Source organism: Aquarana catesbeiana, linkage group LG02 (assembly GCF_042186555.1).
Source record: "Aquarana catesbeiana isolate 2022-GZ linkage group LG02, ASM4218655v1, whole genome shotgun sequence".
Lineage (NCBI taxonomy): Eukaryota > Metazoa > Chordata > Amphibia > Anura > Ranidae > Aquarana > Aquarana catesbeiana.
In genome coordinates this window covers 239,148,005-239,209,090 of record NC_133325.1, presented here as the reverse complement: position 1 = coordinate 239,209,090, position 61,086 = coordinate 239,148,005, and the positions used below count along the sequence as shown (strand labels likewise).

The 61,086-nt window shown below is 42.6% G+C and overlaps 1 protein-coding gene across 1 annotated transcript; it reads left to right on the top strand.

Moving 5' to 3' along the window:
* Positions 1 to 20,500: 20,500 nt before the first annotated feature.
* COMMD6 (COMM domain containing 6) lies at positions 20,501 to 60,881 on the top strand. Its single transcript, XM_073614265.1, has 7 exons — positions 20,501 to 20,652; positions 39,871 to 39,929; positions 43,061 to 43,126; positions 44,521 to 44,597; positions 54,883 to 55,048; positions 56,084 to 56,236; positions 60,413 to 60,881. Exons 1-7 carry the CDS (start codon positions 20,625 to 20,627, stop codon positions 60,461 to 60,463), a joined length of 600 nt encoding a protein of 199 aa, XP_073470366.1. The 5' UTR covers positions 20,501 to 20,624; the 3' UTR covers positions 60,464 to 60,881.
* The last annotated feature ends 205 nt before the right edge of the window (positions 60,882 to 61,086 follow it).

Below are 61,086 nucleotides of genomic sequence, written 5' to 3'. Positions count from 1 at the left end.
TCCGTTAATATTACACATTTGCATCTGTTTTTTTTTAGCCGTTTTCAGCAGTTTCTATGCCTTTAAGGAAATTACCCAGAAAGCATTGCTCCTCCCATCCTACATTTCCATGCGTGAACAATTTGCCGATTATTTTCTATCTCCATCAGGACATACACACACATACATATATATATATATATACACACACACACACACACACACATACACACACACACACACACATCACTTCTGCCCACGCCTCTTAAAAGGCATATTTTTTTCAATGTCATTTTTTTTAAATGACTTTTTTTTTTTTAATTGCATTTTAGTGTAAATATGAGATCTGAGGACTTTTTGACCCCAGATCTCATATTTAAGAGGTCCTGTCATGCTTTTTTCTATTACAAGGGATGTTTACATTCCTTCTAATAGGAATAAAAGTGACTTTTTTTTTTAAACAGTGTAAAAATAAATAAAATAATGTAAAAATAATAAAAAAAAATTAACCCCCCCCCCGTCGAGCTCAAGCGCAGAAGCGAACGCATAAGCGAGTAGCACCCGCATATGAAAACAGTGGTCAAACCACACATGTGAGGTATCGCCGCGACCGGTAAAGCGGGAGCAATAAGTCTAGTCCTAGACCTCCTCTGTAACGCAAAACATGCAACCTGTAGAATTTTTTAAACGTCACCTATGGAAATTTGAGGGTAAAAGTTTGACGCCATTCCACAAGTGGGCGCAATTTTGAAGCGCGATATGTTGGGTATCAATTTACTTGGCGTAACATTATATTTCACAATATAAAAAAAAAAAAAATATTGGGCTAACTTTACTGCGGTCTTATTTTTTTATTCAAAAAAGTGAATTTTTTCCCCAAAAAAAAAAAAAGTGCGCTTTTAAGACCGCTGCACAAATATGGTGCAAAAAAAAAAAAAAAAGTATTGCAACGACCGCCATTTTATTCTCTAGGGTGTTAGAAAAAAAAAAAAAAAAAAAAAAACATATATAATATTTGGGGGTTCTAAGTAATTTTCTAGCAAAAAAAAACTGTTTTAAACATGTAAACACCTAAAATCCAGAACGAGGCTGGTCCTTAAGTGGTTAAAAGGGAAAATCTATCATGGATCCCTTCCTGCTCTTGGACTGATATCTTGGTTAACTGTAAGAAACCAATTAACCGCTTGCTGACTGCAGACTGTACAAAAACCATCCTGCCTAAAATGATACCAGTCTATAAAAAGCACCTCCTCCAACCCCTATGCACACGCATAAATGCAGACATAGACTACACGTGTTTGTAATCAACAATCAATGATTTCAGGGCCATTATTCACAAATAACTTTACACAGATAACCTGTAAAAGGTTTTTTTTTAAGCGTCACCTATAAAATAAATAAACGTAGGTACCGTAGTTTGTCCCCACTTCACGAGCCATTACAATTTTTAATCTTGACAAGTTTAGTAATTTACGCAACTAAACATCTTTAATATTTTACCAAAAGATTGGGTATTATATTGTGTTTGCGTGTACAAAAAAAAAAAAAAATTTGTTTTAGTGCATTTTTCCCGGAAAAGTTGCATTTGTTAAAACGGCTGCACACAGATTGTGTGGCATATAAAAATTTCAACAGTCATAATTTTATTCTCCAGAGCCTCCGCTTTTATAAAATATTTTATGTTTGAGGTTCTAAGTAATTTTCTAGAAAGCAAAAGCACTTGTGGAAAAATTAAAAATGCCCCAATGGTTAAAATAGCATCTTAGGGGGCGTGTCCTGAGCATGGAGCTGTGAGGACGTGCTTGATCCGCGCTCCGCTCCCGCCGCTACTTCACCAGAAGCATACCCGCGATCCTGGGCCCTGACATGGCCCAGGACATGTCACAGAGGCGGCGGAATACGGCCAACAACTCCAGGATGGATAAAACACAGCAGGGGCAGCTGGATTCATACTTTTCCGGGACCCGGGGCAAGGCCCAGGAAAAATCCAAGTTGGCGCCGGTCAGCAAAACGGCCAAACAGCACGCGCCGGCACAGAAGCAGCCCACGCCACCAGCTGTGTCCCCACAGCCATCACCCGGATCGATGAGTGATTCTGCACCCCCGGCTTCCCCGGGGTCCTCCGTGTCCAGGGCAGGGGGATTGGACATTGCTGACCTTATGGAGGATGGGGACATTAAGAGGCATATCTGGTCCCTCCCCACTAGAGAGGATCTGGAAAAATTCACAGCAAGGGTGGAAAAGGCGTTTACAGAGGATATAGCACAGCTTAAGGAGGACACCACACATCTGGGCACCAGAGTGGAAACTTTAGAGCAAAGGCTGGATGAGGCTCTCCCTACCATGTCAGCACTACAGTTAAGATGTGCAGCCCAAGATCAAAAGCTGGACTTATTGCTGTCACAACTTGACAATTTTGAGAATCGTAGTAGATGGGCAAATATCCATATCCGAGGTATGCCAGAAGCAACAGCCCCCAGAGACATTATCCGTCTTGCAAGGCATATTCAGGGAGATCCTGGAACTACTGGATACAGTGCCCATTGAGATTGACCGCGCCCACCGGGCCCTGAGACCACCATCCCAAGATGTTGACAACCCAAGGGACATAATATGCAATTTGCATAAATATACCTTCAAAGAGCGAATAATGCAAAAGATGCGCAATAGGCCTTTTTTTTATTTCGATGGCGCCCTCTGTTTTTTCCAGGACATCTCCAGACGCACGCTCATGCAACGTCGGGCCCTAAAACCTGTTTTGCTGGCCCTCCAGGAAGCGGGCCTTACGTACCGCTGGGGATTTCCTTTCTAATTACAAGCTACTAAGGATGGCCGTTCAGCCACATTACGCACCAGAGATGACCTTCCTCACTTTCTCTCTACCTTGGGCCTAGGTAAAGTCGACTTTCCGGACTGACGCAGGGACCCTGCGATGGCAAACTTTCCAAACATTGAACTCCCCCAGCCCTGGACGCAGATGCCTCAACGCCGAGGCCGAAGACGCAGTCGCCACCAGCAAGAATCGGATGCTTCTCCTGGCCCCTCTGCATTAAGAGACTGATGGTAATGCCTGGATCCCGAATTTCGTCCTTATCCCCTACTATGGAAACATCCCTTATTACCAGACCACCAGCAGATCTGGAGCTCCCCTTCTAACCTGAACATTACTGTGCTTGCCGTGACTTGGTTTCGACAGTGAACTTTGACAGCACAAAGATGGACAAGGCTCTGCCCTGCATCCCAGATAGACACGGTTTGAGGCCGCTTCCAGATCTCTTTATTTGCTAGTTTTACCCTCCCCAGGACTTCCCCAGATTATGCAATCCCCCAAGCCCCAACCATGCCACCTACTCCCCCGATCCATGGGGTCACAGAGAAGCTCCTATGAGGTGGGGGCGGAGCGGACCCTTTCTTCCTTCCCTCCTTCATGTTGGCCCACGACCCCCCAGTAGGCCGCCCACATACGGGTACCAATCCCATTTGGTATGTCAGATCTGGACAAAATGGGTCCCCTGAGAAAGGGGGGCACATTAGGCCCAGTCTGCGCCTATTCAGAACCACTGTTCTTCTTGAGTTTAAACGTTGAGGTTCTTCTTGAGTTTAAACGTTGCCTATGTTTATGCTGATGTTAATGATTGTCTTTTTCTCGTCTCTTCACTTTCCTCCCCTATCCTCTTTTCCCTTCCTGGTCTCCGTTTCTCTCTCCCCTTCCCTAACAGGATTTTTCAGACTGATGATATCCGCTCTGGACTCCGCCGCCGGGACCGAAATCGTCCTACAACACCACTCTTTAATGACAACCGTTAAGGTAATTTCTTATAATGTTCGCGGTCTTTGCTCCCCCTGTAAGAGGAGTAAATTGTGGTGGGAACTGAAAAAATTCAAAGCACAGATAGTTTTCCTGCAGGAAAACGCACTTTACTCACCATTCTATACCCAAACTACCGACACACATTTATAGTCAGTGGTATCATAGTACCTCCCCGGTCAACAAGTCCAGAGGCACTGCAATAGCTATCCACAAAAACTGCCCCTTCCAATATACGGACGACATGGTTGACCCCATGGGAAGATACGTCTTCCTGAAGGGGACCATTGCGGGTACTAAATACACCTTCGCCAATATCTACTCCCCTAACTTGAATCAATTGACCTTCCTTGACTTAATCATAGAGCAAGTAGAGGGGTTCAGGGAGGGGTCCCTAGTCTTAGGGGGCGACTTTAATGTGAGCCCGGACCCATCCCTAGACACTTCACACAGCCGGCCTTCACATTCACATGCATTCCTTAGGCACTTCCGAAAGTCCCTCCAGACGGTGGGCTTAGTCGACTGCTGGAGGGTCCTGCACCCCACAGAAAGGGACTACAGTTAGTATTCAGTGGTACACAACGTCTACACACGTATAGATTTGATCTATATTGACCGCCCAACCTTAGAGCTCCTCCAAAGCTCTTCCATAGGAAACATAACCATTTCAGACCACGCTCCGATTGTGACTACCTTTATCATCCCAACAGGCTCTCGTAGAACGTGGAACTGGCGTCTTAATGAAAATTTATTAGATGACCCCGTAGTGGAAACTCAGATCTCAGACACGATAAAAAACTATTTTCGAGAGAATACATTAGAAAACTTTAGTGAGGGTACAATATGGGAATGTCACAAGGCCGTTGTAAGAGGCGAGCTTATTGCACAAGGTACTAGATTGAAGAGAGAACGGCTAGCAGACTACAATAGAGTTTTTAATGCACTTCAGCAAGCAGAACTTAAACACAAAGCGGGGGGTACCCCAGAGGCCCTACGAGAACTAATGGAACTCAGAGATATATTCTCACGGCTGTTAGAACGACAGGCACGTAAACAATTGCGGCATTTATCCCACCGATACTATGAACATAGTAATAAGTGCGGACGCATGCTGGCAAGAGCACTTCGCGCAAAACGAGCCCAAATGCAGGTGCACAAACTTCGCTCCTCCAAGGGCGAAGTGACATTCCACTCCTCCAAGATAGCAGCGGGGTTCCGCAACTATTACGCCGAACTCTACAATTTAGATGCGAACACAACCTCAGATGCTAAAGAAACCAGACTGATAAAAATCCGAGACTACCTATCTATTAATGGACTGCCTCCCCTGACTGAAGACCAACTAGCTGACTATCACTACCTCAGAACTTGAGTCCACCATCAAATCGTTACCCAATGGGAAAAGCCCAGGCCCTGATGGGTTTACCAAAGCATATTATGCTAAATTCTCCCTGTTCCTTGCGAACCATATGTGTAAGTACTTTAATTCTTTAGCAAAGGGATGCAGTATTCCCCCTGAGGCTCTTTTAGCACACATATCGGTTATATAAAGAGGGCAAAGACCTGACTGTCCCACATAGCTACTGCCCCATTTCTTTACTGAATACGGATGTAAAAATCCTGGAAAAAATCCTAGCAAACCGACTGAAACACCTTATCCCCCTTATAATACATCTAGACCAGACCGGTTTTATTGCGGGACGCGAAGCTCGAGACAACTCAATACGTGCGATTCAACTAATACATTGGGCCAAAAATAAAGAGGCACCCCCCCCATCTAATACTCTCCACCGATGCCGAGAAGGCATTCGATCGCATTGACTGGTCCTACCTCAGAGAGGTATTAACCTCAATGGGGCTAGGCCCAAATATGCTAACTTGGATACTAGCCCTTTATTCAGAACCTAGTGCACAGGTTAAGGTTAATGGAATCCTCTCATCCAGGTTCCCGATCGGGAACGGCACGAGACAGGGGTGCCCACTCTCTCCCCTCCTCTTCGCCCTGGCCTTGGAGCCACTGTTAAGAAGAGTGAGAGCAAATACCGATATCAAAGGCCTGACTGTAGGAGCTGTGGAGCACAAACTCTCAGCCTACGCAGATGACGTATTGTTTCACTTAACTAATCCCCTGATCTCGTTGCCGGTCCTGATGTGGGAACTCCAATATTTCGGAACACTTTCTAACTTTAAGATTAATTACAATATAATCAGAAATTCTACCCGTAAACCTATCTACCCCTATTGCAAATAGCTTAAAAAGGCTGCATTTCCCTTCACGTGGGCCAACTCTTCTCTACGCTACCTAGGCATACAACTGACAGACTGCTTTGACACTTTATATACTACAAACTACCCCAGACTCTTGACCAAAATTAGACAAGACTTAGCACGTTGGACGAAAACAGCCTTCACGTGGATAGGCAGGACGAACATAATAAAAATGAACGTTCTCCCCAGAATCCTGTTCTATATGCAGATGCTCCCCATACCCCTACCCAAAACTTTTTTCAAACAAGTGTCTAACTTGATCACCACCTTCATATGGAATTCAAAGAAACCGCGGATAGCTATGAAGGTGTTGAGGCGCTCGAAACACTATGGAGGGCTAGGAGTCCCGGACTTGCAGCGGTACTGCCAGGCCATTGCCCTGCAAAGGATTCTAAATTTGCATTTCCATGTACAATCCAAATTATGGGTGACCATGGAAAAATATATGTGGCTTTCGGGGGAACACAGGGGACTATCAGAATCTACGTCCCCATTAACGATTTCCACACTTAACACATGGGACAGAGTCAACCGGAGGCTGAACTTGGCCACCCCTGTGTCCCCGCTGACGCCTCTGGGCGGATTCCTCTGGTTCCCGCCAGGGGAACACGCGGGCTTTTTTGGAGCCTGGGTAGATGACAAGAACGCCAGCTGTGGTAAATTACTGAGAAATGGGAAAATTCTGCCCTTTGAGTCCCTGGGAAACAGGCCTGGCAGACCGCACCTTAATTTCTGGAAGTATAGACAACTGCACCACTTCTTTGCTGTACACGGTAGCTCTATAAGAGATATCTCAACACTCACGCCTTTTGAGGGAATGTTTATAGCGGAGGAACCGGTCCCCCACATGATTTCCGAAATGTATCGACTGCTGGGGTCCTCGGCCTCGGTCCCTAAACCTACTTATGTACGTGCCTGGGAGAGAGACCTTGGGAAAGAATTCTCTGAGTCTCAGCTAACACACTTGTACCAACTCACGCACTCCAGCTCAGTGGACTCCAAGATGCAGGAGACAAATTACAAATTATTAGCACGTTGGTACAGAGTCCCATCTGACATGGCACGGATATATCCGGATAATTCAGGCCTATGCTGGCGGGGATGCGGAGGCCGAGGTACCCTCTTGCACCTGTGGTGGGAATGCCCACGAATAAAGATATACTGGCAGACTATTAAGGACCAGATTAAAGATAGAACATTTCCTCCTGCATATCCCTCCCATACCTGTTAGTCGCTACAAAAAAGTGCACTACCTCACTTGCTGAATGCTGCTAAGCGTCTACTGCCCATCTTTTGGAAGAAGGAGCAGATACCGAGCAAAGAGGAGTGGATACGCAGGGTTAATGAGAAAAGGGAAGCAGAGGAATGGGGGGCAAAAGGCAAAGGCGCTACAGACAAACACACAGCCATATGGTCAACATGGCAAGAACACTTCCATGACACTTCCCACGTGCCCTCCAGTCTAGACGTATCCTTATTAAAATTAGCAGACCCCACATTGGGTCATCGTGACCAACCTAAATAGTTACCACCACAGTTTTTCCAAAGACCGAAACATGGACCGCATACAAACATATGTGTCCTTGCCAAGACAAGGGGACTGCCTGGCGACGGATAGTCCGGAGTGGATGTTCGGAGATATACATGGAACCAAGGTGTGATCCTGTTCACCCCTCTTTACCCCACTTACCTTCTACCCTCTCCCCCCTCTCTTCTTTCTCCCTCTTTCTCTCTGCTCTTCTCTATTCTAATAAGCACTGCCATTAATAGAGCCGTTTGTTGATCGAACAGAATGTTAGCAATTATTATATTATTGCCAGGTGGATGTGAAACGAAGATGCTCTCCTGGCCGGGAGGGCCGCGGGGGCGGGGGTGCGCCTGCGGCTCAGGGGGCGCACCGGAGGATAGATGGAGGCCTTGTGCCCCCCTCCGCCGGTGTGGGCCCCGGGCGGTGGCGGTCCCGTGATGCCGCGGCTTACTTTTCCTTGGCCTAGGAGACCAATATGGCTCAGGTTATGAGGTCCGCGGTTGGTGGAGACAACAGCTGGTTTCCACCCCAGTGGATTCGAAGGAACTTAAAACAACTTGTACATGTACCACTAAAAGCACACATTCTCAATGTCTCAACAGAAGTCTCAACACAGCGCTAATTTATTTACCCTCCATCTTTTCTTCCTTTCTTTTGTTATTCCTTCCCACTTATTATTTATGTTATCTACATATATGCAGTTTATTGCTACTGTTGAAATGAGAAAATGTCTGTCATCAATGAGCTTATATTGAAATGTGTATGTTAAGATGTGACGGACAATAATAAAGAAAGTTTAAACAAAAAAATAGCATCTTAGGGTGGCTATAGATGAGAACTTATCTACCAGTCCTAAAATGTGTTATCAAAGCGACATGATACCCTGCGACAGATATAGATTAGACCATTGATGGAGAAACTTGTGAGCCAGAGTGTCCAAACTGCAACACAAAAACAATTTTTCAAAGTGCCGAGCGGCGCTATGGGAAAAAAAAAAAAAAAAATACTTTTAGACAGCATCTGTCACCTCAAGCGTAGCTCCCATTCATTATTTTACCTCAAAGGGATCCTCAATCCCCTCACACCCAGCCTCCTGTCCCCTGACAGAACTTTTCCCCACCGTCTTTGAGCAGGGTTGCTGCTCTCCCATCAGACATACTACAGGAGATGGTCAGAGACCGCAGACATACTGTTTTGCTTGGCATGGCAAACAGACCTGCAGCTTCTGCAAATCTGCACTAGTGATGCAGCAGCCCATGTTTTCCTGAATGAGTTCATGCAATCATTAAGATTATCTATTCTCACATGCTAAGGTAGGTACCCAGTCCAGCAGCACCTTCTTTCCTCCTCGGCTCTGTGCTTTTTCTCCCACGCTGGGTGGCCACTGCACTGACCCCCATGCAGGCCAGGCCAGACCTCCCAGTCCCCGACTATTGCTGAGGTGCCAAGTCCACTCCAGTGACCAGTGAGTCCACACTACACATAACAAGTTAACTTAATCTGCTCCACAGTCTCAGTCAGTCTCACACTCAGCAGACACTGACAGATTCAGACAGCTCCTTTGGCTTGAGGCAAGCGGCCTTCCAGTTGGTTCCTCTGGAGTCTGTCCTCTTGTTCTCCTGCCTTGACCCGTACTACCTGGCCCAGAACCTCCCTCAGAGATGACTCCACACAGCACGAGTCGGGACCAGAGGGTGATGCCACGTCCTGGCCGGACCTACACAGTTAGCCTAGGTAGGAGGAGAGACTGAGCAGCGGTGACGAGCTGAGTCAACAGAATTTTCAATATTATGAAAAAAAAAAAGTCTGCGGCAGCTGCAGACATGGCGCCGAGTGCCAGCTGTGGCACGTGTGCCATAGGTTCGCCATCACTGGATTACACAGATATAGAAAGGATTGGGCTCCAATCACTTATCCCCTGCAACATGTATTGCTGTGTGTCCACACTGTAGATTCGCCCTCTCCATTTGCCCTGGTGACCACTGTCACAAGGACTAAAAGTAAGGGCAAATCCCAGAACAGGAAGAAAGAGAAAATGTACCTATAGGGACACTTAAAGGGTTTATTTATTTGTGTTTCTTTCCCCAAATAACACACAGCTTTCAGCAAGATTTACACATTTTGATAAATGGATTGGAGATACGTGTGAATCCAGGGCGAAAGTTACACACATCTTCTTTCAAAACACTCATGAATAAACACTTAATTGTGACATCAACTAAAGCTGGCCACAGATGGATCAAAATGTGTCTGGTTCAGCTGGGACTGGCCAAATTTGGATTCATGTATAGCTGTTACTGTGCAACAAAATGCTATATGGCAGGGCTGGATGGACAGAAATACAAATCCTTTGGCAGGGAAGACAGCTTCAATATATGTATTTCAACTGCTTACAGTGTTACCAAACCCAGGACCCTGCATTCACTATATTATTTGGTCTCCCACAGCACACAGATGATGGAAATGCAATTATTTTGGTAAATATAAACTTTTAAACACCTTTTCTCATCAGCAGTATATAGCAGTCTTGTGACTATTTTAAGCTTCCGGCCAAGCACTGGTTAAAACTTGTAGGAGTTTTCATTCTGCTCCTGTCCTATGAGGCTGCATGACCCCTGACTTTGTCTGGACTGTGCTGATCAAATGCTTCCTCCCAAGGCTCTGTTTTCACAGGAGATGGATTGGGGACAGTAAAAGAAGGGGAGAATCAGAGAGGATAGGATCAAACAGCCTTTTTACACAATGCCAAGGACTAACCCCTTAGGTTCCACAGTGAGTATAACAAGCATGATTTACTGCATATACAGACTGATTTGACTGTTGTGGGTTTAGTAACTAACTTTTTGTACAGTTTTCCTAAATTTCAGCTTTAGGTTACCTAAATAGCAGCTAAATGCTAAAGCCTCTTTAAAAAGGATAAAAAGTTTGCTTTTAAAAAATAAATGCACATATTTGGCAGGTAAAAAAATATTCAATTGTTTGGGACCTGTAAAGCGTTGCATCCATGATCAGCAGATCATGGGTACAATATGCCACGATCCTGCAGACCGTGTGTAACGGTCTGCCCATACCTCCAAATATGGACAGGTAGTTACACACCGACAGGAAGCTCAATGAACTACCTAGAGAAATCAACAGCACCCTCGTAGTTCATTGAGAACTACAAGCTGACAGCTACAAAGGATGTTGGGAGTTATAGTTTTCCCATTCACAGAGCACTTAATGAATGACCCAGCCAGTTACGCTGACCTGGACTCTCCAGTCCTAAGCCTTGGTATATCCGCGTCAGGAGCCGGGGCTTAGAAATCCCCTGAGTTGAATGTCCAAAAAGTCCCTCGTCAGGAGGGAAGTTTTGGAGCATTCTAATTGGTCAGCGCCGTCATGTGGGCGGAGCCGACCAATCAGCAGCCACATAGCGTGTCCTGGCCAGTAACACACCTCTCATATTAGGGTGCCTCCATTCTGGATGAAGAAACAACGAAGACTACTTGGACAGCAGCAACATCAGTCTGGTGGGAGGGGAGCATTAGATGTACTGGCAGATTTAGAATCGCCAGCTTACACTTTTTAAACAGTTACAGCAAGTTTTGTTCCTTTTGGGATAAAGACTTCCCATAAATAAAAGCTTATTATTGTAAGCTACATCCAAGATCAAGACAGCTTGTTCTGCTGAAAAACAACAGACTTCTTGGTAGATCACTCAGTGAAAACAAAGGGAAAAAAAAATGAAAAAAATGAATGCAGTCATAACATCTGCGAACTGGTAAGCCACAGTATAAAGTAATACATTTGCTTTAGGATTTAAAGTGGAAGTAAAGTTGTTATATAAACAGGCACGGGACCCGGAAGGAAGACCGGGCGAAGATGGAAGCACCAAGGGGCCTGCTGGCTCGGTCCCAGCACTGCACTGCAGGACACCATATGGCAGGCAAGTCAGTCATAATATACTAATATGCTGTGCATACTAGCACATTATGGCATTACACACCTGGGGGACCAAAAAAAAAAAAAAAAAATTTACTTCCGCATCAAAGGAAATGTTAAGATAGCCATTTCAGACCTCTGCTACTGTTGGCTGGCTGTCATGCAAATCCAACAGCCTTGCTGGTTGCACAGCAGTGTCTAGTACTGAAACTACAGAGCCAGCCAGCTAGCATTTTTAGAAGATGCTTACCAAATCGACAGCCTTCATATTTCTCTCAGCACTGTTTTTTTTATAATACAATACGGAGCACAGTTAGAGGTTTTGCATTGTCATTTCCAGAGAGTTTTCCACTCTGCAGGAATATGGGCCAAGGACACAATCTGTATTAAATAATGAATAATTATTGCTGACTTAAAACAGGACTATCAAGTGTTACACCAATTGCAACAGCATACGATGAGGTGAGGCGGTGTGAGTAAAATCCCATCATGAAATAGGAGCACTGCTAGAAAAACTAGTTTGCAAAAAGGCAATATGCCCTGATTAAACCAGAGCAAAATATTTAGAATGGAAATGGTTAGGGTCCACTTAGTAGGTGCCTGCTTGCTATAAGCCAGTAGAATCATTGGGAAAACTGGTTACACTAACCAGTAACATCTTTTTCAATAGCCTTTCAGAACAGCACCTCAGAGGGAAGATTCCCCCCTTCTCAGGAAATACTGCCACATCAAAACTTTAAAGTGATTGTAAACCCTTTGATATACACAGTGAAGTGACTAGCTTCAGGTGATACACAGATGAAACAAATCCTTCTACATAAGTTTATCTGCTGTCTTCTCTTCTTTAGATCCCTTTAAAAGTCTAGAATTTTTTAAAGCTTGTCTGAGCTGTAAGAAAAAAAGTACAGGGATTTGAAGGTAAACTCTGCAGAGTTCAGTGAGGAGAGCTCTGGGGAGTTGATTAGAGGGAAGGGACACACCCCCTTCACACAGCACACATAAAAGACCTAAGGCTGTCAATCACCTGAAGCTCCCTCCCCGTCACCTTGTCTCTTGGTGTCAGGAAAACGTATCAGCATAAGTCACTTCTGACAGAGTAATGAGGCAGCAAACAGAAATGAGACTTAGTGCTCTTAATTGAGACACATACACACTATAGAGGGATATGCTTTGTTTATATTTCATGTCTGAGGTTAACAACCACTTTAAAATGTTACAACCAGCCTTCAATTAATTCAGGACACAAGGTACAGGCACAAAAAATGAAAATAAAAATTAATTACACACACCATAAAAGACATGGATGAGCGAGTTTGGGGTGGAGGAACTTGACTGGCCAGCACAGTCCTTACCTCAATAGAACACTTTTGGGATGAATTAGAGTGGAGACTGCGAGCCAGGCCTTCTCGTCCACATCAGTGCGTGACCTCACAAATGCGCTTCTTGAATAGTCAAACATTCCCATAGACACACTCTTAAACCTTGTGGATTGCCTTCCCAGAAAAGTAGAAAAAAGTAGCTGCAAAGGGTGGGCCAATGCAATATTGACCCCCTATGGACTAAGACTGGGATGCCATTAAAGTTCATGTGCGTGTAAAGGCAGGCGTCCAAATACTTTTGGCAATATACTGTGTGTGCCAATCCCTTGTCTGCCCCAGTTCACAGGAAATCTAACACCACTGTAGAGCTCTGGGACTCAGGTTCTCTCACTGCACCACCTATTGAAGTTTCCAGACCTTCATGTATATAATCCCCATCACCTTCTTCCTACTTGACACTCTGAAAATGTATTACTCCTTAGCAGTTCCTTCTTGGTAACCATGCTGCTAGATTTAGGTTTCTTGTCTGAGGGCATCGGACTGGATCCTGCAACAGATCCTATCTGCAAGGTAACATCCAAGGAGGTTCTGCCAAAAGACTGGTCAGGACCCAAAACCAAGCCCTCCTGTGCCAATGAGGAGCTACGAGGATTATTGAGGTTTTCTCCCTCTAAAACTTCCTTAGAACTGCTGGCACTTAGACAAGGAGGCTGTCCCACCTGTTTATAGCCAAAAGGTCTGAGAGCACGGAACACCTCCTGATTCAGCACCCACTTGGACACCCGCAGCCACTTTCTGCTGAAGAAATCTGCCAGTTGATTTAGTTGTCCCTTTAGGTGGGCTGCCGATATGGAGGCTAGGTTCAGTTCTGGCCATCTGAACAGTTCCTCTGCCACCAACCACAAATTCCTGCTTCTGGTGCGCCCGCTTGTTGACATACGCTACAGCAGAGTCATTGTCCGCGAAAACTTGAACGTGCCGACCTACCAGATCTTCCTGGAAGGCTCTGAACTCCAGAGTTATAGCCTTTAGTTCCCTCTCCAGTTTGAAGATCTCTTCGCCTACCTATACTCCCATCTTTTTGATATATCCCTCGACCCTAGATGGGCTACACACCCCCAAGCATTCGCATCCATAGTCAGATGCCTGGTGATGGGAAGAACCCAAAGGAGCCCCTGAGATAGATTTGCTGACCAACTCAACCACCAGAGTGCCCTTTTCACCTGGCACCTATAACTGCTTCATCAGGACAAGGAGGGACTTAAACATGAAGTTAGATTAGCAATACTGCTGGCAGTATACATTCCTCACCAGTAGAGGTCGCCCTCACTTATACACAGATAAGGGTGCAATATCTGATTTACACTAGCTCATTCATACATAGTTATTGAGTCTGTAAACCTGGGATTCATTTCCGAGTGTCAGAGCACTAAAGCGAATACAAATGCAAGAAACGCCCAATTAAATACTTAAATAGCATCTTCCCTACCAGCAGAAACACTAGAAATAAAGGGCTGAAGACGAGACACCCCTTCTAAAAAGTTTGATGTGGCAGTGCTTGATAAAAAAAAAAAAAAAAAAAAAAAAAAAGGGAGAAGCCTTCTCTTTCAGAGATGCTGTCCTGAAAGATGCCCCAGGGGGAAAAAAAAATAAAAAAAATTATATACTACCTGTTTCTCCCACTACATTTAAAAAAAAAAATGTTTTTAGGGAGAAGGTCACTGAAAAAGCATACCCTACACTGTAGGCCGGAGGGGGGCGTCTTGCTGCAGAAGGTCCCCCCAAGTGCTTAAAGTGCCAAGGAGGCACAGGTGCAGCATCGAGCCCAGCTGTCAGCAGCTGGTGAAAGTCTAATGCCTGGTACACATGATGAGATTATCAGACGAATGATCGTCCATTTTTTTTTGCATGCTAAGCTCAGATCCAACCTGAAGAGTTTACTAGAGTCACGAAAATTCTCGTACGACAGAATAAAAAATAAATAAATCGGAAGTGATGTCATGTGTCATATTTGTATTGAACTTTGTGTATGTCCGATCAAATAATAAAATCGGATGAACTGTCCTGATCGGCTCTCAAAAGCTTTGTACCAATGAACAGATTATTGTACAATGGCTCCGAAATCTGTATTTTTCTGATTGAGTGGTATGGGGTTTTAGGCAGCCTGCAGATGGATTGCTATACCAAGTGATATGCTTATTAAGAATCCTATCCATTCAGGGGGAATGCCAGGAACTTAGAAGACCTGTGTGCCAAGCACTCATCCCTGAATGCAAATAACACTCCATACAGCGTTCAGCCCCATTCAGCTGCAGCCTGCCATAGACTTTGAAAGGCTGCAAGAAGCAGTTGAACACTTTACCTCCCGGGCCCCATAAAATCCTGGGATGGAAACACAGCAGCTAGATGCCCAATGTGCAAGGGGCCTTAAAAGTAGGGTCCACTTTGAACCTGTGGGCTAGATGATCAATGAGAAGCTGTTCATATCTGACATTTTTAAACTGAAAGGGCTTGGACAGTTAAAGAGGGAGTCCCGCGAAAAAAAAAAAAAAATTAAAAGTCAGCAGCTACAAATACTGCAGCTGCTGACTTTTAAAATAAGGACACTTACCTGTCCCAGGGTCCAGCGATGTCGGCACCCGAGACCGAATTGTCCCTCAGTCCTCGGGTGCTGCCGACCCCATTTTCTGTAAGGGAATCAGGAAGCGAAGCGCTGCGGCTTCACTTCCCGGTTCCCTACTGCGCATGCGCGAGTCGCGCTGCGCTTCCTAACTGGTCCACGCTGTCTCTGGGACCCGTGTGTGTCCCAGCAGACAGCGCGGTGGGGACGGGAAGAGGCATAGACTCCCACATCCCCCCTCCCCCCTGAAAGGTGCCAAATGTGACACCGGAGGGGGGGGGGAGGGTTCCGAAAGCGGAGGTTCAATTTTTGTGTGAACCTCCGCTTTAAAGCTGAACTCCAGACATGTCCAAGACACAAATAATGCAGCTCTGTAATCATTAACACATCATTACGGCCTCTTTACATCAGCAGCTGCATTAGAAAGTAGTGTGCACTGTGACGGCGGCGTTGCCAAAGAGGGAAAACATATTGCACCAATTTTTTTTCCCCGAACTTTATTCACACTTTACAAAGTGACATTTCATTCATGCTGAGGTGTAAATCATGATGCATGTCATACTTTTTTGCAGACCAGTGGTGTGAACTGACCTGACAACAGGGCATATTGTCTTGTCTATACACTAGGACTGTGCAGATCTCCTCTGTACTCATCTCCTCTAATTACTATTTTTTTCCTTTTTTACTCCGAAGGGCTGCTGGCAGGGTCATTCCTACCTTGCCTCTATGTTTAGGAGAACTGAGAGGTGGGAATGATATGACCCACAGCTAACTGGAGGAGTAAAAAGGGGAAGAAAAAGTGGGTATGAGTTCAGAGTTCACCTACAAAAGGAGTTTCGAGGATGCCAAAGCTCACTCTAGGGCTGAGAAAGGTAACCTCCTGGTGTGAATGGATCCTCAAATGTATTTTGTTAAAGAGTAAATTCAGCCACAGATGGATTGAAATTTGGTTGGTTCAGCAGGAACCAGACAAATTTTGATCCATCTATGCTAGGCAGACTGGTTGTACTGAAGTCGATCTATTGACTGATGTCAGTACAACCAGCCTGTTGGGGTGTTTTGTTTTTTTTCGATCACTGTCAGTGGCTATAGCTGCTGGCAGTGATCCTTGGATTCATTGTATTCCTTGTATAACAGCTAGGAAACCTGCTATCAGAATGCAATAACACTGCTGAAGGGATTCACCCATCAACACAGTCAATGGGAGAATCAAGCAATTTTCTTTCTTTCAACCTATGGCAGAAGGAAAGAAAATTGCAGAAGGTATTTTGTTAAAGAGTAACTCCACTTAAAAAAAAAAAAAAAAAAAAAAAAAAAAAAAAACCACACAATCCTCTCTGGGCAATCTATGCACATTGTAAGGCTTTTGCCAAACTTTGTTTCAGATTCCTACCTGTATATGCCCTAAAGGAGTAGCTCCGTTAGTCCTGTCCTGTGACTATTTGGTTATTAATCAGCTGATGCACTTGAGTGTTCCAATCACGAGTGTCAGGGTCTGCATCCCCATAGAAGTGATTAATCCTTCTGGAGCACCTGAACAAAAAAAATAAATGGCTTATTTTTTTTGCAAAGGATGCCTAAAATATGCCTTGTATCTTACTGCAGATTTCTGGGTAATTCAGTGAGCCAATCAAACAACAGGAAATGACATTTCTGGGGTCTGTCATACAGCAAAGGTGTACACAACAACACCTCCAGGTTCCCATTCTGCATCAAATCTTACAGGAAGAAAAAGAAAGAAAAAAAAAAAAAAAGGCTGATGCAGACTAAGGCTAGGTTCACATAAGAGCATGCAGCAACTCACAGCAGGCGTCCGGTGTGTCCTCGTTCACCGTTTCACGTCAGATTTTAGACCGAAAGACACACAGCACTCTCATGCAAATTGCACCGGAGCCACTACGGAGATATGTGAACTGGCTCCATAGAGAGCCGGTTACAATCTCCTGCTGTGCGAATTGGATGCGAGGAACATCACATCCAATTCGCACTAGTGTGAACCCAGCCTGAAGAGGAAAGGTTGTTTTTAAAGTGGAACTACACTCATCTCAACAACAAAAATGCTATCAATGCAATTTTTTTCATTTTTCATATTCAAAGCAGAGTCGCTCGCCCATCCCTGTCTCCATGCTTTATTTGGTCGAGAAATCAGTTAAAAAAAAAAAAAAACAAAAAAAAAAAAAAACACCTCCTAGCATTTCTGGCTGTGGCCACCTTGAGTAAGGGCAGATGATTCATGTAGCATTTATTTCCTGTTATCCATCTGCCTTTAGCTCAGACACGCAGGCAGGTAAGGGTATGCTTAGCTAAGAAAACCCCTCCTGAAGGCTCCTGGGATGTATGACATAATTTGCTAGGCAAGAAACCAGGAAGACCACTTTCACACTTGTACGACCTGAAAGTTACAGGACTTTAAGCAACGCCTGTGTAATCTTGGGGTCTATGGACCTCACGTCGCATCAAAGTCGAACCAAAGTAGTGCATGGACTACTTTTAAGTTGCACAGATATGAACAGTACACATAGGAAATCATGAGGTACGACTTGTAATGTGACTTTGCAGTCCCAAGTCGCACAAATGTGAAGTGCCGATTCACACTAGTGCGATGCCAGACATTGCATGCGAGTTGCACCGCATTGCTGTGCAGATCACATGCAACGTTTGTGCGATTTCAGCCAAACCGTATGGCTAAAACCGCATTGCATTTGCATCAAAAAGGTGCAGGACCCTTTTTTTGGTCCACACTGGAATCAGATCGCCGATTCCTGTACCATTTCACAGTTCGCACTGTGATTCAATCAGGGTGCATCATTAACTGAACATTGGCACCCCCAGCGGTTCTTAGATCTCAGTGTGAAACACTGTGCGATTCAGGTGCGATGCGGGAACCAGCACTGAATCGCAGGGTTGCCTGCATCGCACCTACGTGAACCAAGCCTAAAACAAGGAAATATGATATACCTTACTATTTTTTTACCAATTCTAGCAGCATGAGGAATATAAATATCATTGTTGATTGAGAGAGAGTGAGGTTCCACTTTAATAACAAATTACAATATGATTTGTGTTGCAATTGCATATTTAATATATTTTCAATTTTTTTTTCTTTTTGGGATCATTATTTTTCCCAGGAAAGTAGAGTTACCCTTTAAATGCTAGCAGTCTACTGTACTGTATTTGACCTGGTATGGACCTACTGTAGTCCCTGCACAACAGAGCTTAGAAAGGGCGACGAGACAGAAACACAAGGATCAAAAAGTTGCTCTACATTGTAAAAAAAAAAAAAAAAAAAAAAAATTCTGATAGGAAGAAAGAGAAGAGAGAGGAGCTCGTCAGCCTGCTTCCTCTTCTGTTACTGTCTAGCGACAGACTGTGGAGAGACAAGGCCTGTAAATGTAAAGCCTTGTACACACGATCAGATTATCAGACAAATATTCGTCCATCTTTTGGTGCATGCTAGTCTCATACCGAAAGTGAAGAGGTTACCCAACATACCAAAAATTTTCGCACGACAGAATACAACTTCAGAAGTGACGTCACGTGTCGAATGGTTTTGTATGTATTCTCTCGTTTCCAAACATGCGTAGTCTTGTGAATTTTTTTCAGACGAAAACTGTACTAATTTTACGAAAAATCAGACATTATGAAAAATTTGATAGCATGCACCTTCAGCTTTTTGTCATCTGAAAAGTTGGAATCGGCTTTCGAAAAGCACTATACTAACGATTAAGGATGGTCTCAGGCGTGTTCGCCGCTCCACGTGCCCGATCCCGCCAGGAAGCTTACACTGCGCAGCGCTGATCACAGGCAGTGAGACATTTCCCGATCTGTGCAGGAAATGTCTCACTGCGCAGTGTAAGTTTCGGGCATGTGGCGCTGCGAACACGCCTGAGACCATCCTTACTAACGATCAGAAAATCTGCAGATTCTAAGTTGTGCAAAATTTTACTTCCAATTTTCTTATCACATGTACAGGCCTTTACTGACACATGAGACACCATTGTGTGGTGGCAGACATGGCTGTACTGTGTGTCAGAGCTGTGTAAATCCCAGGTCTGGATGGATAGGATTATATATCCTTGGGTTCCTATGTATGGGATGTTTGTATTTAGCTGTGTGCCTGGAGTTCAGATCCAACCAGCAGATCCTGTGAGAGTGCAGGGAGAGAGCCCAGTCTTAGTGGTCACTTACCTTCCCTGTCCATCCTCCCACTGGGATCCCATATACTGTGACTGAGCACACTTACCACCAGCTGTGCCAGTCATGACACTAGAGGAGGGGAATGTGTGGGTGTCACTCACCTGGTTCATAACCTAGAAGAGAAGGAGAAGAGAAGTGAGCCCTGTCCCCTGAATAGATATAGAGATATATATACACACACACATGTCTCTGGAGGAATGGCACCTCTCACCTCAGGGTTGGCCTCCAGTGGTAACCAGCGCAGAGCCTGCATGGTATGTACCGCCTGTTCTTACTCCCTATGGAAGTTCCTATCACAGCACTCCACAGCCTGCTGCCTACTAAACTTCACCCACGGACTACTTCACTTCACAAATACGGGGGGAGCCTCCAATGCCACCTGAACAGCAAACTGTTATTCGTAGGGGGGTATTCACACAAGATTACAATTAAATAATTACACGTTAACCAGACAGGGCGTATTCATGCGTTTCCCGGCGCAGAGTGTTATATGTCCTTTATAGAATAACGGATCCTCCCCCTTATCAGCTACAAATGGACTCTTCCAGATCACGAAGCGTGTGTAGTGGGTCGCACAGCATTGGCTATCGGTGGTGGGTGACGTAACGTAGGGCTGAACCGTCCAGTCATTCTACGACTTCCTGAATCATGTGTCCGCCCCTTGTATCTGATAGGCCAGAAGTAGCTAGGCCTGCTCATTGTGGGCGGTTCCAAATGGTTGTTTCGCCCTATGTAAATGAGTCTTGTGGGGCTTAGCACCCTTGGTTACTAGTAAAATCGCAGTGTTATTCAAAGTGGCTTTATATATATATAGCCATATAGACGGCGTGTACACTTGTGTGAGTCACAGCAATGCCTCACTGGCATAAGTGCCAGGTACAAACATGGTGGCTGCTGTCTCAACTTGCGGTCATGTGATTTAGAGCTCATGTGACAGCCGCTGGGTATGATGGGAAATACTGCTGGAACTGTGGTGTAAGGATGTTGGAGAGAGAGCTGTCAGGAGCAGGTAGGTGGGTGGGGTGTGCTGAGATTACATGTGTTTGCATTGCCATGGATGAGATGCCAGAGGTCCATGGGGCAACTCTCATGTGTGTGCAAAAGTATGTCTCTGGTTCTGTATGTCACAGGAATCCTACACTTGGGTCTATAGTAGTTATCATCTGTCACAGATTACTCTTCAATTGTACAATCACTGACATAGCCCATACATACGCAAACAGTTTTATGTCCTAGAGTAAAACTAAAGACAAAACCTTTTATTCTATTTTGAGTTATAACCCCTGTCTTCTTTTTTTTTTTTTTTTTTTTTTGCATCTGTGCCCCATTGGGAAGGTTTCCCTTCACTTCCTGTCTCAGATCCCAAAAAAGGAAGTTAGAGGAAATCCCTCCAAAGTGAGGGTTTGACACCCTGGTTGAGAATCCCTGGTTGCCACTGGAACTAGTGTCCATGCTGGAAGATTTCCCCTCTATTCCTGTTCTAGTGACAACTTAAAGTGTGGCAGTTTTGGTGGCTGCATTTGTTTTCTTGTCTAACACTAGCTATTAACCCTGCTAGTAAAGTGGTTGTAAAGCCTTAGGGGCAGTTCAAACCATAGAAACGCAGTCTGAATGCGTTCCAGAAGCTTTTCTGCATGCATGTTTTTGATGGATTCCAGTGCATTCCACCCCCCCCCCCTCCTCTTTTTTTTTTTTTTTTTTTTTTTTTTAGGACCAGTTCACACCACATGCAGTTCAGTGCGTTTTTTCAAAAATGCATGCAAAGTAGGTTATATGGTTTTCAGTGGCATAGTTCACACCAGTGCTTGCAGTTCTAGTGCGTTCCAGTTCCAGAAAAAAAAGTAGAACATGCTGCATTTTCCCCGCATCAACAATGCACCGCAACGCACCTAAACACACCAAAAGCTCACTGGAACACACGTCCTTATTTAAAGTTCACAAAAAAAAGGGGGGGGGGGGAATGTATTGGAATGCATCAAAAACACACATTCAGAAAAGCATCTGGAACACATTCGGACTGCATTTCTATGGTGTGAATCGGCCCTTAACCTTAAATAAGGATGTGCTTTTTGATGCATTTTAGAGCATTCCAGTACAGTCCAGGAAAAATGCAGCATGTTCTACTTTTTTTTTTTTTTCTGGAACTGCCCGCTGTCAATGTACGCTGCAGCGGGGCTCAGGAGTGAGCATGCATGGGTGCCCCCATGGAAAGTGGCTTTCCGTGGGGGCACGTGCCAAAGAGGAGAGGCCTGGAGCGCCAGCAGGGGACCCCAGAAGAAGAGGATTGGGGCTCCTCTTTGCAAAAGCATTGCACAGAGCAGGTAAGTATAGACCTGTTTTTTGTTTTGATTAAAAAACAAAGGTTTAATATCCTTTTAACCGCTTCCTGCCCGGCCTATAGCAGAATGACGACCGGGCAGTGGTTCAGTTATCCTGACCCGGCGTCATATGACGTCCTGCAGGATAACAGCCCGTGGGGGCGTGCAGCTTGGAGATCGGGGGTGCCGTGTGTCAGTCTGACACACTGCTACATCGATCTTAGTAAAGAGTAAGGATGAGCTCCGGCATGTTCGCACGCTCCACGTGCCGAGCCTGCCAGGAAGTCGGCATGGCACTGCGCTAATCACAGGCAGTGAGACATTTTCCCGATGTGCGGCTGCAGAGATCGGGAAATGTCTCACTGCCTTTGATTAGCGCAGTGCCGTGCCGACTTCCTGGCAGGCTTGGCACGTGGAGTGTGCGAACACGCCGGAGCTCATCCTTAGTAAAGAGCCGTGTCCAATCACGGCTGATCACGATGTAGACAGGAAGAGCCGTTGATCGGCTTTTCCCCACTCGCGTCTGACAGACACAAGTAGAGGAGAGCCGATCGGCGGCTCTTCTGATGGGGGGGGGGGGGGGTGTCTGTGCTGATTGTTTATCAGCGCAGTCCCCCCCTTGGATCCCGCCCAGGACCGCCATCATGCTGCCCAGGACCACCAGGATGGCCATCCACACTAGACCACCTGGTATGCCCCCCCAGACCACCAGGGAAATGCAAATCTGTGTCAAGGCAGCTGCCAATCAGTGCCCACTCACAATGCCTACCTCTGCCAGTGCCACCAGGGATGCCTATCAGTGCCCAGTAGTGCTGCCTATCAGTGCCACCCATAAGTACCCATCTTTGCAGCCTTTCAGTGCCGCCTATCAATGCCCATCAGTGCTGCCTACCAGTGCCCATCGTCGGTACCACCTCATTAGTGCCCATCGGTGAAGGAGAAAACTTACTTATTTGCAAAATTTTTATTGTTTTCAAAATTTTCGGGCTTTTTTTATTTGTTTAGCAAAAAATAAAAACTGCAGAGGTGATCAAATACCACCAAAAGAAAGCTGTATTTGTGGGAACAAAATGATAAAAATTCTGTTTGGGTGCAGTGTAGCATGACCGCGCAATTGTCATTTAAACAGCAACAGCTCAGAAAGCTGAAAATTGGCCTGGGCATGAAGGTGTATAAGTGCCTGGTATTGAAGTGGTTGTAAACCCTTACAATTTACCCAGTGAAGTGACTGACCTCAGGTGATACCCAACCTTAGGAATGAAACAAATCCTCTTACATAAGTTGTATCTATTTATCTGTGGTCTTATTTTCTCTATATCCATTCAAAGTCCAGAATTTCTAAAGCTTGTCTGAGCTGTCAGAAAAAAAGGAGTGGAGAGCGTAGAGCTCTGAGAGCTGATTGGAGGGAAGGGACACACCCCCTTCACACAGCAACAGAGCTGAGGCTGTCAGTCAGCTGGAGATCCCTCCCCTATCACCTTTTCTTTCATGGTGTCCGAAAAACTTGTCAGAAGTGACTCATGGAGAGTAATGGAGCAGCAGACAGCAATGACACTTGGTGCTCTGGATTGAGACAAGTACACACTACACAGAGATGTGCTTTCTTCATATTTCATGTCTGAGGTTTACAAACACTTTTTAACTCTCTTCCTGGCCTATGATGACAAGCGTACTAAGCAATGTTATCACCCTAGGACAGAGAGTGTTAGGACTACACAAAACCTCCCTCTCTTCCCTATAACAGAGGTAGGTGCCTTGTAGTCCCCAGAGAGAGCAGGGAACAATGCTAAGTGATAACTTCCTGTACTGTCTACCCCTGCACTGTTATCAACTCCTAGGATTTCTGTCTGGAAGAACGCATAAATATTGTGTATAGATACATACATTTTTTTTTTTTTTTTTTTGCACCCATCAAACAGGTATACAATAATAGAACATTTTAATTCATGCTCGCTCCCAAGCTGCCTCTGTGTGGCCAAAAGGCCCACAGAGTGTGGCTCTGCCCCCTGCTTCCTACTCACTGGCTGTGATTGACATCAATGGGAGCCAATGGCTGCCACTGTTCAACATTTTTCAATAAAATAATTTTCAAAATCGTATTCTCATTACTTTCTGGACACACCTAGTAAACTGCCACAAAAATAAAACTAATTTAGCTGATTTAAGTCCTAGTATGCACCGTACACTAGCACATTATAACAGACTTACCTGTACACAGAGCTCTTCAGTGCATCGCTGTCACAAATTCCTGGCACTTCCATTTTCATCCAGTCTTCCTTCCAGGTTTGTGTGCTCCGGCTATATGAATGGCCCTGTATGGAGCTCTGAAGGCAGGGCACAGGTATGCTGTCCCTTCAGAGCGCATGGGCCGGTGACGTCACTGGCTGCATCCCCTGCAAATATCTCCTAAACAGTGCAAGTTTAGGAGATATTTACTGTACCATAGACCTGTAGGTACAAGTTAAAAAGTGGACTTGTCTTCCACTTTAACTTCATCCCCGAGCCTCGTTTTGAGATTTGTTGTTTACAAGTTAAAATCTTTTTTTTTTTTTTGCTAGAAAATGACTTAGAGCCCCCAAACATTATATATGGGTTTTTTTCAGACACCCTAGAGAATAAAATGACGGTCATTGCAATACTTAATGTCACACCGTATTTGTGCAGCAGTCTTGCAAGCACATTTTTTTTTTTTGAAAAAATACACTTTTTTGAATTAACCACTTCAGCCCCGCCATTTTTTGCGATACGGCACTCTGTCGCTTTAACCGCTTCCCGTAGATATACGTCGGCAGAATGGCACGGCTGCACAAAGTAACGTACCCGCGATCGCCTCACGGAGAGGACGAACGAGGAGATGCTGATGCAAACAAGCATCTCCCCGTTCTGCCTAGTGACAGTGTCACTGATCTCTGCTCCCTGTCATCGGGAGCAGAGATCAGTGACGTGTCACGCACAGCCCATCCCCCCTACAGTTAGAACACATCCCTAGTACTGACTTAACCCCTCCCCGCCCCCTAGTGGTTAACCCTTCATTGCCAGTGTCATTTACACAGGAATCAGTGCATTTTTATAGCACTGATTGCTGTATAAATGACAATGGTCCCAAAAAATGTGTAAAAAATGTCCGACATTACCGCCATAATGTCGCAGTCACAATAAAAATCACTGATCGCCGCCATTACTAGTAAAAAAAAAAAAAATATTAATAAAAATGCCATAAAACTATCCCCTAAAAATAATGCGTTTTTTTTCAAAATTGTCACTATTTTTTTGTTTATAGCCCAAACAATAAAAACCAGAGGTGATCAAATACCACCAAAAGAAAGCTCTATTTGTGGGAAAAAAAGGACATCAATTGTGTTTGGGAGCCACGTCGCACGACCGCGCAATTGCCAGTTAAAGCGACGCAGTACCGAATCACAAGAAAACGCACTGGTCAGGAAGGGGGTAAATTCTTCTGGGGCTGAAGAGGTTAACTGACAATTGCGCAGTCATGTGACGTTGCACCCAAACAAAATTGACATCCTTTTTTTCCCACAAATAGAGCTTTCTTTTGGTGGTATTTGATCATCTCTGCGATTTTTTTTTTTTTTTTTTTTTTTTTTTCGCTATAAACAAGACTAACAATTTTGAAAAAAAACATTATTTTGTACTTTTTGCTATAATAAATATCCCCATTTTTTTAAAAAGCTAATTTTTTTTTCCTCAGTTTAGGCCTATATGTATTCTTCTACATATTTTTACTAATAAAAATCACAATAAGTGTATATTGATTGGTTTGCGCAAAAGTTATAGCATCTACAAAATAGGGGAAAGATTTATGGCATTTTTATTAATATATATTTTTTTTTTTTACTAGTAATGGCGGTGATCAGCGATTTTTATCGGGACTGCAACATTATGGCGGACACATCGGACACTTTTGACACATTTTTGGGACCATTGGCATTTATACAGCGATCAGTGCTATAAATATGCACTGATTACTGTGTAAATGTCACTGGCAGGGAGGAGTTAACAAGAGGGGGCGATCAAGCGGTTAACTGTGTTACCTAGGGAGTGATTCTAACGGGGGGGGGGGGGGGGGAGGTGGGACTGCCTGGGTCAGGAGAGCAATTGTTGTTCATACTTTATATGAACTAGGGCTGAAACAACTAATCGATTAATCGACAACGAATCGATTATGAAATTAATCGATTACTATTTTCATAATCGATTAATCGGCCAGTAACATAATGGGGTTAAAAATAATAAAATTAGCCCTTTATAGTACAAAAAGAGCAAATAATCGCTACTGTAAATATTACTTTCACAGTTCTACAGTAAAAAAATTAACCCCTTACAGTAGTGATCATTTGCTTTTTTTGTACTATAAAGGGCTCATTTTAGTTTTTTTTAACCCCATTATGTTACTAAACATTTTAGACCTGGTTTACATCTTTGTGTTTTTTGGTGCTTTTTGCAGAAACACACTACAGTTCATTTAACATGGTTTTCTATGGGACACGTTCACAACTATACTTTTTTTCAGCCGCTGCGTATTTGGAAAGGGTCAGGGACTTTTTTTTTTTTTTTTTTTAACGCAAAACGGTGCTTTTTTGGTTCAATATACTTCAATGGAGAAGCTACAGAAAAGCATGTAATTCGTTTTTGCAGCAATTTGTATTTTTTAATCTGCCCAACAACAAATTGGCCAAAAAACTGTATTTCTCTTCTAATAGTGTATATATAGTATATCTCTTCTGTCTGTTATTCTCAGAGTGGATTTAATATTTTGCTCCCTAACCATATAGTTGGTTGTTTATATTTACCACTGCATAGGGATATTTAAGAATACATTGTTTTTTTTTAAAAAACTTTACATACTAACTAAATTATACACCACACTTTTTTTTAAGGTTATTAATCGATTAATCGAAACAATAATCGACCAACTAATCGATTATGAAAATAATCGTTAGTTGCAGCCCTAATATGAACAACAGATAGCTCTTCTCACCCCTGACAGCACAGAGATCTGTCTGTAGGGCTGCAACTAACGATTATTTTCATAAATTATATATATGTAAAGTTTTAAAAAAAGGCAATTTATTCTTAAATACCTCTATGCAATGGTAAATATAAATAACCAACTATATGGTTAGGGAGCAAAATATCTGATCCACACTGAGAATAACAGACAGAAGAGATATACTGTATATACTATTAGAGGAGAGATTTACTGTATATACTATTAGAGGAGAGATCTACTGTATATACTATTAGAGGGGAGATCTACTGGATATACTATTAGAGGAGAGATCTACTGGATATACTATTAGAGGAGAGATATACTGGATATACTGTTAGAGGAGAGATATACTGGATATACTGTTAGAGGAGAGATCTACTGGATATACTGTTAGAGGAGAGATCTACTGGATATACTGTTAGAGGAGAGATCTACTGGATATACTGTTAGAGGAGAGATATACTATTAGAGGAGAGATATACTGGATATACTATTAGAGGAGAGATATACTGGATATACTATTAAAGGGTGAATCTGGTAAATATTATCAGACTCAGAGATCACATTTTTTTATTTAAAAAAAAAAACAAACAGTCTTCCTTCAAAAAAAAAAGTCATTTTAAGAACATTCGTTCAATTTTCTAATCATTAGTGATGGGAAAATTTGGAAATAATAAAAAACTTCTCAGTCAAAGGAATTTTCAGACAGTGCATGTGGTTTTCGTTCAGAAATTACATTCCTTTTAAAAACAGAATGTTAAAAACAAGTGAAAATTTCAAACATTCTTTCATTCATCGAATGTACAAAGATTTTTCATCTGAATATTCTCGTCTGAAAATTGATCTGTGTGGCCAGCATAAGGCTCGATACACACCTATGTAGTTTGCTTTTGATCTGTTGCTGCAGTGCTTTTTGCTGTGTGTTTTGAATTTTGCGCACGTGATTTTACTGCGATTTGTGTATTTGCATTTTTTTTTGCCCAATTTGTTGTTGGGCAGATTAAAAAACACAAATTGCTGCAAAAACGCATTACATGCTTTTCTGCAGCTTCTCCATTGAAGTATATTGACCCAAAAAAGCACCGTTTTGCGGTAAAAAAAAAAAAAAAGTCCCTGACCCTTTCCAAATACCCAGCGGCTGAAAAAAGCATAGATGTGAACATGTCCCATAGGAAACCATATAAATGAACTGTAGTGCGTTTCTGCAAAAAGCACATAGGTTAAACAAAACTATAATTAGCCCTTATGCCGCGTACACACGGTCGGACTTTTCGTCTACAAAAGTCCGACAGCCTGTCCGACAGACTTCCGACGTACCTTCGGCGGACTTGCGGCAGACTTTCTTACGAACGGACTTGCACACACACGACCACACAAAAGTACGACAGCCTAGTACGCGGTGACGTACACCAAGTCCGACGAGACTATAAAACGGAAGTTCAATAGCCCGTACGACACCCTTTGGGCTCCTTCTGCTAATCTCGTGTTTATCTCGTGTTAGTAGAAGTTTGGTGAGAGACGATTCGCGCTTGTGAGACTCGTATTTTTCAGTTCGTTTTAACTGTTGTTCAGTCTGTGCTTGTGAGGTTTGTATCTGCTTTTCAGTGCGTTTGGTCAGTTGGCATTGAGAAATCTTTGTTTTATTGGCCGCTCGTTCCTGATTTTCAGGTCGTTCTTCACAGGCCTTGCTGTTCTTCAGTGCGTTCTGTTTAGTGCGTTCTGACCAGCCGACCGTTTTGAAGCCATGTTACCTGTACGTACTCGTCGTAGAGCTCGTGCATTGTATGTGCTTGGTGCTGTAGTTTATTCTTCAGCCCAAGACCAGTCCATGAACAGGGCGAGGAGGAGTTCATGGACCAAGAATTGGTTGCTTCAGCGTGACCAGTTCTGTCACATGCCTTTGCTCCGTGAGATCCGTGAGAATAATCCTGAGGATTTCAGGAACTTTCTCCGGATGACGGACCCCGTTTTTGACCGTTTGTTGGCTTTGCTGACCCCCTATATCAGCAGGCAGGATACCTGCATGAGGCAAGCCATCACTCCGGAGCAGAGGCTGGTCGCTACCTTGCGGTATTTGGCCACAGGGAGAAGCCTGCAGGACCTTAAGTTCTCGACAGGCATCTCCCCCCAGGCTCTGGGGATCATTATCCCAGAGACCTGTTCTGCCATCATACAGGTCCTGCAGAAGGACTATATTAAGGTAAGATATTTTTCTTTTATTAGCATCACATGTTCTTTTATGTAATCTTTGATAATGTGATGTATTTCTTGCTTCAAACACTACTTACCATCATTGCAATATAGTGTGAATGTCCCCTTTTTATCCTCACACATGCTGGAATTTTTTACTGTTATTTTTTGTCATGCATGTATATTTTCCTTCAATAACCTTCCCAGCATGAAGTGATGGGAACATATCCACCTAGTCTACTCATTTGGAATGTATTTTGTTTGAGTGTATTTAGTGTGCTGCTAATGAGCAATTATCTAGATTTCACAACCCCCCCCACCACCTAAACTCACTCCAAATAGTGTGCTGCTAATGAGCAATTATCTAGATTTCACAACCCCCCCACCACCCCCCCCCCACCACCTAAACTCACTCCAAATAGTGTGCTACTAATGAGCAATTATCTAGATTTCACAACCCCCCCCCCCCCCACCACCTAAACTCACTCCAAATAGTGTGCTGCTAATGAGCAATTATCTAGATTTCACAACCCCCCCACCCCCACCCTCGTTAAAATTTGCTGGAATGTTCTGTGGTGTTGATTTGTCTAAAGCAAATATATGTTGCACTTTGCAAAATGCATGTGCACTCTACAAGTGCATTTGTTCCAGTGCTTTAGTAAATGAGCAGAAGCTCTGCTGATTTCCATCATCAAATCATATGCAAGCCTCAAAGTGTTTTCATTAATTGCCCTTGCATGTGATTGTGTACTCCTTGCAACATGAATGCCTTTTTACATTACCTCATTTACTGTAAGCTGGTTAGCAACTGCACCTGCAGAGTGCGACAACTGCAGTCTTGTAGCCTTTTTAGTCCCTAAATTCCTGCGTGTCCTAAAAGTAATTTTTTTTAGGGATTTCACAACCCCCTAAAATGTAATCAATGTTCCATCAGAGGGGGTGAGCAATCTGATAAGTGTGCCTTTCCATATTAGTTATTCCAGAACAATTAAATTATTGAATGTTATACTGATGCTGGGGAATAATGTTTTTAATTGTCTAATTTTCTTGCAATGTTAGCTTCCAAATTAATTGATTTTGGTTTTCTTGTTTGATTTCCCAGTTTCCTTCAACGCCACAGGAATGGCAGACTGTGGCATCCCATTTTGCCAGCCGTTGGGACTTTCCCAATTGTGGAGGGGCTATAGATGGGAAACATGTCCACATTGTGCCACCACCCCATTCGGGGTCATATTATTTTAATTATAAGGGGTTCCACAGTATTGTTTTAATGGCGGTGGTGTCGGCACACTATGATTTTTTATATGTGGACGTGGGGAAGAATGGCCGGATGTCGGATGGAGGAGTATTTGCCCAGACGGAGTTCTGCCAGCGTCTCCAGAGTGGTGGCCTGGGATTGCCACCTGATGAGGATAACGTGGAAGGACTCCCCTTTGTCTTCATTGCCGATGAAGCCTTCGCTCTCAGCAAGCACCTCATGAGGCCATTCCCCCAAAGAACCCTCACCCCGGAGAGGAGGGTTTTTAATTACCGGCTGGCCAGAGCTAGAAGAGTGGTTGAGAATGCGTTTGGAATTCTGGCCAGCCGGTTCCGCCTGTTTCAAACAGCCATTAATTTGGCGGAATACAAACTTAATTTTATCATTTTATCGTGCTGCATTCTGCACAACTTTTTAAATAAGCATTCTCCAAATTATATAGGCACAGTTGGGCCTGAGGCCGGACAAATAGAAGCCAACCTTACAGGCCTGGATACTGTCCGTACTGGCTTGGCCCCCCAAAGTGCCCGTCAAGTTAGACAGCAATATGTTAATTATTTTATGGGTAGGGGGGCCATTGCAATGGGCCAGGATATATAATTTTTGACAATAAAAAAATTATTGATGAAATCTTGCATTATATTTATTGCTTGCCTTTCTTTTGGGCTGTCTCCTAGGTTATGGTCGAGCAGTTGTAGTGCCAACTGTATTGTAATTTTAAATGTCTAAATAAGCTCCATTGCCACTGTAAACAACTTTTTTACAATTATAACTAAAATGATACTGAGCCTTGAAATAACAAACCACACATTTATTTAATTCCTATAAGGAGATGTTTTTATTAATGGTTGTTATGCATTCAGTTCTGCATTTAGTATAAAATGTTCATAGACAAAAATAGAATGATATCTTAATAATGTATCAAAATATAATTATATCTAAATATTTATACCTAATCCACAAAAAAATATTTTTGGCTTTTTGATTTTCACAAACAGGCTTATTTTTTTGTTTTGGGAAAATCAAGTTTTGTTTTGTTTTTTTTTTTTTTTAAAGCAATTTTTTGGTTTATGTTTTTTTTTTTTTATCAAGTTATTTTTGTTTTTATTATTTTTTTTTAATAAAGTTTGTATATTAATTTTTTTTGGTTTTTTAAAATCAAGTTTTTTAATTTTTTTGGTTTTTTAAAATCAAGTTTTTTAATTTTTTTGGTTTTTTAAAATCAAGTTTTATTTTTTTGTGGATTTTTGAGGTATTTACGAGAAACAGCCCTCCTTTTTTACATTAGGTTAAACAGCCATTTATGTTCTGACAAAAAAAAAAAAAGAGAAGGCCCAGAATGGGGTCAGCAAAACAGGAAATGAAGGACATGATTGATGTTTTGGGGTTTAAAAAAGGGCATTTAGATTCGACCCAAAACATCAATCATGTCCTTCATTTCCTGCTGCATACGATCCAGCCGATTCCGCATTTGATCGATCTCCCCATTCCAGGCCATTATTTGAGCAATTAGCCGTTGGGCACTGTCTGTGGTGAAATAGTCACTTGGACCTAAAGTGGAATGAAAAAAAAAATATGTTTAGAAATATGCACACATAAGTTTACCTTACCATAAAGCTGGTGTCTCAAACACTGACCTGGTGGGGTGCCCATGTCGCATACTTCATGAACATCCTCGGGGGTGGCGCTGTTGCTTGACTCAAGCACAACCAGATCACCTAAAATAGAGTAGAAAAATTACATAAAATAAAAGGCAGCCATGCATAGATTACCGTAAGCTGGTGTGTCAGACACTCACCTGGTGGGGTGCCCATGTCGCCCACCTCTCCTTCCTCCACATCCTCAATGGGACTTGGGCTTATTTCCCAATCATGTTTTGCTTGGGGTGGACTGTCTTCTGGTTGTTGGCTGAGTGATTTTTCCCCTATGTGAAACAAAAAATTATTAATCTAATTAGCACACAGATATTTTAGTACATAGTAATTTTCCAACATTTGTAATGAAGTGGTTTGTGTAGAGTTCCTATTTTACCTCAATATTTAAAATTAGAAAGACATATCGGATAGATAGATATCAATATCTCAAAATATAGTTAATAATCTTTTGATCTCTCTCTATATCTGGAACAAAATCTCTAAATATCTAACTAAATGTAAAGCCACAAAATTAAGATAACTTCAAAAAGAATGTTTTACATTTCTATATCTATCTATCTACCTATCTCTATATTTCTCTCTCTCTATATATATTTCTCTCTCTCTCTCTCTCTCTCTCTCTCTCTCTATATCTCTATATCTATATCTATATCTATCTCTCAATAAATATATATATATATATCTCTCTCTATAGTTATATATATATATATATATATATATATATATATATATATAGTTATATATATAGTTATATATATGTGTATATATATGTATATATATATATATATGTATATATATATGTATGTATATATATATGTGTATATGTATATATAGATATATATCTATAGATATGTAACGAGGTTTCTTAAAAGATCGTTTAAAACGATGAACAAAAAATCGGATAGGAAGGAAAAGCACATGGAGCAGTATACAAGGTAATAAACACAAGAGAAAAACACGACAAGTACTTACTTTTTTTAAGAACTTTCCGGATACGTCGGTATTGATCCGGCTCCCTGAGTTTCAGGTCAGACCATCTTTTTCGCAGTTGATCTTTGGAGCGCTGGACCCCAAAAGATGCCTGCAAAGTCTCCACGACCTTCGCCATTATTTTGGCCTTGCGCAAATTTGGCCGTGCGTACGGCCCATAATTGCCATCATAGTCGTCTTTGTGAAGAATGGCCACCATCTCCACCATCTCTTTAAAACTCATATTAGAGGCCTTAAATCTAGGCCTCATAGATTTCGCTGACGTTCCAGCCTCCGGGCTGTCTCCACTACCTGAGGTCGTCAACATTTCAGGTGTCTCCGCCATTCTTTAACTCCACTACGCGCCGTAACAAAAAATGGGCGGAGAACATGAGTTAAAATCGAACGTCAGGGGCGGGCGACGCAGGCGGAGTTTCACACATGCGTAGTGTATAAAGAGGGGCCTTGCGCACGTGTCGTACGTACGTTCTGTGCGTCGAATTAGGGGGCGGAGAACATGAGTTAATTTCGAACGTCAGGGGCGGGCGACGCAGGCGGAGTTTCACACATGCGTAGTGTATGAAGAGGGCCCTTGCGCACGTGTCGTACGTACGTTCTGTGCGTCGAATTAGGGGGCGGAGAACATGAGTTAATTTCGAACGTCAGGGGCGGGCGACGCAGGCGGAGTTTCACACATGCGTAGTGTATGAAGAGGGCCCTTGCGCACGTGTCGTACGTACGTTCTGTGCGTCGAATTAGGGGGCGGAGAACATGAGTTAATTTCGAACGTCAGGGGCGGGCGACGCAGGCGGAGTTTCACACATGCGTAGTGTATGAAGAGGGCCCTTGCGCACGTGTCGTACGAACGTTCTGTGCGTAGGTGATAGTGGACCTGGACGTTACAAAACGAAGGTAATTTTAAATATATTTTTTTTGGGTTTTATGGTCATGACTTTGTAGCAAGCGGCCTATATGGCTTGATAGATTGATGAGGCCTACATAGGGAGAAGATGATGAGGGGTTAGCCGAAACCTATAATAAAAGTGTTTTTTGTCTTGTGACTTCATCTTTTCCAGATATAATGAATCCCCTATTTAAGGATCCAGAGTTCCTTACATCTTTTATTTCCAAATATCGAGAGATGAGGAATTTGTGGGAGGTGAAACACCCTCAGTATTATGCTAAGCATGTGAGGAAGTCAACGCTGGAGAGACTTCTGGCCTTTGTCCAGGCGACCATCCTGGAAGCAACAATGGAGACATTGCTCAAGAAAATTGGGGGCTTGAGGAACATGTATAAGAGGGAGCATAAGAAGATCCAGGAATCAAGGAGATCAGGAGCATCAGCAGATGATGTTTATGTACCCAGGCTGTGGTACTATAATCAACTACGTTTTCTGGATGACCAGAATGAAGCCAGGCCATCACTTTCAACCCTTCCCTCCACCCCAGCAGAGGCTGATGAGGAGCAAGCTGGGTCTTCCATCCTGGATGAACCAGATATGACCATCTGGAGTCAGGTAAATTATTTTAACAAATATTTACTGTACTAATATTAATGATGTTAACTGGATGTTATAATTGTCTAAAATAATTTGGCACTCAAAATTGGGTATACATATCAATTGACAGTAGTGGCTAAATATGTTTGGCACCTGCTTGAAATAATTAGGGTGTCTGATTAGACTCTTTTATTAAAGAGAAGTATTCACATTGAATTTGCTATTCATGAGAAGCAAACTGTGTGTCATTGATGAACCCAAAAAAATATACTCAAACTATTGTCCTTTTTTTATACACAGGATGAGTCCATCCAGGAGGAATGTGGGGAAAGTGGCAGGCAGGAGGAGACCAGGCCCATGGACAGCCTGGAGGAGGCCGGATTCACCATCATCCTGGAGGAGGCTGGGCCCAGTGTCAGGCAGGAGGTGGCTGCTCCCAGTGAGGTGGCTGCTCCCAGTGAGGTGGCTGGGCCAAGTGAGGTGGCTGGGCCAAGTGAGGTGGCTGGGCCCAGTAGGAGCCTGACCGAATCCCAAGTGCCTCCCCTCCACCTTCCCAAAAAAAGGGCCAGGAAGGGGATGGTCACACAGGATGCATCCCTGCGCCTCATGCAAGAGGCCACCCGTTTTTTAAGGAGCCCCCCCGAAGCGGAAGAATCCTATGGCTGCTACTTAGCCAGCAGGCTTCTTCAGATGAATAGGGAGCAGCGCCTCATTTGTGAGCGCCTATTTGGGGAAACAATCCATAAGGGGCTGCAGGGCACGCTAACACAAAACACCCAACTACATGAGGCAGCCCCCCCTCCTCCTCCTCCTCCTCCTCCTCCTCCTCCTGCCACAACTGAAACACCAGAGCCACAGCCTCAAAAGAAGGCTACAGGGAAGGCTGCAGGGCAGCGTGGAGGAAAGGCTGCAGGGAAGAGAAGAAAATGATGACCTGGGTTCAGTCTGGTCTGACAGAAGACGCAGGCTGTTGTAGGACCACAGTCTGGGGACATCTAGATCATCTGCTGGTGCTGTTGATCTCTGGGATTCTTGGACCAGATTGTGCTCCCTCTTATATGGACTCCGCAAGATCCCAATTTTCTGGTACACCGACTTTTTACAGCGTTGACTTCCTCTTTATTTTATTTTGACCATGAATAAATGGATCATTTTTTGAGTTTAGCAAAAGACTTTATGTTTTTTCTTTGAAATCATTGATTTTACACACAATGTTAAATTAACAAGGGACAACAATCTCATTGAGTTTGAAAAAAAACACACCAAAAATACATTACTAATGTTAATAATGTTCAAGTGGTAAGTCTTGAAAATCCAAAAATTTACGTAACCAAAAACGGTGCTTTGGGTTAACTTTATCTAAAAACTAAAAAATAATCACTATAAAAAAAAAAAACAGAATAATGGGTTCTTTGTGGTAACTTTACAAACCTAAAAAAAAAAAAGGGGAAAAAGTATTATTAGTATGGAAACATTGTTTTTAAAATGCATACTATATCATTCATGAGATCAAAGAGAAAAAGAATCCAGAAATCAGTTTGGGAGAACTCTGATTATGAACAGCAAAACACCTTCGTTCTTTATAGAGCCTTCGTAAAGAAGAAATAAAATGCGCTGCATTCAACGATCACAGATTTTGCAGCGTGATGAATGTGCTACCTACAATACGAACACTAGTTTTACTAGACCGAGTGCTTCCGTTTAGTTTTTGCTTATGAGCATGCGTCGTTTTTTTGTCCGTCGGACTAGCATACAGACGAGCGGACTTCGGGGTCCGTCGTACTTACGACGTAAAGATTTGAAGCATGCTTCAAATCTAAAGTCCGTCGGATTTGAGGCTAAAAAAGTCCGTTGAAAGTCCGGAGAAGCCCACACACGATCGGATTACCAGCCAGCTTTAGTCCGTCAGCGTCCGTTGGACTTTTGTAGACGAAAAGTCCGACCGTGTGTACGCGGCATTAGAGTACAAAAAGCAGATAATCACTACTTTTAAGGGGTTAATTTTTGTACTGTAGACCTGTGAAAGTAATATTTACAATAGCGATTATTTGCTCTTTTTGTACTATAAAGGGCTCGTTTTTTTTTTTTTTTTAACCCCATTATGTTACTGGCCGATTAATCGCTTATGAAAATAGTAATCAATTTCATAATCGATTGGTTGTCGATTAATCGATTAGTCGTTTCAGCCCAACTGTTTACGTTGACAGATCTCTGTTCCGTCTCTGTGTGGAGCGATCGCGGGTGCCCGGCGGCACGTGCATCGGTTCCAGTGTCGCATGCGCGTGCCCCCTAGTGGTCAAAAGGCGAACCAACGTATAGCTACGTCGGTTCGCCCAGGGGAGCCAACCTGCCGCAATACAGCTGCGGCGGCTGGTCAGGAACTGGTTAAAAAATAAGACAACAGTAAAGTTGGCCCAATTTTTTTCTGTATTGTGAAAGATAATGTTACACCGAGTAAATTGATGCCCAACATGTCAGGCTTCAAACTGGCAATAAACTTTGGCACTTAAAAATCTCCATTGGTGACATTTAAAAATGTCTACAGGTTACCAGTTTTGAGTTAGAGGAAGTCTAGTGCTAGAATTATTGCTCTCACTCTAACAATCGCGGCGATACCTCACGTGTGGTTTGAACAGCGTTTTCATATGCGGGCGCGACTTACGTATTTTTTTTCTTATTTTACCTTTTATTTTTACACTGTCCTTTTTAAAAAAAGAAAAAAAATTGGATCACTTTTATTTAAATTACAAGGAATGTAAACATCACTTGTAATAGAAAAACAGCATGACAGGACCTCTTGAATGTGAGATCTGCAGTAAAGAATACCTCAGATCTCATTTTTACACTAAAATGCAATTTAAAAAAAAAAAAAAAATCCCCTTTTTAAGAGCATTGGGCGGAAGTGACATTTGACGTAGCCGAGCAGGGGCCATCTTTCCCTCACTCGGCATTCAGGCAGTGAGGGGAGTGGACGCGATCGCCTCTGCCGCTACTGGGGCCCTCTTCCACCACTGATAAAAGTGATCTTGCGGTGAATCAGCCACGGAGACCACTTTTATCCTAAAGAGAAACGCATGCCGTTCCTGAATATACAGGGGTTATGGCAGCTGGCTTTAGTAAATAGGCCATCATCTGATTAGTTATGTCTACGGAGGTAAGCAGGAGCACTAACTGCCTGACCTCCCTAAATGGACAAACCTTCAGGCAGCTTCAAAATATGTGCAGGGGAGTACCCTCTTCTGAAGAGCAGTGCCAGAAAAGATTATCTGTCTGTCTATCTATCTGTGTGTACCAAAAGACACACATACACACACAGTGCAGCGATACTACAGTGATAATTCAATGCTATACTTAGTGCTATGTATACATGCAATAAAATTCAAATTCATGAAAAATTCATAATAAATGTCCCATATATCAATCTTGATAGTAGTGCTCCAGTGTTATCATATCACCCTGCTTCTCAATAATTCTTATTGCATGTGCAAACCACTACCAGCTATTTAATCTGCTCACCTCAAAGGTGAGTCAGGAAGACTCAAATTAACTCTTTATTTTTACTCCGCAAACATCTTTTCTTTCTCTCAGGACTCAGCTGTTCAATTTCTCCCTTTCACGATCTCCACTCCACCCGATGTATCCCTCACAGATAGGGGGCTGATCTCTGAGATTATTCAGCTCTTCCTCCACTTCAAGGGACTCGTATCATGTAATCAAAAACACAGCCGACATAGTGCTCTCTGCTATAAAACTTTTATTCAAAACCTCGCTAAAAGAGGACAGTTACTGGATATAAAAACAAAATTCGCTTGTTACATGTATTGAGAGCGCCCGTTTGCTCACCACCGTGGCTGCGCAACGTCAAAATGCTCGGATCCTCTCTTCTGCACATGTATGTAGTGATTTCACTTAAAGTGTATAGCGGCTGCAACTTTGCACTTCATTCATTTAGGGTGCCGCTGATCGTTTCACACATTTGTAGAACAGATTAGATGTTTGCAGGAAAGAAATCTAGGAAAAACTGCCAGAGCCTAGTACCAATGCAAGATAATCTTGTAACCCTGCTCCTGATATTTGTTGACTGTGGATGACTTATGTGCAGAAAGGATGGCTCTTTAAGTTTGAGCAATGGAGAAGGTCCTACCCAACTCACACTCCCATTTCCGTATTTAAGAAGGAATGTATCTCGGCAGGAGAGAGTTTGTACAGCGTGACGGGAGATGAGAAGTGTAAAATGATCATTGCATAGGTTTTAAAAAGGAGTAAATATAACGGAAACTTATATAAGCGGAACTTGTTTGATTTAATTGTTTCAAAAAACAGTTAGATTCCTGGCATGCCGTGACTGCTAACTGCCACGTTTGCTTGTGCTCTCAACCAAACTGTCAAACCATCAAATAGCTGCTGTCATAACTGATTACATGTGCAACATCATGATAGTTGCAGATCAAACAGAAGAAAAGATGGCAGCTTCCATGGCTGAAAGGCATAGGGGGTTTTAGTTCCACTTTCGCTCTTCCAGGTTGGATGATAACTGAGGTTAATACTGTCAATACAGATTGTCACAGGCCTGCTGCTCTAAGCCTTCATTCACATCTAGTAAGCACTTCTGGAATCCTTTATACAGGCGTTTTGTTTGCGCATGTACACATGTTTTTCTTAAATGCTTTTGAATGTGTTTGCAAGCTGTTGCGTGGGAAGAGAGGAGGATACTAGAAAAGAACAGTCGTTTAGTTGTAAAAGTACACAAAAACATTTTGTGTTGCGCACTTCCAGGTGCTTCCATTGAAGTCTGGGGCCAAAATGCGCAAAACTCGTCTGCAAAAAAGCTCATGTACTTTTTTGAGCTTTGAGTGACTGAGCTCAGAGATGTGAGCAGATTGAAAAGAATAGGGTTCCTAATGCTGAATGTTGTCATATGTAGGCTTAGTAACAAAAACACATGCAAAAATATTCAAGCACGAAAGGGGCTTAAGGCTGTATTACCACTACTCACTTCAATAAAAGAATATTCATGCAAAGCGCAGCAGTGACATTATTATGTCAGCATTGTTCTCTGGGGTGAGCCCAGATTTGATCTTAAAGCAGAGCTCTCTCCAAGGAACACTGCAGGCTCCACACTGCATTCTGACTTTTTTAAATGAAGGGTAATGTACATGCGTGGAGTTCACTGTGGTTTCTGTTAGTGAAAAGAAAGATATATATATATATATATATATATATATATATATATATTTTTTTTTTCATTTATTTATTATGAACAGTAGCAGGGTTTCCTGCCTAATGTTATATAGAGCCATCAGTCTCACAAAATGTTTCTTACAGGCTTCGAAAAATCCAGCAACTTGATTAAATCTTTACCACCTGACCTGTTTGCGGAAGTGGTAAGTAATTTACATTAATAATGCGTTTATTAAATCTTTTTGTGCTTTATTGATAAGGTTGAATTATCGGTCCAACTTTTAGTTTTTGATAGAATGATCAGGGGTGAGAACCTCTGTTAAGGCCAGGACAAGGGGTGGGCACGAGGGACAGCTGCCTTGGGCACTGTGTGAGCTGCGGGAGGCTCCACAAGGAGTTTTTGCCGGGGGGGGGGGGGGGGAGAGAGATGATTTGTGTTGGAAGGGGGGAATTTGGTCGATGGCATGGGGTAAGTAGTGTTCTAGGAGGGGAAATTGGGGGGGGGGGGTGTTAAGAGTGGTGATTTAAGGGGATTTGTGTAGGGAGGGGGTGAATAAGATTTGTGCTGGGAAGATGGATTTGGGGGAATTTGCTGGGGGGGGGGGGGGCGCATGTGTACTAGAAGGGTAAATTTTAGGGGTAGAGGATTTGTACTAGGAAGGGTGTGTTTGTTTTTTTGGGGGGGGATTTGAGGCATGGGGAGGGGGGGCATAAATTTGTTCTGAGAGGGGGAATTTTGGCAGGGGGCAGATTTGTACTGTGAGGAGGGAGGGAATTATACCTAGGGGTAAGCATGTAGATTAGTGATCAGTGTTTTTTGCTAAAAGAACTGGTCAAGTCTTTGTCTGTATACCTGTTGCTGAGATTTCACCTCAATTGTTGCCATAGACAGCAATAATGTTTAGTAGAGAATTGAAGGGCTATACCCTTGGTCAGGTTTGTACAACTATGTGTTTTGAGAGAGATTTCCCCTCATTTCTTGTCCTGTTCATGGTTGTCAGACAGAACAGGGTTTGAAGAAGGCCTGACCTGTGGGAGATATACACAAAATAAGGCAAGTAGAAGAAGATCTACTGTAGTCCCCAGTATTGCCTTACCTTTGGGCTCACTGCAGTTGTTCTTTTCCCCATTACTAAGTTTTGCACTTTCTCTGCATGATGGCAGACATAATGGTAGAGTTGGAGGGATTTGCTTTCTCAGATCAGACCCCCAGCCTCCCCTGTAGACTAGTAATCTGATGGCTGTAATATTCCAAAATTAGCAGAAGTGGTTCAGAAAGCACAGACTGAGGGCCAATGAACATTAGGAACAGAAAAAAAATGCTAGAACATCTGGCAGAAAAAATGCTCATAGTAGCTGGTATTGCACAAGAGTTTAGGAGAATTTATGGACATTTGCTCCCCTCACTATAATCAATGTACACTTGAAAGCGCCAAATGCTCCTAAATGTGTGTTTAGACGCATTTATGAGCGTTTAGCTTTTTTTCTGCCTGAAACTCCTCTCCAAAAATGCACTTGTGATGTGTTTTTTTTTTTCCGCCTCTAAACTCTCTTCTTGAAATATGCCTCTAAAAGTCCTAATGTGCATGAACACATAGGATAGCATTGAGCGGTTTCTAAGGCAGGGAACAAAACCCGGCAAAACTCCTATAGGAGCAAGAGAGTACCTGCACACTGGCTTATACACTGCTTCTAGAGGAGTTTTGCCTGTAGAAGCAGCTCTATGTCATCCTATGTGCCCATGCACGTTAGGATGTTTAGAGGCATATTTTAAGCTCAGCGTTAAGCGACAGGAAAAAAAAAAAACCCTTCTGATTTGTGTTCTTGAAAGCAAATTTTACAGCAGAAAAAAACACTAAATGCCTGTACAAAAACACTCTATATGAGTGTTTTTGGGTTTTTTGCCAAAAGAACTTTTTTTTTTTTTTTTTTTTTTTTTTAAGCCCAGTGTGCATGGAATGGGACAGAAGCATGGATATCTTGCACTGCAGTTCCTCAGTTACAGCTTCCTCTCCAGCCAGAACAATGTGCAGTAAAGTAGTGATATCACAAAATCTCTTGAGTCTAGCAATCAATGGGCAAAAAGTATTTCAACTAAAGCAGCAGCCCTCGACACAAGGGACGCTTCACATTGACAACTGTCTCTTGTGCTGATTTTTTTATTTATTTTTTAATGTTTGACTAAACCTAGGCTTTAATGTTTAGAATCAAAATGCAGGGGGTAATTTGTGGCTTTTAAGCCCATAAATTACATAAACTGCATTGTTGGATAAAATGGCAGTATTTCTGAGACAAGTCCCTAGGCTAAATTCACATTGCTTCTGCATCTTTTTTTCAAGCACACCACATTACACAGAGTGTTCATATTGTGTGCTGTGTTTGTGTTGTGGGTTTGGGTACCCTTTAAAAATGGATGGCACCCAAATGCAAATAGACCTGTCCTTGGCCGTACTGCACATTTTACAGCATGTTACTGTGACCAATCCACCCTTAGTGACCCATAATAGATTGAGCTTTGTGATCTGTTCGGAATTTCATGGGTAAAATTATAAAAGGGCTTCTTCATGACTAATTAACACAGTGGTACAATAACCTGGTATCCAGGAAAACAAGACCCGTTAAAAGCCTATTTAACCTAATGTGCTTTAGCCCTGGTTCACAACGGTGCGATTTGACATGTCAAAATGCATGTCAAATCGGGGGCAATTGCACTGTCCTAATCAGTGCGACGCTGGATTTGCGGCTCCGCACCAATTTCAAAAAGTAGTTTTTGTACTACTTTTTGCGATTACGGGCTGCGATTTACATTGACATCTGTGCAGAAACCTGCACAGATGTCTCTGAAATCGCGGCCGAAATCGAGGCTGACATGTGGGAGTGAAATCACGCGAGTTCAGATGAACTTGCACGGCTTCATTCCCACAGCTCAGTGTGAAACTGGACTAAGTGCCCATCTACATGTTTCTATGTACAATAATGGAAGTTGCGTGCATTTGTTTCAACTAATGATCTTAAAATGTGTTTTGCATGTTTAAGTGGGTTTGGGTGGGTTATTTTCAAAACCAAAAACTTTGGAGCCTTTTTTTTTCCCCATTCAGTACACTTTTATTAAAGTAAAACTAAAGGCAAAAAAAAAAGTTTCTTTTTTTTCTGAATACACGTTTGCTTAAATTCTTTGAATGTACATAGCGGACATGGAGAGAACTGTGTCATCTTACCAAAACTAATAAAATGTTTCACATAGATGTTAATATAATTTACATTAAGAAATAACGTTTTCACATTTTCTCCTTTTTTTTTTTTTTACCCTTCTTTTATTTATTTTTTTTTTCAGTGTCAGCAAATTGTTTCTTGTCTACAGTGTCAGAGTGTTGGGGTGGATCAAACTCATATTTGTCAGGTATGGGCTAGGTAAAGCAAAAGCATTTGTTTACTTAAAGTGATTGTAAAGGCTTGTTTTTTGTTTTCTATTAAAATAACAAATGTTATACTTCCCTCCTTTGTTGCAGTGGATTTGCACAGAGCAGTCCAGATCCTCCTCTTCTCGGGTACCTCTTCTCTGCTCTTGGCCCCTTTCTCCTGGTGAGTGCCCCCACCGCAAGCAGCTTGCTATGGGGTCACCTGAGCTGAGTCACAGCTTCCTGTGTCCATTCAGACATGGAGTCCTGCCCGCCCCCTCTCTCCCCTGTTTGGCTAGCTGACTTTGACAGCAGCGGGAGCCAATGGAACTGCTGCTGTGTCTCAGCCAATCAGGAACGAGAATCTCGGACAGCTGAGATATTCATGGACATTGCTGGAACTAGATGGACCTCAGGTAAGTGTGAGGGGGGCTGCTGCACACAGAAGGCTTTTTATCTTAATACATAGAATGCATTAAATAAAAAAAAAAAAACCTTCTGACTTTACAACCCCTTTAAAGTACATCTAAAAGGGAAACTTAAAGAAGTGGCTGAGATTATGACATTGTTAGCAATGGCAGGTGCGGACCTGATGGCTCTGGTGTGTACCAGACTTCTCCAGGACTTCAGGTTTCCAGAATGCTCAGTCAGTTTCATGGCAACAATGTTTTGGTAGGTTAAACATTAATCCAAGTTAAAGTGGTGTTCCACCCAAAAAAAAAAAAATGCATGAATGTGCCTAAAAAAAAAAATAAAAAAAAAATTTGGAAATTTTTTTTTTTTTTACTCACCTCTAAATGCCTGTTGCTAGGGGGTCTCTCGTAGTCTGCCTCTTTCAGTGCCCGGGCTGGTGCCATTACTTCCCCTCAGCACAGGAAGGGCTCAGCTCTGTTCCCTCCCTCTTGTCAATCATCTGGGACCCATTACAGGTCCCAGAGGTCCCAGGTGACTGAGCGGCCAATCATGGCGCGCCGCTCGCGCATGCGCAGTGGGTGCCCGGCTGTGATGCCACAGCCCAGTGTCCACAATTGCAATGCCGGAACCGCCAAACGGAGGGGGAGACGAGCAGGACTTTGATCCCCACATCGCTGGACCCTGGGACAGGTAAGTGTCCAATTAAAAGTCAGCAGCTGCAGTATTTGTAGCTGCTGAGGTTTATTTTTTTATTTTAAATGGGAACTCCTCTTTAACAATTACTATTAGGAAATAGGCACTTTGTAAAAATCTAATAGGACATCCTTATGTGTTACCAAAGATGTATATCCCATTGTGGCCTTTTCCTTTCAGCTCAATGTTGGAAAATGCCTACTATTGTAGACCTATGCCTTGCATTTCTCTTACCTTCTATTTTACCAATATCCACAAAATTTCCAATTCCTGTCATCTTTATTAACAGAGATTTCAAGCAACTGGTGTGGAAGCCAGCATTGATGAAGTTAGAAACGTGATTAATGCAGTGACCTGCCTGTTCAGGTAAACCTATAACTCTGTAGACAAATGAAAAATTGCACCATGCCACGAAGGTATTGCTGTTGGAGCCAATGGCCAATTAACCCTGCAGAAATACGTTTTATATAATGTGTGTATGTGTGTGTATATTGTAATTAATATATATATATATATATATATATATATATATATATATATATATATATATATATATATATAATCAGTGTTTCTCAACTCCAGTCCTCAAGGCACCCCAACAGGTCATGTTTTCTGGATTTCCCTCAGATGAAACGGCTGTGGTAATTACTAAGGCAGTGAAGCCTGATCAAATCACCTGTGCAAAATAATGGTAGGCCTGAAAACATGACCTGCTGGGGCTCCTTGAGGACTGGAGATGAGAAACACAGATAGATATATCTATCTTTTACAAAAGTGAGTACACCCCTCAGAATTTTGTAAATATTTTATTATATCTTTTCATGTGACAACACTGAAGAAATTACACTTTTCTGCAATATAAAGTAGTGAGTGTACAGCTTGTATAACAGTGTACATTTGCTGTCCCCTCAAAATAACTCAACACACAGCTATTAATGTGTAAACCGCTGGCAACAAAAGTTAGTACACCTCCAAGTAAAAATATCCAAATTGGGCCCAAAGTGTCAATATTTTGTGTGGCCACCATTATTTTCCAACACTGCCTTAACCCTCTTGGGCATGGAGTTCACCAGAGCTTCACAGGTTGCCACTGGAGTACTCTTCCACTCCTCCATGACAACATCACAGAGCTGGTGGATTCACTATCATAACCCTCTTGGGCATGGAGTTCACCAGAGCTTCACAGGTTGCTACTGGAGTCCTCTTCCACTCCTCTGGTAGATGTTAGAGACCTTGCGCTCCTCCACCTTGCTTTGAGGATGCCCCACTTGTGCTCAATAAGGTTTAGGTCTGGAGACATGCTTGGCCAGTCCGTCACCTTTACCCTCAGCTTCTTTAGCAAGGCAGTGGTCGTCTTGGAGGTGTGTTTGGGGTCGTTATTATGTTGGAATACTGCCCTGCGGCCCAGTCTCCAAAGGGAGGGGGATCATGCTCTGCTTCAGTATGTCACAGTATATGTTGGCATTCATGGTTCCCTCAATGAACTGTAGCTCCCCAGTGCTTGCAGCACTCATGCAGCCCCAGACCATGACACTCCCACCACCATGCTTGACTGTAGGTAAGAAACACTTGTCTTTTGTACTCCTCACCTGGTTGCTGCCACACACGCTTGGCACCATCTGTTGTTATCAATAAAATTTAACTTTTTTATATACCTTTTGTAGTCCACTACAGTTGTGCCTTAAAAGTCCTATTTTTTTAGTTCTTTGATGCATCTAAGACAATATCGGGGACGTTGGCACAAGTGACCCATGAGTACCTACAGAGTCACCCTGTATATTAGGTACTTCAGTACTAGGATTTTTTCTTTCGCCATCTGAACCAAATACGTTTATCTTGGTCTCATCAGACCACAGGACATGGTTCCAGTAATCCATGTCCTTAGTCTGCTTGTCTTCAGCAAACTGTTTGCGGGCTCTCTTGTGCATCATCTTTAGAAAAGGCTTCCTTCTGGGAGGACAGCCATGCAGACCAATTTGATGCAGTGTGCGGCGTATGGTCTCAATACTGACAGGCTGACCCCTTCAACCTCTGCAGCAATGCTGGCAGCACTCATACGTCACTTTTCCAAAGACAACCTCTGCATATGACGCTGAGCACGTGCACTCAACTTCTTTGGTCGACCATGGCAAGGCCTGTTCTGAGTGGAACCTGTCCTGTTAAACCACAGTATTGTCTTGGCCAACATGCTGCAGCTCAGTTTCAGGGTCTTGGCAATCTTCTTATAGCCTAGGCCATCTTTATGTAGAGCAATGATTCTTTTTTTCAGATCCTCAGAGAGTTCTTTGCCATGAGGTGCCATGTTGAACTTCCAGTGACCAGTGTGAGAGAGAGAGCAATAACACCAAATTTAACACACCTGCTTCCCATTCACACCTGAGACCTTGTAACACTAATGAGTCACATGACACCGGGGAGGGAAAATTACTATTTGTTCCCAATTTGTACTCACTTTTGTTATCATTGGTTTAGACATTAATGGCTGTGTGTTGAGTTATTTTGAGGGGACAACAAATTTATACACTATCATACAAGCTGTACACCCACTACTTTACATTGTAGCAAAGTGTAATTTCTTCAGTGTTGTCAAATGAAAAGATATATTATTACATAATATATACATTAGTATTTTCCTTCCTAAAAGGTTTTCACACTTTATCCTATGGTGGAGGAAATTCACTATGTAGGGTATACCAGCAATTAAAGCTGCTATATCCTATGTGAATAAGAGTTTGACTTGTCCGGCAGACAATGCTCAAATGCTTAGGGATCCAACGCATAAAAAGTTGGAATTCCTTTTAAAAAAAAAACACTTATTTTCTCTGGCAGATTGAGTGTCTCAACCTGCGCTGACAGTAATTGCTTAATCATTGAGAGACCAGTTTAAACAGGTGTTCAAGGTTATCCTACTCAGCAGGCCCAGGATCTGGCAGCTTTATGTTTGCAATAGTTGCTATGATAGATCGTATCCTTCAGGCCTTGCGCCCTTCGCTAAGCACCATGCTCCTGGCTAGTCTTCCCTTTTGCAGTAAAACAGCTATTTGGGGATGTTTTGGATAATACATCCAAAGAAATTCTAGTGGAAAAAAGTAGCCCTTTTGCCATTTAAGAAAAGGAGTAAATGTATTTTCATTTTAAAGCTCCTTGTGCAAGGGGCATCAGCCTCCAGGCAGTCACGACGCCATCAGGTTCAAAAGATAACCCCAGGGACAAAAGAGGTCTTGGGGGAGGAAACCTACAAAATACTGAAGCCTCCTTATGAGGAGGCGCCCCCGCTCGCTCAATAGGGGGAATTCTTCTGCGGTTCTCAAGGATCTGGCAGGAACAGTGTCAAGATGAATGGGGGACTTCCTCAATGGCTCCAAGGTACAAACTGAAGTTCCAAGAGTTCCTGGCTATCTGCCGGGGTTATGGCAGATAGCTGCCATAACCCCGGTATTTTCTGCAACGGCGGGCGGTCCTTTAAGATAAAGGTGGTCTCCGCGGCGCATTCACCGCTAGATCACTTTTATCGGCGGCGGGAGGTGCCCCTCCCTCCCGCCGCGCTCCGGTTGTCATGCTTTTGTTTCCTATTACAAGGAATAGGAATAAAAGTGACCCCAAAAACTTTTTAAAAAGACAGTATAAAAATTAATAAGAATGTTTTTTTTTTTTTTTTTAAAGTGCCCTGTCCCGCTGAGCTTACGCGCAAAAGCGAATGCATACTTAAGTCACACCCGCATATGACAACTGTGTTCAAACCACACATATGTGGTATCGCTGCGATTGTTAGTGTGAGAGCAATAATTCTAGCACTAGACATCCTCTGTAACTCAAAACTGTTAACCTGTAGAAATTTTTAAAACGTCGCCAATTGAGATGCCAAAGTTTGTCGCCATTCCACGAGCGGGTGAATTTTGAAGCATAACATGTTGGTTATCAATTTACTCGGCGTAATGTTATCTTTCACAATATAGAAAACAATTGGGCTAACTTTACTGTTTTCTCATAAAAAATATAATGTTTGGGGGTTCTAAGTAATCTTCTAGCAAAAAAAAAAATGTTTTTAACTTGTACACAACAAATCTCAAAAAGCGGGGTCGGTGTTTAAGTGGTTAAATGACGATGACAGAATATCAGCCAAAAATCCAAAAAACACACAATACAAATGTTATAAGCTGCAGTTCAGTGAGTAATATAAGTATTTGGTCCCTAAGCAAAACATGACTTAAGGATTTAGAGAAGATCTGTAAAGAAGAGTGGACCAAAATCCTTCCTAAGATGTGTGCAAATCTGGTAACCAACTACAAGGAATGTCTTACTTCTGTGCTTGCCAACAAGGGTTTCTCCACCAAGTACCAAGTTATGTTTTTCTTTGAATACTTATTTTACTCACTGGTTGATCTTCCGTCTCTATTAAAAATACACCTATGATAAAAAATTATAGAGGCTTCATTTCTTTGTAAGTGGGCAAAATGACAAAATCTGCAGGGGATCAAATAACTTTTTCCCCCCACTGTGTGTGTGTGTGTGTGTATAATATGTATATATTTGTGTGTGTGTGTGTATATATATTATATTGCATTTACAAGATATCCAAACCACTTCAGCTTGATATTTCCAGTGTAAGGGTCCAGTCACAATTTTTTGTTGAATTAGCTCTAGTGTTACTGCTATGTACAGCAACACGTGCAGCATGTGTTGGTGCAATGCAGTGTCAATCATTCTAAATGCTACTTAAATTTGCCATGTGACACCTGCATTGCTGTGCAGTGCACTCATTTTTGGCAGCACACCACACCTTAATGCATAGCCTTGTGCTGCAAAGCATATTCATCAGCAAGGTGCATTGGATTGCAGAGTGCTTTGCAGTAACACTCGCACAGTAACACCATAGTGTGAATGGGCCTTTAGAATTATCTCTGAGATCATTTCAGCATGGTATATCCACAATCTTGTTCTTTTACATATTCCGTGCTGCTAAATGATGAGCCTTGTATGAGAACTATGGGCCATACATTTATCACATAGTTTATAGTGCATTCTCTTAACATCTTGTTTGTTTATGTGCATCAAACTGTATTTTAGGATTTTAGAATTTTTTTGTTCGATGTACTAACTGAACACAGTTGCCAACCCCCCCCTTTTTTTTTTCTTTTGGGAGGAACAGGATGATGTACAGTGAACAGCAGGTCAATAAAATTACTTGCTAGTTTGCATGTGTTGCTCCTTTAATGACTGGAGGAGATGCCATGCATCCAGCTGGCGAGGGAGCAACAGATGAAAACAGGTGATTTCACAGTACATTTTAGCAGTTTTTCTCACTAGTGAGGTGCTGTCAGCAAAAGAATCGCTAGTGTGACATGGACTCAATGTGCAAAACTATGAAATGCAAATTTGCTGGATTACCCATGGCAAGCTGTCAGCTGACAAAATGAAGAGGAAAAGCTGCTTAGTTGCTATGAGCAGTACCAGCAGCTCTTTCACATGTCCGTATGATATACTGTATGTTATTTCTGGTGACTGTCTTTGCTTCCCTGAAAATGCTGGCTTTCCGGATGTCATGCACATCCAACTGCATCAATACTTTTCCTGAAAATAGTTTGTAGATTAAATGTGCTGGAGTGACTCTGAATTTCATGATCTGCATGCTTGTCTTTGGTTTCAGAAGGTCAGCATATGGCATCCCCCATATTTAAGCTCAGCAGCCATTTAAATAATGGGTCCATCACAAGTTGGCATTGCACACCAGAACATGTGCAATTAGTATCTACCAATCCTGCCCCTCATATGCCTAGTCTGGCTATCTTGGAGATTCTGTGGAGTTTGTGAATTTGGTGCCCTTGTTGGTTGTTCTCAAAGCGCCACAGATTACTCAAACTAATAAACGTCCTTCTACAAGTGTCATTAGGTAGTGTAAATCTTACACTGGAAGGATCTGTATTATGTTTTTTTGACCAGCAGAGGGAGTTAGGCACACAAGTTCGGCATGTATTAGTTAAGAATTGAATACCATAATATGAAAGTGTGTAAGAAGACTAAAGAATGAAGACTATTACACATTTCTCTGAAGGTTCACATTAATTCAGGTCATGGTTTAGCTAGTAGTAGTTAGTCTTATTTCCCCGGACTTGTTCTGTAATATTAAATGGATGTTTCACAGTTCATCCAAGCCGCTGAGAACTGAATAAGTGGCCTAAATAAGCTGCAAAACCTCTTTAATATTATAGAACAAGTCCAACGAAATGTAATGAACTACTGCTACTTTTTTTGCACCATTATATAGGAATGTACTGTTGTGTTTCTCAAGGTAAATTTAGAGTATCTCATGCCAGAACCCCCATTAACTAAATCTTTAAAAATGCAGTAACCAATAGAAACTCCACCTCGGACCAAGAAAACATGGATTCTTGCTAAGATGAATTGCTACACTTAAATGACCACTATCCCAAAAAATGTTGTGTTCTGGCTCCAAATTTTGTGGGAACAGTTTGGGGATGGCTCCTTCCTGTTCCAATATGAATGCGCAACAGTGCACAAAGCAAGGTCCATAAAGATATGAGGGAGCAAGTTTGGGGTGGAAGAAAGTGTATGTCTTAGTGACCACAAAGGAAATGAGAAGATCTTCTCAATAAGAGGCTTTAATGTAAAACTAAAGGCAACATTTTTTTTTTTTTTTCGTTTTGGAGAGAGTTAAGTAGAGCTGCTGAATTAATCGTCAAGAATCGTTATCGCGATCTTGACTAAAGTGTTTCACAATTCTTTCTATGCAAATGATTCTCTCTGCTCTTCTGAAGCCACAGCCATCAAAAGAAAGGAAGAGAAAAACTGGGCAGTCTGCCAAGAATCAAAGCATTCTTTATGGGCCCTTTCACATTGGAGTGGTTTGCAGGCACTATTGCGCTAATAATAGTGCCTGCAAACCGACCCGAAAGTGCTGCTGCTGTCTCTCCAGTGTGAAAGCCCTCGGGGCTTTCACACTGGAGCGGTGCTCTAGCAGGACGGGAAAAGTCCTGCTAGCAGCATCTTCGGAGCGGTGAAGGAGCGGAGTGTATACCGCTCCTTCACCGCTCCTGGCCATTGAAATCAATGGGACAGCGCGGCTATACCGCCGGCAAAGCGCCTCTGTAGTTTTCAACCCTTTCTCGGCCGCTAGCGGGGCAGCAGAGAGATTACATCATCTCTCTGCTGCCTGCCTTCACTCTGGGACACATCAAGTGATGATCCGCAGTGTGTGGCAAGTCACTTTCCGCAATAGGTGACGTTGTGGCAAGTGACAATCCGCAACGTGTGGCAGGTGACATGGCAAATGACAATCTGCAACGTGTGGCAGGTGACGTGGCAAATGACATTCTGCAACGTGTGGCAGGCGACTCGCATAGTCCACTGGTCTGAGTCCACCATCTTGTTCTTGGTAGAGGACTCTACCCAGTCCATCTCTGCTGGCATCCACACGAAGTTCATAGGGCTTGGCAGGGTCAGCATAGGCTAATACCGGGGCTTCGGTGAGGCGCCTCTTAAGGTGCCAGAAAGCCCTTTCACACTGAGGAGTCCATTGTTCTTGCGCCGATTCTCCCTTCCTGCGAGCACCAGGCTTCTTCACCTTAGTATGTAAAGTGTATGTAAAGTGCCTCGCAAGTACTGTACAGACATTTTGCCGACGACATTGTAAGTGTGGGCGCCCAGCTGTGACAGTTTGCGGCTTCTCAGCCGGGCACGCACAGCTGTGGTAATTGCTAAGGCAGTGAAACCAATCAAATCATCTGTGCAAAATAATGGTAAGCTTGAAAACATGACCTTTTGGGGTGCCTTGAGGACTGGAGTTGAGAAACACTGCCTTAGACCCCTTTCACACTGGGGCGTCGGGTCGTTAAAGCGGCGCTTTTTTTGCGGGGGTTTTCGGGCACTAGCAGGGTGGTTTTCATCTGTTTCATCTGAGGGAAATCCTGAAAACATGACCTGTTGGGGCGCCTTGAGGACTGGAGTTGAGAAACACTGCTCTAAGGCTAGGTTCACACTCGTCCGGGGCTGCGTGTAAATTAGACGCTTTCTCGCACTTGCAGCAGACATGCTGAGGCAGGTTTTCCTGTGTTGGGAACCACATCGCGGTTTTCCTGCAGCTGTGTTTTTGGAAAAGGTGCAGGGACCTTTTCGCTGTGTTTTCCATAGGTTCAAATGAATGGACTGCTGTGCCTGCGAAAATGCGGCTGCCAGGAAAACGAAATGGTTTACACCTAGCCTTGGTGGGCATACAGTGCTCAGTGGCACCTTTTTGTGCTAGGAAGCTGTCATTAATGTGCTTCCTGCTCAGGGCTCGTGGGTTTCTAGAAGACCAGTGGCCACCAGCCTCTTGGCAACTAATGATGCATTTGGGCCCCATTCATCTGCCCTCCTAGCAAATGGATAAATACTCTGAACAGAAGGGCTGGCGACTTGCCGTGCTCTTGAATAAAAGTACATTATTACTGCAAGGTACAGAGTATATGCTGACGTGTTTTGGCAAGAGAGCCTCCATCAAAGCATGATGCTTTGATGAACGCTCTCTAGCCGAAATTCCCCAGCCGACAGCTGAATATAAACAAAGGTACTGGCATCATTACCTAAATATGGCAATGGCCATATTGATGTGAATCTCTTGGCTAACAGCTCAGTGAGGCCAGAGGGGCATCTTTGGTTGCTAATTTGCTCTGGACAGAAGGCTATAAATTACACTAAAAATGGAGTGGGTAGTATGGACACTCCGGTCTCAGTGCTGAGAACCCCGCAATGCCTTGTTGCAATAAATTTATGTAGCTGTTTATGAAGGGTACATGAATCTGTCACAGGCATTGACATTTGCATGCCTTTGTCTATAACGATTTTTATGACTTCCAGTGAATGCTGTCTGCATGTTCACTGTGAATGCTAGGTCACTGCTATTTACAATATAATCTTGAAATTGTAACTAATCACTTCCAGACCAAGCCTTTTCTGGCAAGTTTTTGTTTACATGTAACAATCTGTATTTTTTGCTAGAAAATTACTTTGAACCTCCAAACAATATATTTTTTTTTAAAGCAGAGAATAAATTGATGGGTGTCGCAATTTATTTCACACGGTAAAATACAAAAGATGTTATGCTGAGTAATGGATACCAAACATGTCACACTTTTTAAATTGCTCACGGTTGTGCAACGGCAACAAATTACATACAGTGCCTTGAAAAAGTACTCATACCCCTTGAAATTTTCCACATTTTGTCATGTTACAATCAAAAACGTAAATGTCTTTTATTGGAAATGACAAAATGTGGAAAATTTTAAGGGGTATGAATACTTTTTCAAGGCACTGTAAATTGTACTATTCATAGGTGACACTTTAAAAGCTTTGACCGGTTACCACTGTAGGTCTCCTACTCATGATCCGACGTTCGCGGCTATGCCCCACATGGGGGCGAACGTGATGTTGCGCACATCGGTCATGCACGTGTATATATGTATGTGTGTGTGTATATATATATATATATATATATATATATATATATATATATATATATATATATATATATATATATATATATATATATATATATATATATATATATATATATATACATACACATACATATATACACGTGCATGACCGATGTGCGCAACATCACGTTCGCCCCCATGTGGGGCATAGCCGCGAACGTCAGATCGTGAGTAGGAGACCTACAGTGGTAACCGGTCAAAGCTTTTAAAGTGTCACCTATGAATAGTACAATTTACAGTGCCTTGAAAAAGTATTCATACCCCTTGAAATTTTCCACATTTTGTCATTTCCAATAAAAGACATTTACGTTTTTGACCCCAGATCTCTCAATAAAGCGTACCTGTCACAAGGATGTATACATTCCTTGTGACAGGTACGCTTTATTGAGAGATCTGGGGTCCACAAAAAACAAAACAAATTAAAGCTTTCAAAACACCAAGATTGGAGTTTTTGGAATGCTTTTGATTTTTTTTAAATGGTGCCGTTGACATCCGGGGTAAACCGGAAGTGATGTTAGGTCATCTTTTCTGGGTTACCATAGCAGAGAGCCGATCAAAGCCGATCCCGACTTTGTTTGTCTCTCTCCAACAAGCCGGCAGAAGCTCTGGCTGGTAGCTCTAGTCTCCCAGTGAGATGGGAGAACCCTAGAAATCCGCATTGGTGGGTGGTGATCAGCTGCAGGCATCCTGCCGGTATAACCACGTGAAGTCCAGTGACGTACAGGTATGTCACTGGTCCGGAAGTGGCAGACTAATCTTACACCTAAAATAGATGGTAAGCATATACCGTAGTTACATTTTTTTTGTTTGTTTGTAATTTTCTATTCTGCAGGGCAGTTAAGTATAGGTATGCTTGTTCCTACTTTTCATTATTCAATCCCCTAATCTGTTTGCAAGAAAGGTTGCACAGTACAGAATGGTTACAAAGGCTGTAGTCCTACTCAGCAGCTCTGGCTTGCGGGAAAGTGATATAGTATATAAAGTATGGTAGATTTTGTGGATTTTCTGACATGAGTTTTTTGATAGCGGTAGCTGTTTATTGAATCCTGTTTCCTGGTGACTGGATTTGCTCTATAATAATCATATTTGTGATTTATTTTCAACTTTGATCAAAAACACTCACCTCCAAAGTGTTGTTTTTTTTTTTTCTTGATTTACAGTACTGCTGCAAAGCACAGACTTTCCAGTGATGCGCTATTAAATTTTGTTGTAAGCAAATACAAATTGCCAAAGCAGATCTTGCAAGTCATCCGTCATGTGTGGAATGAGGAGGGGAAAAGTCTGTTAACGAATGAAGGATCCAGAGATTTGTTGCCAGCCTTACAAGTAAGATTCATATACAGATTTCTAAAATGGATTACAATTCTTCTACCATTGTATCAGTATGGGATTAGACACACACTTTCTGGGTATGTGTGTCTTTGTCTCTTATAATGACAATAGGCTCACATTTTTTATTAAATAAATGAAAAAATGTTTAATTGTAAGTAGAATGTACCTTCTATCTCTCTTGCTTTGTTTCATCTCTCAAATGCAAGCTATTTTTCTGCTATTCCCATACGGACACTCTACCCTCACCGAAACGGGCAGTAGGGATTTTTTAGTTTTGCAGAGGTCATTTTTGATGGCACCAGAAAACTGTCTATAGCGCTTTATTGACTTCCCTAGTATAAAAGTCACTCTTTATGTTTTGGTGTGAAGGTCATTTCGCATGTGCTGAATGTATTTGGTTGTATTGTTGTACTAGTCTTTTATTTTGAAGTTTGCATTTGTATGGCTAGTACACATTGCTGTAGTTTGAAAATGTGTATGCCACTACTATTCCTTAGTAGAGGAGGTAATGGGACTCAGAAACTTATGGTTTTTTTTTTTTTTTTGTTTTCTCTGTGACTATAACAAATCTGGGTGCAGTCATCACTGTGTTTTGATCCATGTATGGACATGGTGGTTATATAGAAGTGGATCTATTGATCTGGTTCAAGGTCACAAGTCCCAAGTTGGATTTTCAGGAGGATGTTCGTGAGCCGCAGACAAATCAATACAATGCTCATATGTGGTTTTACATGATACACTCTGCAGTGCATGAGGATATGTTCCAGTGACAACTGTTTAGGGACCCATTCCCACCATTTTCTCTGATGCAGTAAATCACTACACACAGTAGTGCATTGCGGGTAACTGCAACATATGTGTGTCTGGGTGCACCACAGCAAGCTAAAACTGGCAGCTGTGAACCCACCCTAAGAGGATTTTTCATTCTTTTAGATCTTTAATGGGACAAAAAATAGGTTGACTGATTCTTGCTCAGCTATCATATTTCTTTTTTTTGTTTTTTTTTTATTATTATTATTATTCTTACAGCTTGTGGATTTTCAGTGGAAAATTGGAATGGCCGTTAGTTCGGACAATTGTCGATCCCTGAATCATCCCTATGTGACTGTGTCGTTAAAGGTGGCAGATTCTTCTGGTCAGGTCACAAATAAAGTCTTCGAGATGTCGATTGCTGAATTTCAGGTTGGTGAAAGTTACTGCTGACATTTTTATTCTTGGATTAAAATTTCAATTTGTTCTACCTTTTCAGAAAGTTACGAAGCAAAATGGACACAGCTGCTCTTCTGTCACTTGATGTTAATCTGCTCTTCTGCCACCATATAAAGAATTCGGTGGATAATTTAAATAACTTAAAGTAAACTTTTTATGGGACAAACATGGAGGCTGCCATTGCTGATCTCCTTTTGAAAATGTTAATTGTTATGGTTTCTGTACTTTCTTTGTCACTTGGTGAGCAGATTGCAGGTGGGCACACAGTTACTGAATGGCAGGAAGAATCAAAGAAATACGAGGATGCTCACCAGCACTCTCACAGTTCATTGATAACTACAAGCCGTCGGCAATGAAGGCCAATGGTAGATGTGTAGTTCATTCATTCATTGAACTGTGCCCACACAGCTGCACTGTTTTTGAATTCTGCAGGGAGAAGATCCCCTGCTCACTGTCACATGGAGGTGGGATCGGGGAGGGGAGAGGAAGCTGGAGCTGCAACCTAAATATGGGTGAAACATGTAACATGTTCCAAAAGTGAGCCTATCCTTTAAACCCAAAAAGCAAACATTTATTGTATTGTAGCTTACCAATTCTTACAAACCTGGTGTGTGTGATTATGTCCTTGCCACTTCCTATATCCTTGTATGTTGTGTTCAATAAGATGCCCATCTAAGTTTTTTGAAATTGGCAACACTTCCCACTGAAACCTTTGATTGTTGAAGGGAGTTCCACATTCTTACCACCCTGACAGTAAAGAATCCGCTACGCTGTTTAGATTAAATCGCTTCTCATCCAGCTTCATTGAGTGTCTTCTTAAATGACCTGAGACTGAATAGTTTCCTCCCAATGCTAGAATCACCATTAAAATATTTGTATATTGCAATTATATCCCCTTTTGAGCATCTCTTCTCCAGGGATAATAATCTTAATGTTTTGCAATTGTTCCTCAATTGTTCCTATTAGTTTTGTCGCCCTTCCCTGGACTTTCTGCAGTTCTAGCACATCTTTCCTGACCACTGGAGACCATAACTGGATGGCATACTCAAGATTTGGCCAATCTTAGATGAAAGGGCTGCACTTTTTCTTTTTTTTTTTTTTTTTTTTTTTTTTTTTAAGCTTTCTTTCTATTTTCATCTGGTGATGAAAAGTATGAGAAAGGCCTAAGAAACGAAAACTAATGCAGCCACCACATCTAAGGATTGGTAAGCTGCAATATATTGTATTATATGTTTGGTTTTGGGCATAATGCTGCTTTAAAGTCCCCACCCAGCTGTTCATTTACCTCTACAAAACGCTCCAGCACTGCTTCTTGTCTTCTACCTCAATTGCCTAAAATTCTCTTCCCTCCTGGCCACACCTTTGCAGCGCACCCTAATAAACTTGTATAGGATTAGGAGTACTTCAAGACTGAAGGTGCTTGGAAGATCATCCTATACAAGTCTAAGTGGGCTCACGGTGCAGGCGTGGCATAAAGTGAAGTGACAGTAGAGGTACATGTGTACTTTAGCGCCCCATTTACTTTATGTATTTTTATTAATGTGACACATTACCATGCCTAAATGCACATTATGTTAAGGCAGCCCATTCATTTTCAATGGGCTAGCAGCTTACCCTAAAGTGGAATTGAACACAAAAAGTGGAGATTTGCTTTGTTATAAGTAACATATTGAAACGTTGGTTCTGCCTAAGCAGTAGTGGAATTCCTCCAGAAAAATAGCAGTGCACTTCCTGGTATGTGAGGTTGCCTAGGCACTCCTGGGTCTACAGCCTAAGGGCACTTTCACACTGGGCCACCCCTGGCATTGGTGGTAAAGCGTCGCTATTTTTAGCGGCGCTTTACCTTTGTTTTAGCGGCCCTTTTTGGCAGCTAGTGGGGCGCTTCTAACCCCCGCTATCGGCCGATAAAGGGTTAAAAGCACACCACTCCAGAGTGAAAGCACTCGGGCTTCCTCACTGGAGTGAGAGGAGAGGCGCTTTGCAGGTGCTATTTTTAGCGCTATAGCGCCTGTAAAGCGCCTCACTGTGAAAGGGGTCTAATAGCTGTATATCTGCAGTGTGACCGTAGATGATGCAATATTCTTTCCTTGATTACCCCATCAGCACAGTCACTGGAATCCCTCCTGTCCCTAATGTGTTCTGCCGGCAGGGAGCACGGGGAGCCATCCCTGCTGGCGGAATACAGTCTGTGCTTAACCACCTGGGATTCGATCCACCTATAGCCGGCTTAAAGTGGTTGTATACTCCACTTGGACATTTGTACCTACAGGTAAGTCTATAATAAGGCTTACCTGTAGGTAAAATGAATATCTCCTAAATCTACATGGTTTAGGAGATATTCACCCTGCATGCAGCCGCTGACATCAGTGGCGCATGCGCAGTGAAGGTCCGGCATAACTTGCCGGAACAAAGGACTCCCGCGCGCATGAATGGGAGTAACGTCATCACGCCTCTGGCCACTCACAGCGCCGGAGCCAGCGACCCCGGAAGAAATGGCGAGGCAACATGTCAGCCCCCTCAGCACTGACCGGGTCGGGCTGCGGGAGCTTCGTTCTAAGGTAAGTATTCCATAATGATGCATACTAGCACATTATGTCATCGTCTTGGGGGGATTTCAGCGGTTTACTACCACTTTAAGGCATGGCTGCCCCTAACTGCCAGTCTTATGGGATTTGCGGTGATAATTGGTAATGTCGCTACTGTACTGCACACTGTTATTTTTTGCTTTGCTCTGACATGAGGAAACAAGGGTCTGCCTTTACCAAGATGGTCACATGTTCGCGGAGACCCAGTGTACAAAAAAGATGTGCTAAGTCAGTAGTGGGAAAAATACCAGCTGAAGGGAGACCGCAGACAATTCTGGTGACTAGTCCTTTGCCCTCTGCTTGCTTTTTTTGGGCATCGCTCCTTTAGTTCCTCTTTAACACATGGGAACAGAAATGCAGGTTTTTTTGTTTTGTTTTTTTTACTGCAGGTGTTTTGTACTGTGCTAGTATGTTTGCAGAGAATGATACCACATTGAGGTTGATTTACTAAAACTGGAGAGTGCAAAATCTGGTACAGCTGTGCATGGTAGCCAATCAGCTTCTAACTTCAGCTTGTTCAATTAAGCTTTGACAAAAAAAAAAAAACTGGAAGCTGATTGGTTTCTATGCAAAGCTGCACCAGATTTTGCACTCCCAGTTTTAGTAAATCGACCCTTCCGTGTATAATATATTAACTTGTGTTTCCACTTGCTACCAAAATGTGGTATGAATGGTTTTTGTGACGGACTGCCTGGCACCCGGCCTGGGTGCTTTTGCCAAGATACAACTTTCTCCACCCTGGAACCAGGAATTCTTGCTGAGAATTGCACCCAAGAACTAGACAACACTAGCATAGGTGCAAACTGGAAAGCTTTATTGAAAACTCACCCAGATTTTATACCACACAAAATCAGATAAGATCTTAATCTCATTTATCCTACACAATGTGAATACATAAACATCCCACAATGGTTCAATAACGGGGTAAAGTGGACACAATATTAATCACATCTCCAAGAGGATTAGCAGACGGACAGAAACAGTAGGCAACTTAATTAACAATGGGGCTTCACACATAGGAGGCACACAATGGGGGGAATTATACAATAAGAGAAAGACCCCCTTCATAAACATATTTACACAAAGCAGCAGGAGACTCCATCTGTTTGAACTGATTATAATCTTCTGCAGTGAGTCTTAGACTAGGAGGGGTTTGAAGCAGTCAAGACTGGCTTGGGCTGCTGATTCCATACCCCAACAAAACACAGGGGCCCCAAATCTGTATCCAGGTACTAGGTTCCCAGAGTCTGTGTGTTTCGGGGAGACGTGGACCCAACGCCAAAGCAAAACCCCTCCAAGTCCCCCCAGGCACACACCTCCCAAAGAATAGAGCCCCCTCAAAAGCCAGGGCCCATAGTCAATGGACAATGGGCTACCCTGCAGTCCCCTCCAAAAGCCCCTGTGCAGGTTGGATCTGTCAGTCTGTGTAAAGGGGTTCGTTACTAAAAAAAAAAAAAATCTGTGAACAGATTTGGATCATCTTTATATGTCGAACCTAAAAAATGAACTACTGAATATTTAACCAATATACTTTACTTTTTTTTTTTTTTTTTTTTTTTTTTAGAATTTTCACAAACAATTTAAAGAGATGTCTGCAGCTTTAGAAACTGTTTAAAATGGACAGTAAAAATCTGACATCCTGTAACTACAGAAAAAAGGCCTGCACTTGGATTACTCATAATAATGGACCTTATTTCTACCTTCTATCATTTTGAGTGCCAGAATTTGACAGGAAATTAGCTCAGTGATGACCACGTTCTCCACAAATGTTTGTATCAGACAATTCAAGCAACAGATAATTCTGCAGTCTGTAAATTCGATGTTTGAACATTTCCTTATTTCTTGTACATTTCTCTAAGGGAATTACTTCTTCTTTTTTTTTTTTTTTTTTTTTTTTTTTTATTGTACTATTAATATTTTTTTCCTACAAACTGTAAAGAGCCTTAATGAATGCTTCCTTCTACGCACAGGTTAAGAACATTTTGTATTGTTCAAATGTATACTAAATAAAGTGATTTAATTCCTGTATTGTTTATGAATGGTTTACATTCCTTTTTACTGCACTGCTTGTTCTTTAGGCAATGACATATCTTTCATGATGTTCTGAGATTGTATAGTCTACACAGCATAGTGAGTCACTGGCCTTTCTAGCGTCTGTCAACAGGAACACCATTTCCTACCCTTGGCCTCACACGTATGTTGTGTACAGGACAGCCTGTGCAGCACCTTTCTCTAGAG

What these genes read in the sequence shown, in the direction of transcription:
- COMMD6 (XM_073614265.1), top strand. Translation starts at nt 20,625, where the DNA reads ATGTTGGAGAGAGAGCTGTCAGGAGCAG. An exon ending in ATCAAACTCATATTTGTCAG is followed by an intron (nt 43,127 to 44,520) that starts GTATGGGCTAGG and finishes CTTTATTAACAG; the next exon opens with AGATTTCAAGCAACTGGTGT. An exon ending in TGTCGATTGCTGAATTTCAG is followed by an intron (nt 56,237 to 60,412) that starts GTTGGTGAAAGT and finishes TTTTTTTTTTAG; the next exon opens with AATTTTCACAAACAATTTAA.